The sequence below is a fragment of the Rhincodon typus genome, chromosome 3 (assembly GCF_021869965.1).
Source record: "Rhincodon typus isolate 14 chromosome 3, sRhiTyp1.1, whole genome shotgun sequence".
NCBI classification, from domain to species: domain Eukaryota; kingdom Metazoa; phylum Chordata; class Chondrichthyes; order Orectolobiformes; family Rhincodontidae; genus Rhincodon; species Rhincodon typus.
Window position 1 is genome coordinate 97,524,721 of NC_063334.1, and position 68,324 is coordinate 97,593,044.

At 38.8% G+C, this 68,324-nt stretch overlaps 2 protein-coding genes across 8 annotated transcripts in view; one reads left to right on the forward strand and one right to left on the reverse strand.

Annotated features, from left to right (window-relative positions):
- The window catches only part of cert1 (ceramide transporter 1), a 109,073-nt gene extending 90,290 nt beyond the window's left edge, over window positions 1-18,783 (forward strand). For 4 of the 6 annotated variants that reach the window (XM_048619421.1, XM_048619443.1, XM_020534879.2 and 1 more), the window contains 7 exons: window positions 5,022-5,117; window positions 5,316-5,448; window positions 6,636-6,706; window positions 8,097-8,225; window positions 9,964-10,093; window positions 14,048-14,184; window positions 15,283-18,783. In XM_048619421.1, the coding sequence (XP_048475378.1) occupies window positions 5,022-5,117; window positions 5,316-5,448; window positions 6,636-6,706; window positions 8,097-8,225; window positions 9,964-10,093; window positions 14,048-14,175 (687 nt within the window). In that variant the 3' untranslated portion in view covers window positions 14,176-14,184; window positions 15,283-18,783. The remainder of the gene's footprint in view (window positions 1-5,021; window positions 5,118-5,315; window positions 5,449-6,635; window positions 6,707-8,096; window positions 8,226-9,963; window positions 10,094-14,047; window positions 14,185-15,282) is intronic. The other 2 variants (XM_048619427.1, XM_048619455.1) reach the window with 1 other exon arrangement.
- A 7,860-nt stretch (window positions 18,784-26,643) lies between these two features.
- hmgcra (3-hydroxy-3-methylglutaryl-CoA reductase a) lies at window positions 26,644-59,808 on the reverse strand. 2 transcript variants are annotated; one of them, XM_048619457.1, is made up of 19 exons: window positions 59,634-59,808; window positions 55,098-55,209; window positions 54,896-54,983; window positions 53,930-54,014; window positions 49,300-49,405; window positions 48,863-48,969; window positions 46,910-47,029; window positions 46,464-46,624; window positions 44,091-44,302; window positions 43,476-43,666; window positions 40,656-40,850; window positions 39,464-39,622; window positions 38,943-39,100; window positions 36,817-36,922; window positions 34,610-34,780; window positions 34,313-34,453; window positions 32,480-32,638; window positions 30,242-30,396; window positions 26,644-28,769 (listed from the first exon to the last, which is right to left on the reverse strand). In XM_048619457.1, exons 1-19 carry the CDS (start codon window positions 59,796-59,798, stop codon window positions 28,715-28,717), a joined length of 2,646 nt encoding a protein of 881 aa, XP_048475414.1. In that variant the 5' UTR covers window positions 59,799-59,808; the 3' UTR covers window positions 26,644-28,714. The 2 variants fall into 2 exon arrangements, with proteins under 2 accessions (XP_048475414.1, XP_048475420.1); XM_048619463.1 differs by lacking the exon at window positions 55,098-55,209 and having other exon boundaries at window positions 59,634-59,747.
- Between the last annotated feature and the right edge of the window lie 8,516 nt (window positions 59,809-68,324).

Genomic DNA, 68,324 nt, shown 5'->3' on the forward strand with positions numbered 1-68,324 from the left:
TATTACAAAAATCTGAAATCTGGCTTTCATCTGAGCTACCTCATCAGAGTCTTACTGTTTGTATTCTTGTCTCATCTTACTAAGACTTAGAGGCATTTTGTTGTCTGGCTGTGAAGGCCATGATTTAAGCTATGTGAAATGCTACATCAGCTAAAATTTCCTTAGATTGTCTGTGTCAGTTAAAAAGAGAACCCCCAGTAGCCATCTTGTCATGTTCAGCCATGGGCAACTACAACAGGTATCTCAGGCCTAGTTAACAGGGGCAGAGACTTTAAGACCAGAAAGTTTGTTATATTTGTGTAAACTTGAAAACAAAAAAATTTTGACTTTGTCTCTTTTCAGCAATGTTTAAGATTTAATAGAATTGGCAAAAGATGCAATGGCAACATGAAGCAAAATTTTACATGCAGTAAGAGGTTAGGATTTGAAATGCACTGCCTGAGTGGATTCAATCACATGCAAGAGGAATTGGATTGTTATCAAACAGAAGGTAATGCTGACCTGTGGGGAAAAAGTTGCTGGAGTGGCACTTGGTGAATTACTCCTTCAGAGAGTCAGCACAAACACAACCTACCAAATGGTTTCTTCTGTGCTGTAACCATTCTGCGATGGGGAGAAATGTGTTAATGCTGGAGTGGATATCTCTTGTAAATTTTTGAGTTGTTTGCTGTAATATAGATGTGAAAAGGACAATACATATAGAAAGGGAGCCATTTTACAATCTCTACTAGCAGTGGTGACTGGGCCGTGGGGGTGATTTGGTTACTTGGCTTAATTATGAGATGAGCTCGAGTGAGGGTGTTGAGAGGAGTAAAATTAGAGCTCCTGAACTTCTCTCCACATTTAAACTATTGCAGTGTCTTCAGAGATATTCCATATACTGTAAACGTTTCCATCCATTATACAGTCCCTGTATTTGTAATATATGGATTAATAAGGGGAGATGTGTGGTTAATACTAGATTTACCCAATGCTACCTAGTAAAAGTTATTCATGAGCAAATGCTGTACATTTTGTATGGACCATACTGCAAAATCATCTGGCTAATTCTCTAGATAATTTATAACTCACAAGTACAGAAGCAGATTGTTGGAATAATCAACAGTTGGTGTTTTCTATATAGTTTTGTGTTCTTGTTCCCTTAGACCTAGAAGCAAAATAATCATATCTGCCTTTTAAGGAATTTTTTGAAGAATAATTTGAGTAGGATTTCAGAATTTCAAGTAAAATAATTATAACTTTGGAACAATCTCCATTACGTTTTTTATTCTGCCTGCAAATGGTACTTTAAATCTTTTGTCCTAGAATATGTGAAAAAGCATTTATTGCTTAGAGGTTAATCTGTGGGCCAGACTAAGTACAGGTGCAGATTTTCTTTCCTTAAGGCAGTTAATTGACTTTTTGCAACAAATTGTAATAGTTTTATTATACTTGTCTACAAATTACTAGTTTAGTGAGCTTAGTTTCACACCTTAATATCATTGATTTGAACTCATGCCATTTAATTCCACTGTACACTGAGATTAATAGTTGTATTCAGTAAATGGGTATTTTAGAAATCTTTCGGATCCAGGAAGCCACCTTAAAGTGGACTTCCCAGTCAGACAAATAGCATCTAAAAGTATGCACTTTTACAAGGTGTCAATGTTTGAGGCTTCGCTCTGATTGTGGCAGATCTGACGTCTGATGTTAAATTTGTCCTGTGATCCTGTCAACATTTGCAAAGCAGAATAGGTGGTCAGAGATCCAATTGCAGCAAAAAAATTTATATTTGAATAAATTGTGAAAGAACAATAATTATAAATGTGCCCCAAAGGTGATGAGCACTTTGTCAGTGGCATTTTTGCAGACCAGTGGAACTTATCTGCTGGATTCATCACTTTTGAAGATCATTGTTCACCTACCGTTGGTACTACTGAGTTTCATGGAGCAGATTTTTCCCTGAAGATGGAGTTGTAGAACTGTTCTGAAGTTGCGATTTTCTTGGGTTGCCTACTTTCTGAGCTTACTCCTTGGGCAAAATGATGATTAGTGCCTCTCAGTCATAAGAATGTTGAGCAACTTTATCTTGACCAAATTGTTTAAGGCGACATTACTCATTATTTTTGCCACATGTGCTTGAATACTGATTATGTAACTTGATATTGGGTTTCTGTAATCTCCAAGTAATTGAAGCTTAATCTAATGAGATTATCTCTTTACCATTGAAAGGTTTGTTATGGTTGTACAATGGCCCACTCATCACCCAGAGGATCTCAATGGTTCCTGCAAAGTAGCTACATTTTTCAAAACTATATTGTTACAGTTCTGTCCTTATTTAATAACTGGAATGATGACTGTTTTGACACTGGTGCTCCTTGTTTTATTTTAGTACTGAGTTGCAGAGGTCCCTATACTTTGCTATTATTGAATGTATACAAGTTGATGTCGCCAATGGTTAAGCATGATATTGTATTCATAAGGTATAAGGCAACATAGGCTTTGAAAGTTGTCAGGTGACATGTTTATACATTTCACAACTGTAGAGTTACCGCATCATTCATGTGGGTTATGAACCATGTGGTTATGTTTATTTTCATTTGTTGATTGTAAATATAGAGCCCGCTTCATTTCACCAGAGAGCAGCATAGTGTTTGTTATATTACTATACAGAGTGTTCTTCACATTGAGACATCTTTATCCACTACCTTGCAAAGAAATTAATGAGTGGATACCTGACTGACAGGACAGAAGATAGTAACTGGAGTCACAGTTAAAGAGAATATACTTAAAGCAAGGAGGGTAGTTGAGGATGGTGGAGAAAATTTAAGACGGTGTGTGCAGCAAGTGGCTATATAGTGAAGAGCAGGTTGCAACAAGTAGAAGCTAGAAAAGATCATATGAGGTCAATATGTTTAATCTGGGAGTCCTTTGGAATTTGAAGAGGATAAACTTTGTAGATGTTAGCCTCTGCAGGGATGAAGGTTTGGATGAGATCATTGAGTGACTTATAGATTATGGATGGTGAGCATTTTGAAACCCTAGTTATATAATGATTGCCATCAACACCTTAACATAAACACTAGTGGGACTGGGGTAGGAAAAGATCAAAGAGAAGTCTTTGATTACATTTGGGCAGCAAATGGAGCTTGGATCTTGGAGTGCCATTCACAATTCTGAGCCTCTTAGTTCAGCTGGAGAGACCAGTGAGGCTGGATGTTGAAGTTTTCAAGTTTGTATCAGCTGAAGACTTAGTTTTGATGATATGCTGGAGAAAATTGTGTTTACTGATAAGTTGTTGGAGACATTTACAGTCGAAGGGTCCAGAAATGTGTTGGCACTACTGTGGTGGGTTTTGTTAGCATTCTTGGTTTTTAGATAGCCCTCCAAATGGTAAGATGTAAATGAGAATGAGGATTAAGTATGGAATTTTGGCAGTGATTGCAGGCAGAGGAGGAGGAACTTTGAGATGTATTGGAACAGTGTACTGTAGAGACCCTTGAGTGTGGCAGGGCTGCTGTCGCCATAGAGTTGGAGGTTGAGCAGGCACAACAGGAGTCGAGTAGGAATTGTTTGACCAGCGGTCTGTAAAGGGCAGGACCTAGATTATTGGTTAAAAACAGGAAGGATGTTTATTCTGGAGCCTCAAAAAGAAAAAGAATCTTGAAGGTGAGCTGGTATCTGGTGGCAGGGGGGAAGCACTTTTTTATGTAGGGGAAAAATAAAACCTCAGATTTAAAAAGATATACAAATAGAGCAAGAATAATACTTTAAATGGCATACAAAGCAAATTTAATATAAAGTCATAGACTCATAAAATCATTCGGCACAGAAACAGGCCCAACTTGTCCATGCTGCCAGGTTTCCTAAACTGAACTACTTCCATTTGTTGCTTTTGGCCCAGATCCTTCTAAACCTTTCCTATCCATGTACTTGTCCAAATGTCTTTTAAATGTCGTAATTGAACCCGCCTCTACTACTCCCTCTGGTAGTTCATTCTATATATGCATCACCTCTGAAAAGATTGCCTGTCGGGTCCCGTTTAAGTCTTTCCCCTCAACTTAAACCTGTGCTTTCTAGTATGGATTCCCTTGACTGTTCACCTTAACTATACTCCTTGTGATTTTATAAACTTCTATAAGGTCATCCTCAGGCTCCTAATCTCCAGTGGGGAAAAAAAATCCCAGCCTATCCGCGCCTCCTTCTAACTTAAACCTTCCAGTCTCTATCATCCTTGTTAACCATTTTTGCACCCTTTCCAGTTTAATAACATTAATCCTGTAGCAGGGCAACCAGAATTGTATGCAGTACTCCAAATGAGGTCCTACCAATTTCTTGTATAGCTGTAACAAATTATAGATTATTGATAGTTTATTGCAAGGCAAATTCCCTTCGTGTCAATCAGCCCATTTTGATAACAAACAGATGCTGAGTTGCTTTAGCTGAGATGCAAACCTTATCTAAAGCAACATTTTGTCTTGGTGGCTGCTGTGACTCCATGGAGAATACCGTGCAGTAAAAGTAATGGGGCTAAGGCACAAAGTTATTTCATCGAACAAAGGATTGTTTTTTTTGTTGCAGAGAAGCAGATGTGAAGGTAATCTGATGTTAAACTTAAGGATGAAATTGTTGATCCAAATTATTTTTTTTCAAAGGGTTCAAAAACTAGGATGGAGAAAGAAAGAAATAAATTTGGAATTCGGGCTCATTTATTTTTTCACCTAATGACCAGTACATGTGAATATGTTAGCAGGAAAATCAGCTGAAGCAATTTGATATTCTGCAGCTCGGTAATGTTGAGAGAGGTGAGGAAGTTGGAAGTGATATCCTAAAAAGAGCCAGTCGTCTTGAGCCAAATCACTTGTTCCTTTCTCTGAAATTGTCTGTGGGGAGTAGATACTTTTGAGAAATTCTGATGGAAGTAGTCTGAATTTCCAGCAGTAGCTGATTTCTTGTTGGTTATGCCACAAACAAGATTACAGCCTATATGCATAGTCAGCTACAGTGTAGGTTGTAAAAACAGGTGCTCTTTTTCTTTACAGGTTGAAGAAATGGTGCAAAATCATATGCAATATTCTCTGCAAGATGTAGGTGGTGATGCGAATTGGCAGTTGGTGGTGGAAGAGGGAGAAATGAAGGTGAGGAATATTTGCACTTTTTGAAAGTATTTAAAAGGTCAGTCCAGTTTGCTTTGAAAAGAATAGGTATTTTCATTTACTTGTTTCTTTTCAAGACAAGATTGATCTCAGGAGGTACGAGGTTGAGAGTAATATCAGTTTGTTAACATTTTAAAGTCCAGAGTTACCCAATCACCCTTAGTCCTCCATTTTGTACAGGTCTACAGGAGAGAAGTAGAAGAAAATGGGATTGTCTTAGATCCTCTCAAAGCAACGCATTCTGTCAAAGGAGTTACAGGTCATGAAGTATGCCATTACTTCTGGAATGTCGATGTTCGCAATGACTGGGAAAGTATGAATATTTTAGATTAATTTCAAATTAATAGTTTATTGAAGTTATCTTAAATAATTTTAGAGTTTATTGACAGATAAGTAGCAGTTTGTGGTCTCTGATAGTAAAAGCAAACCTTTCAGATACAACAGCATTACATGGCATGTGGCCCATAAGCTAAATCTGGCCTCTTTCTTTTAATTCCAGTAAATACTTGCAATTTATTGTTAAACGCTCCAAGAAAATGACTTTAGCCTAGCTATGCAAGCACTTCCTGTTTAGATACTGACAATAGTGTTCAAGGTCCAGGTGTGCTTTTACGCTGTTTGGTAGCCTCTTAAGGAGGCAGTGGCATAGTGATAATGTCACTGGACTAGTAAGCCAGAATCCCCAGGCTAACATTTTGGAAACACGGCAGATGGTGAAATTTGAATTCAATAAATATCTGCAATAAAAGCTAGCCTAATGGCATGCGTGTAACAATATTTGATAATTGTGCAAACCCATCTGGTTCACTAATGCCTGGCTTTCATGTGGTTCCAAACCAACAGCATTGTAGTTGACTCTGAACTGCTCTCTAAAATAGACTAAAATAACAGTTAGGATAGGCTAATAACGAATGTTGAATGTTGGCTTAGTCAGCGTGCCCATATCTAACAGATAAATGAAATCTTGGCTAGAGGTGATCTTAATTAAGTGATGATTCGTGGCCATACAACACAGTTGACTAAGGTAAACTGCAATCTAGTCCTTTTTTCTAATGCAGTAGATGGCAATTAATGCTCAAAATAATACTAATACTGATGATGCTCATCTGTCTCTGACATCTTGCTTTTCCCTATGTGTAAGTGATCCCCAATCTTGTACCATTATCAAATTTCAGAAGTAGGTTACTTTTATTTAAGTTTGAACTTTTTGTTCTTACGAGTAACATCTGCATACAATATTGAGGGAGTGCTCACTGCCTGAGATGCTGATTTTGGATGAGATGGTAAAATGGCACAGGCTGTGCTATTTAAGTAATTCAGCTGAGTGTTAAGATCCCATTTTTTCCTTTAAAGGACAGCAGACATACTTTTCAGGATTTCTTTGATCAGAATTCTTCCCTCCACCAAATCAAAGTCGTCAATGACTTATTTCATGTTCTAAGTGCTCATTCATTTGTATGTAGTGATTTGACAAGGAATGTATCCATTTACACTCCACAGCAACCATTGAAAATTTCCATGTACTAGAAATTCTATCGGATAATGCAATCATCATCTACCAGACACACAAGGTATGTCCTTTTTTTGATATTACAATATTATAGATAGTGACTTGGTGTAGTTCTTTTACTGGGGGAGCTGCTAAATAATCTATTTTCTATTTTGTATTTTTAATGGATTTCTTAACTGTTCTTCCCAGTGATGGTCAGTACCAGGAGTTAAGTTTTTTTTTTCCTTTCTACTCCACCTTGTGTTGACATCAGTCATGATCAAATACAAAGTAAATCTTGTTCTACTCCAATGAACCATAATGCCACCAATCTCAAATCTAACCTTCACAACATCAGGCAATTAACCTCTGGAAATAATGCTATTACACAGAGCTGAACGAATTTTACAGTAATGTTCAGGTTTATCTGTGAATTGACGGAAATGATTTGTTTCCTATTTGAATTAGTTTATTTCTTAATAGTATTTGTGACCTCCAATGCACAGGTATTTTAATTAATAATGGGAAAAGTTGTACATTATTTCTGAGAAGGTGAGCATCTTTGGAAAATTGCTCAACTTGTCTTTTCCTTTTCTTATTCTGCCCACATTTTGATCAGAAAAGATGAGCTTAACATTTTGGGGAGTCAACACAGTGTGAGCTGGAGGAACACAGCAGGTCAGGCAGCATTAGAGGAACAGGAAAGTCGATGTTTCAGGCCGGGACCCTTCAGAAGGTTCTGATGACAGGTCCCAACCTGAAACGTCGACTTTCCTGCTCCTCTAATGCTGCCTGACCTGCTATGCTCCTCCAGCTCCACACTGTGTGACTCTGACTCCAACATCTGCAGTTCTCGCTCTCTCTGAGTAGCATTTTGGGGATCTATTAACCTCCTGTTACTGCTGTCTTCTAATTTCAACTTTTGAAGAATAGATTAGTCAGAATTGTCCAAAAGTGAGACTAGGAGAGGTATTGATAGGTTCATATTTCTTCTATGCTTGTGGAGCTAACCATTTTAAGAATTGATTGTTTGGTATGAAGATCACACACAATGCAGTCATTTTTCTGCAAGCAAATCATAGAATTCTTTAAGCAGAGATTGGCAACCAATACTTTTGGTGTTAATGGTGGAGTGTGAGTTTCTGCAGCACTTTTTTTTAAATTTCAGATTGCTAGCATCTGCAATACTTTGCTTTTACTCAAACGCTGAGACGAGGGAATTAGAGTGCAAAGTAGTGCCATTGGCAAAAGTAGCAATCTCCACAAGTTAGATGCGTTAATAATTCTGAAGTTTTCCGTGAGAAAATGACCAAGTTGGCAATTAAATTCATTTTCATTCAAGTGATTTGCAAATGTGTAATTATTTCACAGTATATACCTGCTGCATTGTGTTGAAGACTTGTTGTAATGGAAGGTGTTTTTTGACTTTATTGTTTGCTGCTGCTAAGCTATTTTATCTCCCTTTTTTCTAGAGAGTTTGGCCAGCTTCACAAAGAGATGTTCTTTACCTATCTGCAATTCGAAAAGTTCCAGCTACAAATGAAAATGATCCGGATACGTGGCTTGTCTGCAATTTTTCTGTGGAGCATGATAGTGCACCTGTAAGTGTGTATTTTCACACAGATTTTCATAGGGAACTTTAAGAACATAAGGAACAGGAAGAGGCCAATCTGTTCTTTTGAGCCAGCTCTGGCATTTAATTTAACAGACTGATCAAATACTTCAAAGTCTTTTACACATTATTCCCAGAATGCTTACATCATGGGTAATCAGAAATCTATCGATCTCAACTTTAAATATATTCAAATCCACTTCTTTAGAGAATTCCAAAGATTTACAACCTTCAGAATAAAAGAAGTTCTAAATGCCACCCCCTTATTTTTGAATTATATCTCCTGGATCTAGACTCTCCAACCAGGGGGAACACATTACTAGCCTATCCCTTTAAGCATTTTGAAGATTTTCAAGAGATCACCTGTTATTCTTCGATACCCAAGAGAATCCAGGCCAATTTGCCCAAATTCTCTTCGTAGAACAGTCCTGTCATCCCAGAAACCAGTCAGGTGAATCTTTGTTACATTTCCACTGTGGCAGTAATAGCCTTCCTGAGATGAGAAGACAAAAGCTTAAAAACAATACTCCAGCAGCGCTCTAACCAGGTTTCTATGCAATTAAAGCAAGACTTCACTACCCCTGTAGGCAAATCCTCTTGCAATAAAGAGTAACATTCCATCAATCTTCATATTAACTTGCAGCATCTGCATGTTAGCCTTCAGTGACTTATCAACGAGGGCATCTAGGTCCCTTTGTACATCTATACTTTCCAACATGTATCATTTTTTAAAAAAACTACATACCTGTTCCTCCAACCAAAGTGGATGACCTGACATTTTTTCATGTTATATTCCATCTTCTGTGTTCTTGCCTATTCACTAAGCCTGTCCAAATCCTCCTGAAGCCATTTTGTATCTTCCTCACAATACACATTCCTCTTGGCTTTGAATTATCTGCAAATAATATTACATATGGTCCCCATATCCAATTCTTACGTAGTGAACTGCTGGGCCCGAGTATCCTTGCCATACCCTACTAGAATAGAATAGATTTGCAATTTACTGTCACCCTTATTTACAAAAATACAGTGAGATGTGTATAAGTTGCCACAATTTGGTGCCATTTTAATTACAGAAATTATAAAAGAAATAATTGAGACAATCAATTTTTCCAAATATGTTTTCTTCCTGTTAGCCAATCTTTAATTTATGCCATGTACAGTACCTCCTGTCTCATAAGTCAGGGTTTTTACAGCATGGAAAGAGGCCCTTTGGCCCATGTCCATTGCAATCATCAAACACTATCTGTTCCCATTTTTCAGCACTTGCTCTGTAGCCTTCTGTGCTATGGCATTTCAATTGTTTATCTAAACAGTTCTTAAATATCTTAAGGTCTGCTGCCTTTACTGCTGTTTCAGATGGTGAATTCCAGGTACCCACCATCTTCTCAGGGAAAACATCTTCCTCACATCCCCTCTAAATCTCCTGCTCCTTGCCTTCAATCTGTGCTCCCTGATTATTGACATCCATACTTTCTACTTGCATTCATATTCTATTCTTCCTTTCCTCATCAGTTTCTTCCTTCTATGTTGAATTAGCTGCAGGTTAAAGGGTAACTAAGCATACAGAAGACCTTAAATTAAACTATTTTGTTTTGGTGTTAAAATGGAAAATATTGCAATTCATTCATGCTGACATGTAAAGTTTCTTAAGTAATTGCAGAGAATTCAATCCTGTACGCTGCGCAAGGTCAAAATTATGATGTGTTACTCCACCTATTTCACAGCAGAATAACAGATGTGTGCGGGCCAAAATAAACATTGCCATGATCTGCCAGACACTAGTAAGCCCACCAGAAGGGAACCAGGCAATCAGCAGAGATAACATCCTATGCAAGATCACGTATGTAGCTAATGGTGAGTTTCAGACCTTGTGTTGCTGAGTTCCAATCAAGTGTACAGCTGCAAGGAAGTGCTCCTCCTTCTTCCAGTTTGTGGAGAAGGACTTTGGATGGGAATTTCTAAAAGGACCACTCTTGAATGTCGACTAGCAGGTGGCACCTTCAAGCCTGTGACTACACCCCTAAATCCAGAAGATGTGTGACAGTATTGAAGTGGCATATAAAGTGTGGTTAGCAATTTAGCTCATGAACCTATTCTGCCATTCTGTTCAGTCATGGTTATTCTGTATCTGAGCTTCATTTACCTGACTCGACTCCATGTCACTTAATACCCATGTCCCAACCAAAGTCCTGCAAATTTCCCAGACATTTGAAGAGTACCAGATTTCTATTAAGAACAAAAGAGAAGTATGGCATAGGAGCAGACTTTTCACCCCTCCAACCCTCCAAGCCTGTGTCGATCGTCATGCTCTGACTAAACTAAAAAACAAACCCTCTGCCCTTATTCAGTCCATATCCCTCTCTTCCCTCCCTATTCATGCAACCATCCAGATGCCTCTTAAATGTTACCAATGTGCCTGCTTCCACCACACCCTCTGGCAGTGCATTCCAGGCTCTGCCCACGCTCTGCATGAAAACCTTTCCTCTCACATCTCCCTTAAACTTTTGCCCTCTCACCTTGAACCTGTGCCCTCTTGCAATTGAAACTTCAATCCTGGGAAAAAGCCTCTGACTATCCACCCTATTTATGCCTCTCATAATTTTGTAGACCTCTATCAAGTTTCCTCTTAGCCGCTGTCTTTCCAGTGAAAATAATCCTAGTCTTTTTAACGTTTCCTCATAGCTAATGTCCTTGAGACCGGGCAACATCCTGGTGAACCTTCTCTGAGCTCTCTCGAAAGTTTCCACATCCTTCTGATAGTGTGGTGAGCAAAACTGCACGCAATACTCACAAATGCAGCATAACAAGGGTTTTCTAGCTGCAGCATGGTTTGCCAACTCTTGTACACCATGCCCTGGCCAATGAAGGTGTGCATGCCATATGCCTTCTTAATCACCTTGGTCATCTGTGTTGCCACTTTTATGGAACTGTGGACCTGCACGCCCAGATCCATCTGAATGTTGATGTTCCTAAGGGTTCGTTAACAGAATAATTCACGCTTAAATTTGATCCTCCAAAAATGCATCACCTCATTTATTTCCTGTGTATCAAGTAAATGTTTGCTGATTTGACTCCTAAATAGCTATCTCTCTTTATTTATTTCCCCTTGGTCTGGATTTCTACCGAAGGAAACCGCTCCTCTATGCTACAGCACTGTGGGTTTCCCAACTGCAGTGGCCCAAGAAAACAAATTTTTATCAAGTTCTCCAGGCCAGTTGAGTATGGGTAATGAATGCTGGTATAGCCAATGATGCCCAAATTTCATGAATGAAAAAAATGCAAAGGACTTTGTACTTTGCCTTTATAGAACCCTACCGGAAATAGCCTTCCACTCTCAAAAGCGCTCATTGCTATTTATTTCATACCACTGAGCTAACTTTCTACCCAGTTTGCTACATTCCATTGGATCCCATTAGCTCTTTTAAAAATTAGTCTGCCATGTTAAAGCCTCGTTAAAATCCATGTAGACCACATTAACTGTAATACCCTCACCAATCCTACTTGTCACCATCTCTTAATGTAGTCAAGTTAGTCAGACTAGGTGTTTCCCAAAAAAATCCATACTGACTGTCCTCGATTACTGTGTGCCTAATAGAGTTTATCTTGTGCCCAGAATTGTGTATTATAACTTGCCCAGTACTGAGGCCAGACTAACTGGCCTATACTTATTCAGTCTACCTTTTGATCCATTTTTAAACAAAGTTACAGTGTTAGCAGTGCTCCAGTCCACTGGCGCCAGACCTGTTCCATTTGACAAACTCTGGTTAGAAGAACCCATTCACCAGATCTCTTTACTTAACAAGAAAATAACTTTATTATGAACAAATTGTCTTTATTTGCAGAAAGGAAATATAAATTGCTAACTTAACTCCATTCTTAAACTGTCTCTTAAATTAACCCCCTCACATACAGACACAGAAAAATAGACAAGATATGGCTATTAAGAGTGGAAAAAGAAAATAATAAGGGAAACAGTTCGATAGCATCAGCCTGGACCACAGTATTTCATTAAGTTTTCTTTTGGTTTCTTTCAATTCCTTTGAGCCTTTTTTTAAAACACAAGGTTGTTTGCACACCGATGATCTCATTCGCTGATGATCATTTGTCCTTCGATAACATAGAACATAAGAACCAGGAATAAACGATTCAGCCCCTCACGCCAGCTCTGCCATTTAATGCAATCATGGCTGACCTAATTTTGGCCTCAACTCCACTTTTCTGCTCACTCTGTGACCTGTTACTAATTAAAAATGTGTCTATCTCCTTAAATTTACTGAACGTTCCAGAATCCCCCTTGCTCTGGGAATCTACAGATTCATGACTCTTTGAGAGAAATGATTTCTTCTCATCTGATTTAAATCTGCTACCCCTTATCCTAAAACTATGGCCTCTTGTTCCAGATTGACCCACATGAGAAAACATCATCTCTCTTTTGTAAATCCTTTTTATCATCTATGTACATGATTTAGATCTCTCCACGTTCTTCTAAACTCGCAAATGTAGGCCTAAACTGTCTTCGTAAGACAAACCACTCACCTCTGGAATCAATCTAGTGTATCACCTTTGAACTGCCTTCAATAAAGTACATCTCCTCAAGTAAGGGGACCAAAACCATACATTACACAAAATGTGGTCTCACTAAAACCTTGTACACTTCCCTACTTTTATACTCTATATCTGATAAGCAAATGGTTTTTTTGGCATCTTTTATTATCCTTATCTGTATCTACATATTACTTTTCTGTAATTCATCTCTACACTGAAACACTCTGAAGTTTCTCTCCATTTAGATAACTTCTCTGACCAGAATAGAGAACCTCACATTTATCCATGTTAAACTTCATCACCTAGTCACCTAATCTGTCCATATCCATTTGCAAATCTCTTTTTTCCTTCCAGTTTGCTTTCCCACCTATTTGTGTCATCTGCAAATTTGACTGAAGTATCTTCTATCCTTGCATCCATGTCATTGATGTAGATTGTAAGTTGTTGGAGGCCTGAGGACCAAAACCCTCTAGTTACAACTTGCCAACCAGAATAAGATCCATTTACTTTGACAGTCTTTCTGTTGGTTAGCCTCTGTCCTTTCAATGTCCTTGAAGTCATCTTATTCCTTTTTCAACAAGGGATTTGCAGAGTTAAGTGTGTGGAAGACAGTTGTTACTGGAGACTCTCTGTCCTGTGTGGAGACGAGAGAGGCAGAGAGAGAGAGACAGACAGACAGATAAAGGTTTATTTTTTATGCTTTTTCTTTCCGGGCTGTACGGTTCTCTGCTGCATTAGCCCCACACAAGCTATGGTTGCCTGGTTAGGAACCAATCTAAACATTGTCAAGCAAGCGTCCCTTAGTTCAGAATCAGTCGGCTCTGCTGGCATCTGCTTTTGGTGTCCCTGTTCCAGGGAAAGTGAAGCATTTGTTTATAACTCTCTCAATGTGCTCCAGTAAGTATGATTTTTTTTTTAAACTGCAGTCATTGCTTTGCAGAGTCTCCTTAGTTTAAAGAAGTGTCTTTTTTTTCAGTCCCTATTTTTTTCAGTCCCTAGTCCAAAAATAATTAATTAGAGAGATGTGATCTTTACAATAGCATGTTTTGAAATGTAAGATTTGGCTTGCATTACTGTTTGATATAGCGGAAGCTTATTTATATGTACATTCTGCAAATGTTTTCATCCAGCGACATCTTGAATTTGTCAAATAAATACCTGCCATTGTTTAAAATAGTGGAGGTGAATCATTTTGTTCTTTGTCTTTTTAAACTGTTCAATTTGTCCAATAAGTGGTGGTTAAGTTGTTTCTTTTGTTCTTAGTAAATCCTGGAGGATGGGCACCAGCATCAGTACTTCGAGCAGTTGCAAAACGTGAATATCCCAAATTCCTCAAACGTTTCACGTCCTATGTACAGGAGAAAACTGCAGGCAAAGATATTCTCTTCTAGTATCTAGAGGTATGATGTAACATTAGTTATTTTTGTTGAAGTGCCATTAACATAGGAATGCCAACAATAGGAAGGTGAGAACAAACGACTTAATGTTTTCATAACTGCTGACACTTAATTAAATTTGAAGATTGTAGTTCTGTAGATGTTGGGTTGTTTAGATTATTTGACTCTGAAGATTCTCCATGATTACACAAACTGCCTGATTAGCATTAATCCAGCTTTAAAAGCATGTTCCTTGCTGAATTATAACAGTACTCTACATGGGGGTAGATATTTCCAGGAAGAAGAGCACAGTATAATTTTACTACAAGATCGCTGATATAAATGAACCATTCCATGAATTTGTTTTTAGTGGGATGTGTGGCTGACAAAGTCAGCATTTGTTTCCCATTCCTAATCATTGTTGAACTAAGTAGCTTGTTCGGGTGTTTCAGAGGGCAATTAAAAGTCAAACATTTTGCTGTTAGTCTGGAAGCAGACTAGGTAAATACGGCAATTTTTTTTTAAAAAGTCTTCATGAGATGTGGTTGTCAGTGGCTAGGCCAGCATTATATCTCATACATAATTGCCCAGAAGGCAGTTAAGAGTCAACCACATTGCTATGTGTCTGGCATGACATGTGGGCCAGAGCAGGTATGGATGGCAGTTTTCTTCCCTCAAGGGAACCAGACGAGTTTTTCCCTGGTTTCGTGGTCATCGTCAGATTCTTAATTCCAAACGTTTATTGTTCTCTAATAGACATGAGTGAACCAGACGGATTTTTTTATAACAATGGTTTTGTATTAACTGTTACTGAGACTTGCTTTTGGTTTTTTGAAAGTGAATTGAAAATCCATCATTAGTCCTGTTCTCTGGCTTACTGATCTAGTAGTATCACCACTACTCCACTGTCTGAAATGGTCTATAGTGTTTTCAGATAAATAATCTGAGGAAGATTCTATCATGAAATATTATTTAATGGATTGTAGGAGATTGAGAGTAGAAATACCCTATATTAGTGTTCCATTTTGTCATGAAATTGTTCTGATGTTTAAGGAAGTATACAAATAGCAAGTTCAAACAGTAGTCTTATGAATATTGAAGTAATTCATCTTGTGCCTTTAGTTTTCAGCATGGATTTGCTGCTGTTTCGACCATGCTTTCCCCAGCGATCAACATGCAGACAAAAAGGTGCCCTCCTACGCTTGAGGATCACAGTGACTTCATGCTGGCCCAATGAATTTCCAGCATTCTTTCCCCTTGTAAGCCAGTCGTGGTCCTCAGCCTGCACCTAATTGATGTAGGCTGTCATTTCACATCTGTGGCTGATCTGTTCCATTTTAGTGTGTCTGTGTGTAATTCATCTGTACGTGAAGCTCATCAGCTGTTTACAATTTAACCAAGCCTTTTTTTACAAAAACAATCACATTTTGGATCAAAAACAATAGGTTGAAGGCGTTAATTGTTTTTAAAAAAAAAGCATGTTTGTTGTTGTAGGCCTGCATAATCATGGCCAAAATTTCAACATTTTTGCAACAAACAAAACCAAATTTGTGATGTTAAGTTGCTCAAATGTTAGCCATCTTTGGGGTCTACAGTAAGGTGTAATTTCTTTAAGTCTTACTCAAGTCTTGCTAGTTAGCATTCTATAATCACTGAACTCGTCACATTCTTCTACTGTTCTAAAACCAGTCCTTGCTTCTAACATTGAAACTGATTTCTTATAAAACTAATTCAGGGATGTCTAAGCCCTTTGACCTCTGGCATTTGCCCTTTCTCTTTCTTACGATCTCCCATGAAGAACATCTAGTTCTGATGGAGATTTTGAAAAGCTTTATTTCTGTTTTGTTTACAAACTATATTTCTACTGCATTTTTAGTTTGTATATTTGTTACATATGTATTTTCTGTTGTAATTGAAAGTTCTGAAATCTTTTAAGATGGTGGTATGGGCTGAAAGGAGGATTACTTGAAACATGTCAAATAAGGATTTTTCATGTTGTAATAGATTGGAGTTTTAGTTATGACCAGTGTAGACATTGTTGAAAGATGAATGACTGTGTTTTAAGCAATATTGATAGAGGTGTGCATTATTGTGAATAAGGTACACCAGCTAAGCTTAGGTGAAACCCATTGCATAAATCGTTCGTGCACTACTTTCAAAAGGTGCACAAGTTCTGTTCATTAATGCAATTGTGCAAAATCTGTTCTGAATTAAAATAAGCGTGGTTCCTGATGTTGAATCAGAACTAGCCAGTTGTATTTCAGGAATACATTTATATGCTCTTGATACACTTTGTGGAATGGATGCATCTAGAGAACCTCAATTCCCATGAAATTCTGTGCAGTCAGACCTTTTCTTTCTTCCTGTTGATTTCCATGGAATACTTCATGCTGTGTCTGTTACTGGATGCAGCTAAAATTACACATCTTTTTTAAGACTGCTGGATTCTAGAAATCTTTCACTGTACGTTGTGCACAATGTTCTCCACTCATTTTGCAGCCAAGACTTGATTTTTATTTTAGTGCGTCTAGCATTTAGAGCTGCCATAGAACATTTAATATTTTAATAATTGGTATTACACCTAATATGACATAAGCAAATGCATATCAATGTGACCAGCAGACTTTATTTTTGCAGCACAATATCATCACTAACTATGTTGTGTATGCATAGCAACAGATTCAAATGTGAAAGTGCCTAAATTTGAGGATTGTTTTGCACTCAATAAATTGATTCTTAAGAAAGCTGGTATGTATGAATAACTGTGTGGTGAAGATTGAGGATAACTTCATACTTAGATTATCCTTGAACTTTTAGGCTAGCTAATAAATCCAAATGTTTATAATGAAAATCTTTCTGATCACCTCCATACTTCACCACACACTGTTCATATCTGTATTTAAAATTAATTTGTGATAAGTAATAAATCAACAGGAAGTAAGATTTTTCTAAATTGAATGCAATGGTTTTGCTGTATTCAAATAGAATAACTGGTTATGTGGACCTACTGTACCATTGAAATGCAGAAAACTGGATATTTTGTTTGCTTTGTCATTGAGGAATTGTGGGAGTAGTCAATCCTAGCTGGTTCTTGATGAGGATATAATGAAATTAAGTTCACAGTGCACTCCCTAAAATAGTAGTTACAATTCCTACTATGTGCAGATTTATTTTTAAATAGAGATGCTGCACTAGCCCCTAACCTCAAAACACACCCAAGTGACTAACTGGATCAATTTTTTTCGACTCTGTTCCCTCCTGTTTTAAACTTGTCTTCCAAGTAATTTTTCAAAAGATTATTTCTTGCAAGAATTTCCCTATTCCCTTGATCCATTTTATATAAAATTAACATTTCAGTTGCAAGTATTAAGATAAACATGAAAATCAGAATTAAAACAGTAAATTGGATATTGTGTGGCCTCTTTGTACTTGGATACTGCTAGCATTGAGAAATGGTGGTAACAATGATCCTTATTGTAAAGGAGTAGTGTTGGCTGTGGACTGCAGCAAGTAAGGCCTAACATTGCAGTGATATATTTTGGGAGTTCAAGTCTGAAGCACAGCAGTAATGGCAAATCTAGGAAGTTCACCACCACCACTTGATAATGTCTAGAAGTCATTGCTTCAATGAAAAGGGAATATTTGTGCATTGAGGAATATCCCGCATAACAGCACCTTACTAAAAACATTAGTAAGATGTGTTAGGTAAATTTGTGTCCATGCTAATGGGAGAAATTGAAGTTTTCATCTAACCGGTTTTTGTTTATTCCTTGGGTTAATTTAACATGATGCTTTTTGTGGTGGAAAATTATTTTCATCCGCCCTGTGTAATGCCCTTCAACTGTGCAAGAAGTTACAACTGGCAGTAGAAGTATACAGATTGATGTCATGATTGCATAAATGAGTAATGTACCTGATTCTTAGTTAACATGAGGTTCAGTAGCTTACAGATTCAGGTGGTTTATTATGCTGCTTGCTTTCAGCAACTGTTAATTTCAGGTTGTTTAAAAACCCTTGCATTCATCACTGAGTAACCAACAAAGTGTGTGCATACATTTTATCGGGAACTTGGGGGTGGCATACTATAAAATTTGATTGAATATTCCAAATGAAAAGCCGTTATATACCCGACTAATTTATCAATGGGAACTTTAGCAATGATCCAGGTTAAAAACCTGATAAGCTAAATTAAGCTAACTTTTAATAAATTGGGAAGTTTACGTGTATAGAACTTGATATTGCTAGTCACAATTGCACTAAATGTGATGTAATTTTGAAATTATTCTGGTATAAAGTGATTACACTAAAAGGGGATTGTAAAGTATTGAAACTTTTCTGGAATGTAAAAACACATCATTTACAGGTTAAAATATGGACTTTTATTTCAAAATATGTTGAATGTGTAGAATGTGGTAAGAGATTTGTTTTATGAAAGCTTTATATCCTGATTTAGCTTTGTGTACAGCAAAACACTGGTTAATGTGTCTGTGATGTTGGACTGTAAAACAGTTTTTCCAATCAGCAATGTGCAAAAGATAAGTTTATAAAGTTTAATTCCTCCATATTATCACAAATTAAAATCCAGTATTTAAGAAGTGAAAAGTATTAAAACATTATAGAAGATCTTGGGTATTCTGTCTGTTTTTTTTGAAATGTTAATTACATGTAAATGGTAAAATTCTTGCAATTTCAATACAACTTAAGTGCACTATAGTGATCAGTTTCCACCTCAGTATTCCGTCATGAAGATGAAATGATTCTTAATGGGTTGACACGTAATTGCACCTTTCATGATTTCATTGCATTTTGCTTCTCAGCATGATGTACTTTGAATTGTAATCACTACTGTAGAAAAAAAATTGCATAATGTCCCACCAACAGCAATGAGATAAACGACTAAATTATATTTTAGTGATGTGAGGAGTGAGAACTGGTCAGGGCACCGGGAAGAAGATGCTCGCTGATCTTTAAAGGATGTTCTGTCATATCCAGCCGAGGGGTCAGACAGGGCATGTTTATTTTCATGTCTAACGTCTATTGTAAAGGTGACACCTCTACAGTGCAGAATTCCTCACTGTTGTAGTGAAGTGTCAGCCTAGATTACAACTTCGCATGTTTGGTTTGAGGGTCAAGTCCAAACTTCTGACTTGGCCAAAAGCTAACTGCAGTGTAGTCAGCAGTGTAGTCAGTTTAGTTCTTTTCCTTGCAATTCATAACTGGTTCCAAAAGAGATTCAAATTGGACTTGAAGGATTAACTCTGTTTCTCTCTCCACAGATTCAGTACTTCCAATTTTTATTTTCTCAACTGGATTGGCTTAATTCTGCCCAGGCCAAAAAATTGAACTGTCTTTGTAGCCTGTATGTCACAGTCCCTGTACCAGATGATGCATTTATCCATCATTCACCAGAAATATGCCTCGGATATTTCTTCCATACATTTGTTATACATAGTGTAACAGTAAACATAGCCTGAACTTTGTGGTAATGAGTTTGCAACTGTCAACATTATTACTGCTCAGATGCTGACAGTAACTTCTGAGGTCTGCAATATGCAGATAAATATGAAAATACAGAAATGGCTATTAGTTATTCCCTGCTGCCCATAGGCTCTATCCTTAGGCGCTAAAGAGTCTTTAATCTGCAATCAACTAGAAATTACTTGAACAGACAAGAACTTGACTTTGCTGTTTTTTGTTTGAAAAAGTTCTGCCTTATTCAATGAGATATTAATAGACTTCTAATGTCTTAAATAGGTTCATAATTACTGCTTGAAAAACTGTCTCTGAAAATCTACTTTTATATTTGCAAAATGTTAGATTTCTCAAATATCAAAGTCTAGAATCTTTAACATCTACTTTATTCCAATTTACGTGGACTCAGTTGTTTGTTGCTCGAAAATTTAGAAGTGAAAGTTGATCAGTGCAGTTTTTTTGTGAGCATACTAAAGTGTGATTGGCTTTTTACACTGCTTAATGGACATCTGGCGAATCAGTTTCCCCTAACTTGGTGACGGATTCGAATTGGTGAGGTCCATGCCTCAGTAACCGTGAATGGGGATCCTTCTCTAGGATCAGCAGTAGGCACTGTTACTCTACCATTGATATTAAAATCTCAGTAAATGGAAACACTACAGTGGGAGGCATGATCACATACTAGTAGTAGTCATGTTGCTGATGAGAGCTGCATTTGATTTATTGCTCCCACTCTGATTTGCATTCTATGGATAATTGTGCAGGAAATGCTGTTTGAGGAGTGAGTAGCTCTTTTCAGGGGTGTTTTTACTAAGCAGATTCTGTTTAGTTCTTGACAGTGAGCTGAAAACTGAACCTTCAGGTTGGGTGGAATCTGGAAGAAAATGAGTAAAATGCGCTCAAAATTAATGGTTAAATATGTTAGAACTGCAAGAAATACTTTGTATGTCACAGGTATATAGTACAATTTGTGTCTTTGACTTAAACTTTCTTTACTGAAATGTATAAATTTTATTCATTTGTTGGGATTTTTAATCATCATCTGTTTGGGGTGTCATTATTTTCAGTTAAGATTGTTTGTTTATTGCCGTGAGTTAGAAGTATTTTTAGTTTGCATTCAGTAACATAGGCATTGCAGTCATTTTTGCTGTGGCTTCAGAGGGTTAAACTCTATGTAACTGAAAAGATGGTGAGATGTGATGAAACCTAAGCTGATAGGCTGAAGTATCTCTGCTGATTTACTTCACTAAATAAGTCCATCATAGGTGACATTTTGCCACCCTGAAATATGCACTTTAACTTTTCCATCGATTGTTACTTTTTAAAAATAAACTCTACTTTTAGTAAATGAATGGATAGACACTTTGGGATACCATAGTATGTTAAATTTAGGATAATAGGATTCAGATTTTGGAATTGGTAGTTTCTTGGGTATTTTATCTGTGAACTCTCTCACTTAATTAGAGCCTTTGCTACTTGTGCTCACTGTTTATTAGGAATTGTTTTTTTGTAAAGTTGCTTTTGGAAAATCTGAATTCTTAACAAGGAATTCAGACCCCTGGTCCATCTTTCACCTGCCAAGGCAAGGGCTTCCTGCATCAGCAGTAGTGGATACAAACTAGTTTTGCATCTCTGACATAATTTTAGAATTACACAGCAGAGACCATTTACACTGTGCTGGTGCCAGCACAATAGTTCTATTGAAGTTGATCAAGAAGATAGAGGTGGGAAGCACTCAGCAAGTCTGACGAAAGTGAATGTTTTAATGTTTTATTGTATCAAATCTTAATATGTTGTACAGAGATTTTTAATAAACCAAAGATCTTTTTGTTTAAGTGTGTAATATTTTGAATGAAATTGTGATTAGGCCAGTGCCTTGGGATTTGGTGACTTTGGCCACAATAATTTCTGATGTAAAATCAGCAACGTGCAACATTAACTTTAGTCTTCTCTCCTCAAAAGTACCTTATTTCCTGTGTATTTCCAGCAATTTCTGTTTTTACATTAGCCTAAATAATTTCTGCCTCATTGATCCTTTAAACTCTAACCATGTTTTCTATCCTTGCAGTGATAGATGTGGATTCTTAAAGGAAAATTTTGACACTTGCCCTTAGTTCATCTGTGGGGTGTGGGCGTTAGTTTGGCCAGAATTTAATGGCAATCCTGAATTGCCTTGGTGAAGGTGATGTTGAGCTGCTACCTTGAACCGTTGCAATGTAGGGACTTCCACAGTGCTGTTAGGGAGAGATTTTCAGAATTTTGATAATCTAACAGTGAAGGAATGAAGAAGGATGTGGTGTAGCTTGGAGGGACACTTGCAGGTGGTGATGTTTCCATGAATCTGCACTTGTCCTTCTAAGTGGTCAAGGTTGTGGGTTTGGAAGATGCTGTGGAGGGAGCATTGGTGAGTTACCATCTTAAAGACTACCACACACTCTTCTGAGCATCAATGAGAAGTGGATGGGCACCACTGCAGATTTGTGCTTGCAGATGGTGGGCAGGCCTTAGAAAGTTGATGTTGAATTACTCACTGGAGGATTCATAGCCTCTGACCTGTTCTTGTAGCCACGTGGAACGGCTGGTCCCGTTCCATTTCTGATCAATGATATTAATAGTGGAGATTTAGTAATGCTAATGCTGTTGAACAATGATATGGTGATACTTTTTTTTGTTGGAGATGGTCATTGCTTGAAACTTGAAACACAAATCCAAGCTCAGAATCATGAGTTACTCCCCCTGTTTCATTGGTGTCTTGCTAAGACTGGAAAGTCAATGATCTATCACTTATAAATGAAACAGTTGAACATTGTACATGAGTAGAAAATCAGGTGTGTGAACCAGCTCAGTCAGTGCTATAGATTTAACTTTGAAGAATACTTTTTTATTCTTCACTGGGTGCAAGGACATTAACGGAAAAAAGTTGGACATAAATTTGGACTGTGCCCCCGATCTTTAAACTTCCAGCTTTCTCAAATTAATGGATGCTTTATTTATTTTTCTCAGAATTCATTTGGAATTATTGAAGCGAACTCCAGTTTAAACTGCAGATACTCAAGATCTGAAACACAAAAACACACTGCTGGAGAAACTATCGGGTCTGGCAGCATCTGAGGAGAGAAAGCAGTTAATGTTTTGAATCCATTGCCCCTGGAGTTTCTCCAGCAGTCTCTTTTTAATGTTCAAGTTTACATTATTAGGGTCATTTAAAAATGAGTTAGGTACTGCTGTCTTGTGACTTTATTGTTCAGCTTTGGACTGCAAACCAGGTATTTTGTGGCTAGGATTAAGTTTCTGCTTTTAAGTTCAATTGGCTTATGGTACCCATTTAGAAAGTACTTTTCTCCCCTTCAAGTTTGCACCCAAATTTGCATATTATTGGATATAAAATTTGCCATAACCCAGCAACATGTTATAGAACATCTTTGAAAATATTTCTAAAAATATCCTTTTGATAAATTCGTAATTCATTGTTTTTAAACAAACAATTAGCTAGTTACATTAAAGGGCAGAGACAGTTGTTTAAAATTTAAAGAAAAGTTTTAACAGAATTGACATGTTAAAAGCATCAGCTGAATTTTATGGGTAGTTTTTTTTATAGAACTTTTTCTATGGCCTTCAAATTGCAAGTGGTGGAAACTCCCAAAGGTGATTTATTTTTTACTTTCATGGTATGTGGGCATCCCTGGTAAAGCCAGCATTTGTTTCCTGTCCCTAACTTCCACGAGAAATTGACTGAATTTTACTGCCACCTTTAGTAGGGAATGCAGTGTTACTAAGAGAAAAGGGAAGACCAGAAACAGAGGTGTAAAGATGTATTTTTAAAACAAAACGATTGGAGAAACGCAGCAGGTCTGCTAGCAGAGTTAGTGTTTCAGGTACAGTGACCTTTCAGAATTGGACCCAAAACATTAATTCTGCTTTCTGTCCACAGATGCTGCCAAACCTGCTGTTTCTCCAGCAATTTCTGTTTTTGATTCCAGCATCTGCAGTTTTATTAGTATAAAATGTTAAGTAACTTCGTAGCAAAAAACTTTTCAACAAATTTGTTACTTGGCATGGCACAGATATCGAAGTGCAAAATGGTTTAATATCCTTAACTGCTTTTAGCAAACTTTTTTTTTGGCAGTTCCTTATTGTCAAGGATGACTTGCTTCCACTCTGGCAAAAATTGCTAATTTGATTTGTGTCCCTGACTTGCCATATGGCAAGGACACCTACAGACTCCTGCTAGTTGACTACAGCTGCACCTTCAACACCACTGTCCCCTCCAGACTGATCTCAAAACTGCATGACATTGGTCTCAGCTCTGCCCTCTGCAATTGGATCCTCAGCTTTCTGACCCAGAGCGGGTGGATAGCATCAAGTTCCTCAGAGTTATGATAACCGATGACTTGTCCTGGACTTCCCACGTAAATGCGATAGCCATGAAGGCAGAACAATGGCTCGTCCTCCTCGGGCAGCTTACGAAATTTGGCCTGTCCATAAGGTCACTCACCAACTTCTACAGATGCACCATTGAAAGCATACTGTCCAGGTGCATAACAGCCTGGTATGGCAAATGCTCTGGCCAGGATCATAAGAAACTACAGGTGGTGTGCACAGCCCAGACCATCACAGAAGCCAATCTACCATCCATGGACTCAATTTACATGACTCCCTGCTGCAGAAAAGCGACCAACCTCATCAAAGACCCATCGCACCCTGGTAATGACCTTCATCAGGCAGAAGAGACAGAAGCCTGAACACATGCACAAGCAGGTTCAGGAACAGCAACTTTCTGGCTGTTATCAGACTGTCAAATGGACTGTAGCCTCAAATAATGTAACCTGTATGCTTCCATCTTTTTGATCTGTACATCTTTTGCTTGCTGTGATCTGCCTGTAAACAAAGCTTTTCTCTGATTTTGTCACGTATCAAAATAATCTACTCCAAAAGGTTAGCACTGCGTAATGTTATATTGGCTTAACATTTTTTCATCTCTTGAATTGCAGCTGAAATATGACTAGATCTTGGACAAACAGGCTAACAACAGTGGCTAGGTAAAACATCGAGGTTTTTCCCCTTTGCTAATTACGCATCTTTACAGTAAATGCTAAAGCAAAGTACTCAGTTGTATTTGACATACTTTCATTCTCAATAAGACCAATTTTTAATCAGTGTCTTCTAAGGTTTTGGAGTAGATTTGTAGCTCGGGTTGTGGGTGATGAGGTTGGTTGGCTCGCCGAGCTGGTTTCTTGTATCGCAGACGTTTCGTTACCATGCTGGGTAACATCCTCAGTGCAGCCTCCGATGAAGTGTCGGTGTGTTTTCCCGCCTGGTTTTTAAACTCTGGGGTCCTTTGAGATGGATTGCCTCACTTCCGGTTTTCCTTCGTAGTGGAAAGTATATGGGGTCGAGTTCAATATGTTTGTTAATAGCACGCTTCGTGGAGTGCCAGGCTTCCCGTTTGGTCCATCGGGAAGGAAACTAACAACAAGGGTACACGAACACCAACAGGCTACAAAAAGACACGACCAATACTCACTGATTTCAATCCGCATGGATAAGGAGAACCACCATTTCCACCGGGACAACACCAAAATCCTTGGACAAGCTAGGCAGAGACAGGCACGAGAATTCCTAGAAGCCTGGCACTCCACGAAGCGTGCTATTAACAAACATATTGAACTCGACCCCATATACTTTCCACTATGAAGGAAAACCGGAAGTGAGGCAATCCATCTCAAAGGACCCCAGAGTTTAAAAACCAGGTGGGAAAACACACCGACACTTCATCGGAGGCTGCACTGAGGATGTTACCCAGCATGGTAACGAAACGTCTGCGATACAAGAAACCAGCTCGGCGAGCCAACCATATTCAACAGTGCCCTCTATTATGGGTGTAAAACTATTCACTGTTTGCCTTTATCTGCTACATTAGTAGCAGATTAGTAGTAATACATTAGTATTTCCTCAACTTTTTACTTTGTTTCTCTGTTTGATTTATAATTTTTGATACTGGCCCTTATGTTGTTTTACTTTATCTACTTATTCAAAGGACTCCAGTTTTGTAGCTCCACTATAAGGTTGTATAACAAATGTCCATTTTTGGTCTCTGTAAAATGTTTTCTGTTGACCTTAACCTTTTGCTAATCTACAATGGGTTGTGAGGGAATCAGATGTAGTGAAATATGTTTGAGGTATTTTCAAATGGAATCTTCTACTAAAGCTTCACGTGTGAGGGGCCAGATTTGTATTCAGATGCACATGACTTGGAGCTTTCCCAATTGATGGAGAAAATAAGACAAAAAAGCAACTAATGCCTGTCAATTGTGCAGGTAAACAGCCCTCCTCTGTTACCCACCAACAATACTCTCTTACAATATTATTTTACACCTTATATGGATTTCAGGGCTCATGACTGATCAAATGTTCCTTAATTTTTTTATTCATTCATGGGATGAGGGTGTCACTGGCTAGGCAGCATTTATTGCCCAGAGTCACATGTAGGCCAGACTTGCTAAGGATGGCAATTTCCTTCCCTAAAGAACATTAGTAAACCAGATGGGTTTTTCCTGACAATTGACAATGGATTTGTGGTCATTGTTAGATTCTTAATTACAGACATTTACTGAATTCAAATTCCACCATCTGTTGTGGTGGGATATGAATCTGTGACCCCAGAACATGATCTGGATCTCTGGATTAACAGTCCAGTAATACCACCACTGGGCCATCGCTTACTTGGCGATGTAATAAAATAAATGCAAAGCACTGAGTCTGTTGAAGAAACTCAGCCGGTTGTGTGACATCTGTAGGAAGAGAAACAGACTTAATATATCCATTAACAGTTCCAAGAGGAGTTGTACTGTACAGTTTGTTTTCCTTCCTCCTTAATTGTGATCATCTGGAATTTGGCATTCTTGCATTATCCTGCACTAAGCAGGATGTCTCTCTTCAACAATACATTGAAAACAGTGTAGATTGATTAATGGTAGAGATCAATACTATTATACACAATCAAACATAAAGTTTCATATTGAAAATGTATTTAATGAATTTCTCCCCTTGTAAAAGCATGTGCTAGAATTGTGGTAGACTGGTAGTTGTTTCTATTTCTGCTTTTCATGAGCAAGAACCCTGAACTTTTGCCTCTAAGTACAATACAATCACAGTACAGTTACTGTTTTGATATAGTCAAGTCTAAAAAGTCTTGGGCCTCTGAACAGCCAGTTACATTTGATTAAACCTGTTCAGATGATGTTACACATTTTGCATACAGCATTGCCTGTTAAATCTTGTTTCATTTGAATGACTGATCTATCTTTAAAAGTATTTTTAAAATGTTGGTAAACATTTCTTGGTAAATAGGGTATCAAGCAATTGCATGTCCATGACTTGTTTCAAACACTTTCTTGATTGAAAACTTACTAGGCTTAACAGCATTGGTAGTTATAGTAATGTCAGTTAAACTTTTAGTCTTTGATTTGTAAGATCTTTATTACTAATAGTCTCTTGGACACTACTGCCTTTATGTAACGAATGGAGTACTCTTAAATGATAACATTGCAGAATATCCCCAAAACAGCAGGTGAAGGCTTAGAATAATCAATCTACCTCTTAGCAGTTTCAAACATCTGTAAAGTTGTTGACAGAATTTGTAATAAAAGAATTAAGAGGGTATGTGCCCAACAGATTTTTCTTTAAAAAGGGACAAATCAAGAGCACACAACCAGAAGTATCTTGCTCTACTTCTGGGGTAAATAGGATATTAAATTTCAATTACAACTCTATCACTTGCTTTTTAAAAAAAGGAGAACATGACTGAAAAGCTCTGTAGTGGTGAGAGATGTGCAAAATGTTATGAATGACCCATAATTATTTTTCACAATGTAATTATGTGAAATAGAAAATCATTCTACTTTAGATGAGTGAATTTTTTTTTGAAACAACTGGCCTTGAATCAATTGAAGTACCAGCCTTGGGCACTGTTCTTTTTCTACTGAAATGTATAGGTGAGGGTCATGAAATTCACAACCATAAAAACTTAAATACGAACTTTGTCATCAGAATGATGTATAGTAAAGATATCAAGACACAATGCTAGGTTCTGCTGTAGCTAAACTTCTGGCAAAAATACAGCTTGGTCATAACTGGTCAATTCATATAATTAGAGAACTACTTGGTTTCACTCTGTGCCAAGTTCACCAGAGGATGTGGAGAAACAGCACACATGGTTAAGGAGATGCCAGTGTAAAAGCTAGGTGCAGTTAGTTTTTTTTTTGACCACTTGTGTCAAGCAGTCAGGAAATTCCAGGTCAGTTACTGGCAAACTACACTTCAGGTATTCTCCCCAAAGGCATGGAAAGGATTATATTCTCCAATTCTAGCAGTGAAGTAGAGGTTTAAAAAGTATTTTTGGCAAAAGCTAATTCAGTTGGTATTAAAAAAGGTGTTAAAACTCCGTATAAAGCATTTTGACTTCTCCAACAGTTTGCATGTACTATCATGATATAACTTCCCTACTTTTGAATTTCTCTTGAAGACTGTGCAACACCTATGAATTTGTGCAAAGTGAACAAATTTCAAAAAAATGTAAAAGAAAAAAAAAGTGTCTACGGTAATATTAACCTTACTCAAAACAATTTCCACAGCCAGGGATGTGTTTTTAATCAAGAGTGCAGTAATTGTTTTCAGTAATTTCACTCAAGACACTCATTATTGCAAGCTTTGAAACTAATCCAAAGAAAAACAAATAATAACTTATGACAGAGTTTAAGACACTAGGATTAAGCAGGAATAGCAAACATTCACAAGGTCCTTTACATTTTACAGTTTCTTCTCATTAGTAGGTTCTGCAGGCTACACTCGTACCACTGTATGATTTCTGGGTACACTATTTGATATTGGTATTTTCGCTTTGGGAGTCCCCCTCGTTTGCTTCATTTCAGATATACTGGTCAACAGTATAGACCAGCAATTCTGAAAATCGATCATGAACACACTAAATTGTCCCTTTAATTCAAAACAGAAATCCAAAGCATTTTTCCAGTGTACAAGTGCCAGTCTTTACAGTGAATCCCCTTCACATATTCTATTGCAATCAAGCTGCTTTCTTCGTACTGTTGCTGGGGAGTACCTGGAGATTAACCTTTGACCTGCAGATTTAAGCATAATAACATTAAATAGTGACAAGTGATCTTTACAATAGGTTCAACTAACATGTAGGAGAGGCCGTTTGTATTTACATCTAGTTACTTGAACCAATAAGTAGTCCCTTTTCATCACTTTAATTGCTCAAGAAGCTACTACCAATCAGATTTGTCTTCCTCTGAGTGCACTACACACCCGGTCATAGCACTTCATGTGAACATACAAGACCATTCAGCTTTTCATTGAAAAGCAGCCTTCAAAATTTCTCTTCATCTAACCGAAGACGTGTGATTTTTAAACTATCCTCTAGTCCCTTCCACAAGGGGGAAATAACTTGACAGAATTGATACTGGAAGGTTAGCTAGGGGAATGTGTATTGTAGAAATGCTACTGAACCAGCAATTCAGGGTTCAAGAAATCAAAGTCTGGAACATAAAACAAAAAAAAAAGTCTTGGTAATGGTAATCATGAAACTGCATCTTATAGGGAAAAAAGAAATCTGTCACTCTTGCGCAGAGCAACAGCAACGTGCTTACTTACGTAGCCCTAGAAAACCACTCACTTTAAAGGACATTTGTGGTTAACACTGCTGCCTCACAGCACAAGGGACCCAGGTTCAGTCCCAGCCTTGGGAGACTGTGGGGAGTTTGCACGTTCTGTGTCTGCATGGGTTTCTGCTGGGTGCTCCTGTTTCCTCCCACTGTCCAAAAGATGTGCAGGTTAGGTGGATAGCTGTGCTAAATTTGCCACCTTGGTTCAAGTCAGCAGGGATGACTGATCAACATGGGGCCTTCCTCATTCAACCATTATCTGTATGAAAACAACTGAGCTAGCAGAAGTTAAGGCTGGTATAATAAAAGATTTTCTGAAATTGCAGCAAACTGTCAGAGATGGCTAACTTGGCAAGCAAGCTCCAGGGAGACAACAATACACTGTTCTATCCTAGGAATATGCTGAGTTGACCAATCCAGTCTCACCAGATGATGAAGGCATTGTAAATGGCCTCAACATCCTAATGGAGAATGAGTTAGGGGGAAAAAAGTAAACTGGACATTTTTGGATTCATTCCTGGTTTCAATCCAGTCGCTCTAGCTAGATTGTCTTGGATTACTTGTCCCCGCCGCCCTCAGCTGACACAGCCTAAAATCAAATGTAAAGTACACACTAGACAAGTTGAGACAGCTAGATCCAAAGACATGTAACTGCCTTCTTGGCTACATTGCTGAAACCAGAGCAGGAAGAGAACATTTAAAATCGCTAATATGCAGCTTAAATGTACTGCATTGCTGTAATTCAACACTAATTGTTTTAAAGGTATAAAATGTATAGCAACAAGTTTTGGCAGAACAGACTAGCCGTAAATGGTTGAATGACAAAGTGCTAAGGCATTAATGGCAGTGTTTGAAACGTGTAGATAGTTAGTTTTTAAATTTAATCAAGTACAAGCAGTGAAACATTAAGTGAAAAACTGATTTACCTATTATGGATCATGTGGCTTTTCACCAGATGTCCAGCTGCCAGTGCTGCCATGAGAGACAGTTCACCTGCCATTACTGTACCACAAACTATCTCTGCCAGCTGACGTGCATTTTCACCAGGACATTCCCGACTTGCACCCTGAACACCAAGCATCTAAGAAAACATGTAGAAATATTTTAAGTAACAGCAGATTGTAAGCAGATTTAGTGAGTGTGAGGAGTTTGGTAATAGATGGATAAAAAGGTGCTCCTTTTGTTTATCTTTTGCAGGGACCATTCTTTCTGGGACATGCTTGCCTACTCCACCCCACAGCACCTTCCCATGCAAACCGCAGAAGGCGTAACACCTGCCCATTTACCTCCTCTGCACTATCCAAGGCCCAGACACTTTCCTGAAGCAATATACCTGCACTTCACTCTATCTAATTTACTGCATTCACAACTCTACACTGGGGGAGACGAAACACCACCTGGATGCCTGCTTTATGGAACACCTATGCTCAGACTGTAAAAAAAAAGTGTTTTCAGTTGCCTGCCACTCCAACAGCGTTCCCATGCCAACATTTCTTTCTCAGGCCTGCTATGGGTGCTCCAGCAAGACTCAAGGCAAGCTGGAGAAATAAAACCTCAGGTACTTTACAGCTCTCAGGACACAACATTGAATGTAACAATTTCAGAACTTGAATATCCTCCTCCATCTTCAGTATCCACCCCCATAACCCCAGGTCCTGTTTTGTATGGGTTGCTCCCAGCACAGCTAACCACTTCAAACCACTGACCGTTATCACCACCTCAGTTTAGCAGCAGCAGCCGCCACCTCTTTTTTCTTTCAGGCCTAGTTTCCTCAACATTTCAAAGCAGGAGAGATAATTTCTTACAGGAGGATGTACATGTTTCTCCTGACTGGTGATCAAAAACCACGGGACAAAATCTCAGAAACTTATTAAAAATAAATGTCTTGGAACCCATCAGCAGGGAACTGTCAACAAAGTTTAAGATCTATAAATCACTTTTAACTATCCATTCAGTTACAGCATAGATGGGTAGGCCATTTAAAAAACGGATTGAGAAAGGTGTCACAACGACGCCACCCAGAAACCAGAGAAGCAGCACCTCATATTCTGCCTCGGGAGCCGACAACCCAATGGTCTCAAGGTGGACTTTACCAGTTTCAAAATCTCCCCAACCCCAGCATCATTCCATGACCAACCCTTCCTCTCGTCCCCGCCTCCTTGACCTGTCCGTCTTCTCTTCCACCTTTCTGCTCCTCCCACCTCGCTAACCAATCCTCACCACTGGCTATCTGCACTCACCCCGCTATCAGCATCTCAACTACCTTCCCCAGCCCCAACCCTCCGTCTATTTACTTCAGAGCTCCCTTCTCCCTCCCCCATTTCTGAAGAAGGGTCGTGACCCAAAACGTCAGCTTTCCTGCTCCTTTGATGCTGCCTTCCTCCATCTCCACACTGTTGTCTCTGACTCCAGCATCTACAGTTTTTACTACCTTTGACAAAGGCAGAACTTTTTCACCACAGGTGGTGGTGAACCTTTAGAATTCATTACCCCAGAACACTGTGGAAGCTCAAATCATTGAGCAAATTAAAGACACCAAAGGAATATGGGAGATAACATGGGAAGGTGGCACTAGATCAGATGTAATCTAACAACAGCGATGCACACTTGATGGGATGAATAGTCTACTCTTGTTCCTATGTTTAGTTACTTCTAAAGTAAATCTTCCTTAGCATTCCACACTGAACAACAAATCTTTGAATGGTATCGGTTACTGTTCTAATCTTCAAATAATTTGAAGTTGCTTTTGGTCCAGAATACGCCAGTTGTTCACTTCACTAGGCATAGAAAGACTACATTAGAGATTTGAGTCACCTTAATTTCCGCTGTCTAATAGTGGCATCTTTTATATGAAATGTAAAAAATTAAAGCCCCCACCTGCGCTGACAATTTGAATATTAAAATTTCCATGGTTTTCTTGTTGTTTTAAACACTTCAGGTCACTAATGTTCTGCATCACGCCTCACTGTGAACAACTGGCTGTTGAATTTCCCATAAATGCACCAGTCACTATAATGTAGTCTGCTCTCGGGGTATGAAACAAGCCAAATATTTGGCCAAAACTAATACCTTCTCCATTTACTTTTTCATTAGTTTTCTTCTGGTTTCAATCTACACATCAAGAAATACAACATCAAATATAAATTATTTACATAAATTCTCACCTGCAGGCAAGTTTGCTGCGGTGGCAAGTTGGTTCCTCCCCCAACAGTTCCAACCTCTATGGACGGCATGGTGCAGCTAATATACAAGTCTTCATTACTGGGGCCTGTTGATTCCATTAACGTAATACAATTCGAACTACCAATATTCTGGGCTGGGTCCTAAATTAGAAACATGTAGCATCAACAAAAACAGGGTAAAGAATTAAATGCTTATGGGTTAGAAGAGTTTTGAGGTAAAAAACACCAGCGCCAGGTTGTGTTTATCACCTTAAATATGCACTTTTAGGCAATACTTAAATGGATTGAGCGGAAACTGATAGTGGCAATGTTCTAGTTGGCTGTACAGCCAGCTAAATCATTAAGTTGTTAAGATCCAAGCTGGTGAGTAGTCATTGGTAACACTTCTGAAGCAAATAGGCTACAGGAATGGCTATAGTGGGACATGCCATAGAAGTGAAACAATGAGTGTAATTTTAATAGGATTATTTTAAAATTAGAGCTATGGTTTAGTATATCTTCAGTAGCTGTGGCAGGTATGATTAGCAAATGGCAGGCAGTTCTCAAATGCACCAACAGCAGAATGATTATATGGCCTTGAAAAAAAAATACAAGAAAGGTGGATCTCAATCTCCTGAAGTGCCATGGCTGCCTCACTCATTTCTATTGTTGATGACAGTGGGGTTTCACAGTAAATAAGGGACACCAACAACACATTCTAGTTCATCAGTAAGATCAGACAGTTTTAAAATTACATTGCCACCAAAACTACCCAGGTAGAACAGTCATTAGAAAATTACCGAGTTACAGAATCAAACAGCATCAGAAACAGAACATTCAGGCCACTCATGCACGCCAAATCAGGAATCCCAAACTTAACTAGACCCATTTTCCTGAGCTTGGTCCATATCCCGCTAAAATCTTTCCTATCCATGCATCTGTTGAAATGTCTTCTAAATGTTGTATTGTATCTTCCTCTGGTAACTCATTCCATACATGCACCACCTTCTGTGAAAAAGTTGCCTTTAGATCTCTTTTAAAAACCCTTCCCCTCACACCTTAAACCTATGCTCTCAAGTTTTGGGCTCCACCACCTCCACAAAAAGACCTTAGCTACTCACCTTATCTATTCCCCTCATGATTTTAAAAACCTCTTTAAAAGGGCAACCCTCAGCCTTGATGCTCCAGGGACAAAAGATCCAGCCTCTCCTTATAACTCAAACCCTCCAATCTTGGCAATATCCTTATAAATTTTACTGCTCTTTTTAGTTTAATAACATTCTTCCTGTAGCAGAGGAGTGACCAGAAATGAACACAGTACTCCAAAGTGGCCTCACCAATGTCGTGTACAGCCACATGACGTCCCAACTCCTATACTTATGGATAACATCCAAACAGTTCAAAGGCCAATTAAGTAATTGCAGCTTTGGAAATCATGTGGTTTTACCAATGCTAGCCTAAATTTTTAACCAGAGTCTTAACAATACCATGTTTGAGTTGAGACATCAGTTAAAGGAGGATCTCTCAACTTGTCAGGTCTAGATCCAAACAAAATCCTCTATAAAAACCGAAAGAACCACGGATACTGTAAATCACAAACAAAAACAGAAGTTTTTGGAAAAGCACAGCAGGTCTGCCAGCAACTCTGAATAAAAAAAGTTAACATTTCAGGTCCGGTGACCCTTCCTCAGAACTGACTCCAAATCCTCTGTTGGCTACTTACCTAGTATATTTCCAGTAAGCTCTCACTGAAGGAATGTGGATTTTCATTATTGCAAAAATGTGTACTATTGAGAATGCAGCAAAATAAACATTGAAAAAAATTCTTGCACCTACCTGTCCACAGGCAATATAAATAGCTGTAACGATATTTGCAGCATGTGCGTTGTAACCACCCTGACTTCCAGCCATAGCTGAACCCACTAGGTTTTTGCTGATATTCACTTCTACAAGAGAGTGTGTAGAGGTTTTTAATACCTAAAGAAAACAAAACAAAATGCAAAGAGAATTAAACTAATTACAGACAATTGTTGGAATCAAATGATTTGTAAAAGCCTTTAATATCGATTAGTGCATCTCTTATTGAAGTAGTGTGAACCATGCAAAGTGCAAACACTTGCACACACTATATACCTCATGCACAACTTTGGCTGGAATGACTGCTTCACAAACTATAGACTTCCCCCTTCCCTCAATCCAGTTAATTGCAGCAGGTTTCTTATCTGTGCAGTAGTTGCCACTAACTGCTAGTACACGCAAAGATGGGAACTCTTCCTGCAACCTGGAGAGAGCCTTCTCTGTACCCTATTAAATAAAACAAGGAAAAAAAAAGCACACCAGTCTTAAGACATCAAATTATGAGACACATACAAAAAAGGTCACTTAATCCATTGCACCCACATAGAAAAAGTACTCATACAACTTATACAGCAGTTTGCTGTTCCTACTATGCACAATAATGTTTCCCTATACATGACTTTTGCATCACCACACTTACTTTATCAGACTGAAGCTCACTAACATTTAAACAGCAAAAAGTAATGGAATGCATTAAGGCTGAAATCAAGTAATATTCAGAAACTACAGATTAAAAATGGCAATCTCGAAATTTATAGCTGGTCTCATTTTTCTTTTCACACCCCGCCCCCACCTTTTTATTGGTGCGTTTTGAAACAAGAAAAAAAGGCATGACTTATTTAAAGGAGTAATAAAGGGAAGTTAAGATATCTTAAAAAGCATTTTACAAATGCCGCAGAAGTTACTGCAGCAAGTAAAAGTTCACGATATAGGGTGCAACACATTGAATTGAATTAGCTTTATTGTCACACTTACTCAAATGAGTACAGCGAAAAGTTTGTAAGTTGCCACTTACAAGGCCATCTTGGGTACAAAAGGTACCTACATACAATTCTTAGTTACAGAATAGAGAAACGAAGAAAAAAAGTTACATCACAGTATGGCCATAGGTCAGAAAAAACAAGCAGCAAAGTTAAAAAGACAAAGACCACAGTATCTCTCCAAAGGGTCTCTGCAGCAGACGAACACAGGGGGCCTCCACATGGTCTGACCGCTGGCTGTCGCCATGCTCTCTGCTGGGCCACTATCCCTGCTCCTGCACCAGGCCGCTGGTTGCCGGCATCCCCACTCCAGCTGCTGGCGTCTCTGCCAACACCATGAGGAGTGGGAGGGAGAAAAGATGAAAAAGAACAGGTAGAGCAAAGAGTCCTGGTTGGAGCATCCTCCACTGCCATCTTACATTATCGTGGATAGAAGATTGGCTGCCTGGCAAAAACCCAGTATGCTCGCATTGTTGTTTGATTGGCAGAAATATGAAGAATAGGGAGTCCTACAGGCAACTGTGCTGGGGGCTTAACATTTTACAATTTACACCAATGACCTAGCTGAGGGGACCAAAGGTGTAGCAGCTTAATTTGAAGATGATACCAAGGTAGATAGGAAAGTATAGACATGTCAAGGCACAAAGAATTTGCAGATAAACAGAAGAAGTTGAGGGAGTAGGTAAAAATCTGCCAGATGGAGTATGATGTGGGACTGAAAGCAAAAGGGAACTATGACAAGAAACGTGGTAGAAGTCCAGATGAGCTGCAAAAGATGACCGACTAACCATGACCATTTTCCTAGAGATCAAGTCCTGGTAATGATATACAAGTACAGAAGGTTGTAAAATGCCCAACTGAAAGATCAGGTGCTGCTCCTCAATCTTCACTGCAAGAAATATAGAAGGCCAAGGGTAGACAGGCTGTATCAGGACAGAATTAAACCACCAGCAACCAGAAGATCAGAGCCACAGGTACGTTTAGCATTTAAATTTTTCCATTCTTTTCCCCCCGCAAAAAGAAATGGTGTCACTGGCTCAGCCAGCATTTATTTCCCCAATTACCCATAGGGCAGTTAAGAATCAACCACATTGCTGTGGGTCTGGAGTCACATGTAGGCCAGGCCAGCTAAGAACAATGACAAATGCCTTTCCGAAAGGACACTGTCAATGAACTCCTCTAATTCACCAAATGACAATTGTTTTATGGTCAGATTCTTTAGACACTTTATTCCAGCTTTTTATTGAATTCAAATTGCACTATGTCATGGTGGGATTCAAACCCAGGTGTCTAGATTAAAAGGGTCTGGTGCTAATACCATTACCTCCCATATCATAGACCTGTCCTTTGTTCTTTCGCTATCCCAGTCCCTCATTCTGCCTCTGTCATTATTTCATACTTGTTCCATCTAATATTTTCTTGTTCTGACAGACAATACAGTTTCTTCACATGAATGCTGCATAACCCTGTTGACTATCTCCAGTATCTTGAACTTATACTTGCCTTCGAGATCATGTTCATGCCCATGGCATCTCCAGTCTTTGATTGAAAACGGATATAGAGATCACGTCCAGCAAGCCCAATCTGCAGCCTCTGAAGCCGGGCATATCTGCAGATTTAAAAAATTGTAAGATTCTATGGAAAAAAAACTTGGAGATTTTACGTAAACTACAGTTGATTTGTAGAGGCAAGAAACTGCAGTCAGTCAGTTAAGCCAATCCCTAGCATGTTAGTACTAACTTGTTTCGTATAATTCCAAATGATTCTAGGGCCACATTTCTGGTTGGGGTAGATACAGGACAGGTGACAGAATCTTTCATGTCTCAGCTGAGCTACAGAGAGTTTGTGGGAATTCTGCAAATTAAACCTAACTGACGTATGCTTGCTGAAAGTTGTGGTGGGGAAATAGAAAAGACACAAGGACAGTACTGGGCAAAGAAAACAGATTACCACCACAAAAATGACAATATAATAAAACAGATTAATGCTATTCCTCCAATTCTTCCTGAGCCTCATTTCAACTTTTGAAGCAGGAATACATTGTTCAATTTTCTTCCCAGCTACTAGAGTGAGCATCCTCAGAAACTGAAAGAGGACAATAAAATAGGTGGGAAGTTGCAATGAAGAAAAATGAAATTGGATTAAATGCATGGCCCAAAATTTGGCAGATGGCGTTTAAAAGTAGGTAAGCTCAAGATTATCCATTTTTGGTCAAAAGAATGGAAAAAGGCAACTTACATAAAGACAGTACAACATGCTTTGTGAGGTGGGATTTGGGTGTCCTTGTGTATAAGTCACAGGAAGCTAGTATACAGGCATGCTAGGTAAGAAGGCAGACAAATGTAATTTTGGCATTTATTGAAGGAATGACCCATAAAAACAGGGAAGTGTTGTTGCAATTATACAAGGCATTGGTGACACTGTATCTGGAGAACTACATACAGTTTTCACCCCCTCGAGGAAGGATGCAGTTCAAAGAAGGTTCACGGATGAGAGATTTGAGCAGTTTAGGCCTATATTTGCTAGAATTTAAAAGAATGACAGGAGATCCAATTAAGGTTCAAGATGTGTTAAATGGGATTGACAAAGTAGACAGCAGATGTTTTGCTTCGAAGGGAAATATAGAAAGAAAGACCATTGTTTTAAATCTGTCACCCCTTAGGCTAAAATTGAGAGCAGCAGAAATCACTTCTCTCAAAAGGGGCGTGTATCTATAAAATTCACTTAGCCCAGAATGCAGTGGATACTGGGGCATTGAATTAAATTTTGAGGAGATTACAGATTTTTTTAAAATTCCTAATGGGTTAAAGGATTAGGAAGAGCAGACAGGGAAGTGGAGTTGAGGCAGAGATGACACCAGCCATGATGGTAGTAAATGGTGCAGCAGGCTCGACGAGCAATTTGCCTACACCTGCTTCTAGTTCCTTTGTTTCCACCACTATTGTGGTTTGCTGACAGAGTACTGATGTGCACTTCATAAATTCCAAAGATTTATTGTATAATTCTGAGATTTCTTCACCAAAAGAAATGTACTGATGCTTCCCAAACTTTTAAAATCATTCCCTGTCAGGAGCATAAAATGTCTTCTGGACACTTTTCAAAGCTTCTTGGTGGAAGCAGTTTGTACTAAGTGTCAAATTCAAATAACAGTGGGAAGCTACATTCACTGATATTCTTTCCTTCCAAGGAGTCAGAAGTTGCTTTAAACTGGATTTAGAACTAAGCCAAACTCAAAAGTCTAGCAGTGAAATTAAGTCACTCTGTACCAATGTCACTTGCAATAACTTCCTCCAGCTCATATTAGGACCATGTTCTTAAGTTAAATTCACACTATGTCCAGAACAAATACAAAATCTAACTTTAAGTACAATGCAGCAATATTTTAATTTTTTAAAATTGTCTGTACATTTCTGCATCCATGGAGCTCTACACAAATGTATATTCCACTGGAAGGCTCCAACATCAGTGAAACGAAGACCTTTGGTGCTAACTGCAGGTGAAATTAGGAAAAAATGGTAAAGAAATGGACCCACATTATCACTTCATGGCAGCCGAACAACAATACAGCGCAGAATAATCTGAAATTCAAAGCGTCTCAATCTAATATTGTAGAATACACAAAACCTCACCTACTAGTGCTGTCAAACATCTCCTTCATAATTTGAAAGCCTTCAGGGTTCTCTAGCCAGGTTTTCACTTCTGCTGCCTCACATGCAGTCGGCAGCCTTACAACTGGCCCTCTAGTCATTCCATCTGCCAAAACGCGACTCCGTGCTCCACCACCCAGCTTAAATTGAAAGATCAAAATATTTAGTTTCACCAGCAAGCAAGTTAAAAAAGGTAATGAAATATTTAGTACTCGACTATAAAGCATTTGATTTTACTTATGTGATTTAATGTATTACTGTCATGTGTAGCAAAGTACAGTGAAAAGTATTATCTTGTGCACTTTGCAGGCATATTGTACTACATGAGAGCTTAAAAGTGTAGCACAGAGTGCAGGTTATGACATTTCAGCCACCGTGGGGTGGGAGGATTTGGAGAGAGAGTGCCAGAACGCACAACGTCAACATTAAGAGTCCGATACCAGAGTGGAGGAACCTGTTCTTGAATCTGTTTAATATAACATTGGATGTTTAAGTCTACTTACACATATTGCCCTGCAACCACGGTTAGTGCTTGCCACAAGACAGCCTTCAGTCGTTGCCATAGGCACTTGGAACTCCTTCCCATTCAGGAAAAGTGGTCCAACAACTCCCACAGGGATGGGCATGTAGCCAATGATATTCTCACAGCAAGTGCCCATGACCTAGCAGATCAGGTTAGACAAAATAAATTCACATGTATTGAAAGAAGTAGAATTCAATTTCCAAATCCAAAACTACAAATCCTGGATTTAATTGTCTCCTATCAAAGTTCAGCTGGTTAAAAAGCCAATTCATTCATATCTACTATTCCCAGTTTGATTCAAGTTTGCAGACTCGAGATCAATTGGTGATATAAATGGCCTCACAGCCTTTCGTAAAATTAAACTAACCAATTGGTTCCTACTTCAGGATGCATTTCAATAATATTTGATGACATAGTGTCGATTTGGATGTCAAGTAAAGGCCATGAAGAAACTTGACTCCAGTTTCTTAAAAAGTTGAGTGCCCAGCACTCTAACCTCATGCATGTTGCATGCAAGATTAACTGCAGATACCTGAAATAGGGAAGTCAACTCCATTGGTAGTACAAGATTTAAAAAATTAATATACACATAGGAGGTACAGCTGGAAGGTGCCGGGGTAGCATGATATAAAATTTGATCTCCTAATCCATAAATAAAATCACTGAAGAGGAAAAAAAAAAAGGGGAGCCAATACAGAGATGTAAGGAGTTCCACAGGTGTGCAGAGTCATCATGTTCCTCCTACAATCAGGCCTCTCAGATTCTTGTGGTGCAGTGGTAGTGTCCACACTAGCCAGCAGATGTATAACATCTCTGACCAGAATAATTAGAAAATCTTACATCAGGCCCCTCAGTTACAGGATTGAGTCAATAACGACTGAGAATAAAGTGGAAAATCAATAAATAAGTCAAGTGTAAATCTTCATGAGAATTATTCATTTCACTCAAAACTAAAAAATGTCATCACTAAAACTCGTCAAAGTTTAAAAATACAATTGAAGATGGTTTAAAGTTTGTATTTAGTTTTCCTTTCAAACAGTTTTACCTAATTTGGAGGAAAAGAAACAAATAAGTTTTCCACGTCTCTAACCTTTCACTTCTGAAAGACACCTCCATAGTTCATAGTTCCATCTCACTCTTCCAAATCTCTAGTATTGAGAACTCTGACTTACCAGAGAGTAATCGTAATCCTTGTAGGGAAGCATTTGTAATGCAGTAGTTTTTGGCAGTTTTTCAGCCAGGATCTGTCTACGAATGAACACACCACGTTCTGGAGTTTCCATCATATTCTCCAGTTTGTAAGCTGGAATATGTTTGGCATTCACCAGACGGATTACCTCAGCATCACTAAGGTGTTTTGCTCCTCGCTGGAGATAATAAAAAAACATAAGCTCGAAATTAATTTAAATAAACATTTTAGAAGTATTTCTATGTGTACTGGTGATGCTGATGCAAAGCTATGGGCCAAGTGCTGGTATATGGGATCAGAATAATTAGGGCTTGTTTTTGTCTGGTGCAGACTCAAAACGGGCTGAAGGGCCTTTTTCTGTGCAGTCAAACTCTATGACTGGCTATCTTACCAGAAGTTTAATTCCAAGAACTCTACTTTAACATTCATTCTCTAGCAGATTCTATCAAAATTGAAGCAAATAGAAACCATGAACATAAAGCTACCAGGTTACTATAAGCACCTGGTCCAGGTTTGGTGATAACATTTGAAATTGTTACTCAAAATGGCAAAATAATAGTGCGTCTTAAACAAAAAAAGGATTATTTAATTCAAATTAGAACCCTTTTTAAATTAGTATTAGAAGTCTAAAGTTCCTTATTCAGCCGTTCACATGCATCAGAAATTGGGAAATTAAACATCTAAATTTAACTGAACTCTGCAATTTAGCAGCATTGGCAGATTAAAAAAAACTTAGAAGTCGCTATGTTAAATGCAATAAAACAAGGCATAGTGTGAGAATCAGTGCACATTTCTCAGTATATATTATCTGTTATCTACAATAAGGACAGCTGAATGCTGTGGTGGTCACTAGACTAGTAAATTGAAAAGGGCTTTTTATATTCTGAGGACCTGGCTCAAATACACCACTGGAGGTGGTGGAATTTGAATGCAATTTAAAATCTACAACGAAAAGTCTAAAGATGACCATTAAATAATTGATGTAAAAAAGCCCCTCTGATTCACGAATGTCCTTTTGAGGAGGAAAACTGCCACCCTTACCTGGTTTAGCCCATGTCACTTCAAACCCACAGCAATGGTGGGTGACACTCATGCTCTAATTACAACAAACAGTTTTTTAAAATAAAAAGCTGGATAGACCGGAAACAAACAAGTCAAGCTCATCGACCCTTACTAAGTCCTCCTTACTAAGGCGGAAGGCTATTACAAAATTGCATAATTGACCCAGTCTGATCAAGCAGCAGCCTGACAGTCATAATATCACATCACACATAATGCCCCATATAACACCATCCATAGTGAGGTCCTGTCACACCACCAGGATTGACGCAGAAAAGATGGCAGCTCCCTGGTGTATAATCATAAGAGTTGTTAACACATCCTGCACATTTTGTAAACAAAAAGCAGGACAAATCCAACTTAGCCAATTATTGCCCCAGTCTTTTCTTGATTGGTAAGCAATGGAAAGGGGTAAATCAACAGTATTATCAAGCTGCACTTGCTTACTGAAGCTCAGTTTGAGTTTGGCCAGGGCAACTCAGTCCTATCCGCATTACACAGCTTTACTGCAATGGGGTTATAAAAGCATCTAGAGAATCAATGCTCATTTCATTTTGTTAACTTTATTCTTTAACATGGAAGCTGTATTTGACAGTGTAGCAGAGGAGCATTAAGAAATGCGGAGTCAGTGGAAATCTGCAGAAAACTCTCCACTGCTTGGAGCCATATATGGCATAGAAGGAAGGTAGCTGTGGTTGTTGGAGGCTGCAGGAGTTTGTCATAGGAGAATCCTAGATGCAATCATCGTCAGCTATTTCAGTGATCTTTCTCCAATCATATATGATCAGAAGTGGGGATTTTGCTGATGATTACACTATGTTCGGCATATTTGCCATTCCTCGAGTACGGAAGCAGTCCATGTCCAAATGCAGCCAAGACCTGGACAATGTCCAGGTTTGGTTTGACAAGTGATGCAAGTGCCAGGAAATGACCATTTACAACAAAGAGAATGCAACCATCATGCCTTGACATTTAAAAGGCATTATCACTGAATTCCCCACCTAACATTTGGAAGGTACCATTAACCTGAACTGGACTATCCATGTAAATAGTATGGCTACAAGACCAGATCAGAGGCCAAGAGTCTTGCAGAAAGTAATTCACTTGCTGGCTCCCCAAAGCCTGCCCACGATCTAAGGCACCGGGAGGGTGATAGAATTCTCCCCATGTCTGGCTGAGTGTAGCTCCAACGATACTCAAGAAGCTTGGTACCATTTGGACAAAGTAGCCCAACTGATTGGCACCATATCCATGAATATTTACCCCTCAAACAACTCAAACTCATCAAGACTCACTTGATGGTACCTGCCAAACCTATGATGACTAACAATGTTGAAGGACAATAGCAGATGTGAACACCACCACCTGCAAGTTTCTCTCCAAGCCATTCACCATTCTGACTTGGAAATATACTCCTGTTCCTTCTGTGGCACTGGGTCAAAATACTTGAACTCACTCCCTAATGGCAATGTGCTATAGGTACACGGACAGCAGCAGTTCAAGGAGGCACTCACACCACTTTAAGGGGCAACTTAGCAATGGGAAAAAACATCACACCTCATGATTGAATAAAAATTCACTGAATCCACTGAAATGGAATTCAATACAGGCACAAATAATGTGAGCATTTGACTAAACAGTCATTGAACATGATTCAAATCAGATTAAGAAAACATTCGCATTCCTTCCAAAGACAAATACTAAATAGTTGAAACCGTGGCCAATTAAGTTAGAGATGTTTTACCTCTGGGCTTCGGAGTATGAATAAGCATTCTTCAATTGGTCGTGGTTCTAATGGCAACTCGATATCCAGCTCTTCAGGTGTTCCTGAAGATGAAGAGCTGGGAGGAGTGAAGTCTCCCAACACAAAATTTGCTTTTGATGAATCATTGACCAATTTTGGTATTGTAAATGCAATAGGCTTAATGACTTCATCTGCAGAAAAAGGTACCTGCGATTAGTTTGAAATAGAGCAACCGTAATACAAGTCAATTGTCTCATTCCAAACAAAAATTATAAACTTGTACGGATGAACGCAATATTTGTAATAAGAAGAACTGTATAAACCCAAAGTGAAAATATAAGCCTAGGACAAGCTCAAAAGTATAATCCGTGTACTATCACACAATTTTCAATGGCTAGATTAAGAATCCAAAGAATTTTACTAGTATAAGAATTTGAATTCAGTCAAAAATATGAAAGTACAAAACTGGTTAAGAACTCAACAAATTCATTAATGTATTGTAGGAAAGGAAATCTGCCACCCTTAGACTAGGTTGCTCACATTCCGGTCCCTTAATTATGGTGAATTCCATTTTGGTGCATAGCAACTGTAACAAGCATATTTAAAAATTTATACCTGTATTTTCTTTACTAGTTGGTTCCTCATCTGCTAGACATGATTGGAATCTGGTAGTTCCAGTATTATTCATGCAGCTATCGGTATTCTTTTTCTGTACTACCAATGAGAAAGACGACTGAGTTTCCGCCTTCTCAAAGAAGATGTATTTGATAGCAAGAAAGAGTGCTAGACCAAGAGTAATTACTTGTTCGATATCCATGCTGACCATCCTGTGACAGGTGAAACAAGAAACAGAAAACATGCATTAACCTGTAGGATTGTTTCTTTTGAGTTTTACTGGGCTACAAATTCAAATGTTTGCTTTGTCCAATACAGTTAGAATAGTGCATCCAATCATACAATAACTTTTGGAAAGGAAAAGTACAGTCACCGGGATAATCCCTAGTTTTAAAAAAAGGATCCTAGTTACAGTTATAAAGGAATATTTAGAAAATTCTCCCCCGCTTCTAGCCAGCACCCAGGTGATGTGAACGAAGTCAACAAAACTAAATGGCTTCCTTGAGTTTTACCAAAAGGTTATTTCAACAAGGTATGTTGGGAAAACCTGATAGCTAATGTGTAAAACAAGACACCAAATTTGTCTCCCTGCTGATAGTAAGACCTGGGGAATTCATGTGGCAAGAGTAGACTCTCTGTATGCTTTCAGGAACTAGCATGTTGAACTAGTTCCTGAAGAAGACAACGTCATAGAAAAAGGTTGACAAAATATTACTAATGTATATGCTTGGGTTACTATTTAAGAGATCAGAGGAGTGTCTATGGACATAGACATGCAATCATTGTGCTCCAGTGCACCATTGTGCCACACATGTTTAAACAGACGAAGTTAGCCTTCTTCCTGTCGATTTACAATGATGACAAGTTTGGAGGTTTTATGGCTTCAGAGCAGGATTTTTTTTTTTTTTTTTAATTAAGTAAAATTACTTCTTGCCCCAGCTTCCAGTTTCTCCCTTCAAAATATCCACATACAACCCTGAAAAAAAAACTGAATTTTGAATCACAACAAATCAAACAGAATAAGAATCCCAGAATACTCTGTCGAAAATTTATTGGTGGTTTCTCCCAAATTGGATGGCCAATACATTAACACATGTTATGGAGTCTACATTAACTTTTAGCAAAGCTTTCGATAAAGGTTGTGTCTCAATCTGGTCAAGAAAGTAAGATCACATTGAATCTAACCTGGAAATTTGCCCTGGATCCTGAGTTGGCTGAGAGTTTAGAAGCAGGGAGTTTTGTGAAAGGGATGTGGAAGTGTGACTGGAAATCAGTTCCTACTGGAAGTTCCACAGGGCTGAGCTAAGAGCCTTGCTGCTGGAGGTCTATTTGAATGATTTGGATTTAAATATAGGGTATAAATATAGATTAAGTTCACAGATAATATAAACATTGGCAAAGTTGTAAAGAGGAAGGAGGATAACCGTCAGGTGGGCAGAACAGTAAGCAGTGGAATTCAACCCGAAAAAAAAAACTGAGTTAATATACTTGGTGAGGGCTAACAAGGCAACACTATGAATGGTAGTACCCTGGAAAGTACTGAAGATCATAAAGGCTTTAGCACGTATATCAACAGATCTCAAAAGGTAGCAGCGCAAGTAGATAAAAAAGGTGGTTAAAGAGGTTTCTAGGATACCTGTATTTATGAGCTTTGGCAGAGAATAAAAGGAGCAGGAAGGCTATACTAGAGCTGTATAAAATGTTGGTTAAGCCACAGATAGAGCTCCGCATGCAGCTCTGATCACATTATAAAGAAGGATGTGATTGCATTAGAGAAAGGCTGCAAAGGATGCTAGGATGCTGCCAGAGTTGAAGGGTCTGACATGAGGAACGATTGGATACGCTAGGATCGTTTACCTTGGAGTAAAGGTTTAGAGGGTCCCAAAGGAAGGTTCATTGCATTGAGAGGGTCATAAATAGGGCGAATTGTAGAAAAATATAAATAACCAGAGCTTTGGCTCAGCCCAAGAGGAAGAACACCAAGACAGTTAAGGAAAAAACATTTTTTCTCCAAAAATAATTGTGGGAGTTTGGAACTCATTGCCTGAAAAAGGGCGGTTGAATCAAACTCATTACAACGTTTAAGTAGTACTTAAACTTCACTTGCCTCTCGGGTTATGGGCCAAGAGCTGGAAAACTGAATTAGTGTAGTCACGTATTAGACGACCAATGCGGACATAATGGGCAGAATAGCTTCCTCCTGTACTATAAATGTTTGAGTATTTGAGTGAAATTAAAGTTACCTTAAAATACCAATATTAAAATTACTTTGTGCAAGTAACTTCCACATTTGCATCCATGAATAGCCACTTCAGGCAATGACAGTAAAAGAATATTTTAAAGTGACAATTATTGGCATAAATGTTCAGCTACCTGGAAAGATAGAATTGCCAGAGAGGTACACTGGGATCAATTCTTTTCGGCATACTTCCATCAATGCTTGTGCCAGACTTGGGCATTTCTAAGGTGTTTTCCTGTGAAGATGGTTCTGCTATCCAGCGACTATGAGCATGAACTAGGACTAGTCCTAGAGACTGTGATCCCAAAAAGAAAAATCCATACTTCATTTTTGTTGTTCAAATTACACAGTTCAATAACTTGTCAATTAACAAACTACAAATTCAACAGACCAAATTGACAGTATAACATTTAAACATCCAGAAAACTGGATTGATGGAGTCACTTCCCCACAATATTTTAGAATAATGGTATAATATTTCTAGAAACACATAATTGTTGCAAGACATAAAAATTCAATTGTGCAGTGCTCAAAGTTATTAATTCCACACTTTATACAGCAGACGCATTTCAATACTGACCATGATGACTTTCACTCTCTGTGTCACAGGATTGGGTTTGTTATCTTCTTCTTCCTCCAAGACACGAGCAAAATGACCAAGCTGCCAAATTGGACGACCCTCACGACTTTCTCGGGAAAGCTAAGAAGAAATGTAATGGTTAACGATCTTGAAAAGAAAACATATAGTTTCCTGAAAACTGAACATATTGGATGGTGGGGCAGACTGGAGGCTCCACATTCATACGATCGTGACTGATCCGACTGTAACCTCAAATCCACATTACTGCCTACTCTTACTAAATTTTCATGCCATGTTTAACAAGAATCAACCTAACGCTGCCTTTAAGAAAAAAGGCTCTTTTTTTTTCAGAAAGACAAGCTCTAAAAACATTATGCCTAATCTGTTTTAAAATGGGCAACCGCTAATTTTAAACAATGACCTATAGCTCTACACTCTCTTGGAAGGAAAAAATCATCCTCTCCACATCCATCTTGTGGAGCACCCCAAGGATTTTATTTTTTCAATGAAGATGTCTCTTGCTATTCTAAAATTTAGCAGTTACAAGACTAGTATGTCCAGCCTTCCAATGCGTTTATATCCTTCCTTAAATAAGGTGATCAATACTGTGCACAGTACTCCAGATGTGGAGTCCCCAACACTCTGTATAACTAAAGCATAACCTTCCCACTTTCGTATTCGATTCCCCTTACGATAAATGATAATATTCTATGAGTCTTCCCAATTACTTGTTGTAACCATATACTAACCTTTTGAAATCCATGTACAAGGACATCTAGATATATCTCTCTGCAATCTCCCACCTTTAAGATAAGTTTTTTTATTCCTCCTGTAACAATGCAGCTTCACGTTTTCCCAAATTATATTCCATTTGCCACATCTTTGGCCACTCATTTAACCAATGTCTTTTTAGATTCCGTTATGTCTTCTTCACAATTTACTTTTCTACCTACCTTTGGATTGTCAGCAAATTTGGTAACCAAACTTTTTATCCCTTCCTTCGAGGGATTTATATTATGAATAGTTGCAGCCCCAGTGATACAGCACTCAATACATCTTGCCATACTAAGAAAAACCCATTTAAATCTACTGTATACTACCTGATGGTCATCCAACTAAGATACCTCTTAACTATGAAGATTTATTTTCCACAATAACTTTTGATGTGGCACCTATCAAATACCTCCTGGAAGTCCAAATAACATGTTCCAGGATGTTATCTCCTCAAAAAAACTGAGATTGGTTGAGCACGATTTTGCTTTCACAAATCCATATCAACGCTCCCAAATTATCTTGAACTTATTTAAGTGCCCTGCTTTAACTTTAATAAATCTTAATTACAGTTTAATAATTTCCTGTGACAGATGTTACGCTAACTGCCCTGCAGTTTCCTGTCTCCATCCCCTGTTGAATGGAGGGCAGTAACTCTCACTAGCCACTTCTCCAAGACACTAGGTTGAAATCCATTAGAATGCAGGCAACAGCTCTAACAATTTACCCAGTACCACTTCTCAAGTGAAGATGATTTTCTTAAGTTCTTCCCTCCCTCCCATTTCCTCATCTATCACTGCTACAGAGATGTTACTTGTATTCCTATTAGGAAAGACTGTTGAAAAATACCTGTTCAATTCATCTCTCTCTTACTTTCCATTATTAATCCTCCAGTTTGATTTTCTAGAGGGCCAATGCTCACCAAGTTATTTATTGAAACTTGGTGTTTTTAAAAATATTTCGGGCCAACTTTTTCTCGTACTCCAATTACCCCTTTAACTTTAAGCACAGGTCACATCTCGTTATGGCGTGCTACTTCGTACTTAATTTGTAAGCTAAAAAGGGTTTCCAACTTTTTTTGAAAGAAAAAATCCAACTCTGCAGCCCTCAATAATTACACATTAACAGCCAATAATATCCTGTTAAACGCAGTATTGAAAAGATTTTGAACTTCATGCTTACCTCCAATACAAGGGAGACGCAAGCTGGGAAAAATGTCATAAAGACAAAGTAGTTTGCCAAAACAGACATGCATCCAAAGCAGCACATGATTTCCAATTGTCGCACGCCTAAAATGTTAAAAACAGAAGTTAATGGACCTTTCCTGCTACTGATCAATTTAATATTCTCACCTTCCACATAGCAAAGAGTACACTTTGTGGCTTGGTTTGTTACTTTAGCTGTGAATTCAGCTATAACCACCCAGGTCTTCTGCACCGCCACTAAGACATGCTGAGAGCAGTTACTCACTTGATGGAAGTGCAGTTTCAAATCCTCATTCAGCCACAAAAATGGAACAACTGAACGTCACCGCAAAACCCTTCTTAAACTTTAAATTTCCAACTTCCTGTAAAACTAACAGGTGGTGTGTGCAAGGATGTAGATTTCATGCGACTTACCAGACATAGTACCAACACCTATCACAAGACATTCCACAAGAGCATCAAGAGTGAAAGTGGGACCCAGAATGGCCATTCCACGTGCAATATTTTCCCTTACTTCATCCTGTTAAACAAAGTGCGTACTCGGATCAGCTCACAGGATATTTAAGGATTGCATACCTGTTTGCAAACACTTCTGAACTCAAAGGCAAATAAAGTAAATAGATTCAATGCACATTTTTAAAAGATAACTATGAAGAATTACATTGTGTTAAATGCAGTTGACAAAATAGAGGAACGACAAACCAGCTCAGCGAGCCAACCAACCTCAACATGAGGTGCTATAGTCCTGTAGAGTCATAGGGCATAGAAACAGACCCTTCAGTCCAATTAGTCCCAAACTAAACTAGTCCCATCTGCCTGCTCCTGGGCCATATCCCTCCAAACATTTCTTATTCATCTACTTATTTAAATGTCTTTTATCATTGTAACTGTACTCACATCACCACTTCCCCTGGAAGTTCTTTCCACACATGAACCACTCTGTAAAAAAAGAATTGCCCCTCATGACTTAAAATTTTCTCCTCTCACCTTAAAAATATACCCCTAGTCTTGAAACATGCCCACCCTAGGGAAAGGTCACCTGCCATTCACCTTATCTATACCCCTCATGACCTTATAAACCTCTATAAAGGTCACCCGTTAACCTCCTACTCTCCAGTGAAAAATTTCAGTCTATCCAGCCTCTCCTTATAACTCAAACCCTCCATTCCCTGCAACATCCTGGTAAATCTTTTCTGAACCCTCTCCAGCTTAAGAATATTCTTTCTATGATAGGGAGACCAGAACTGGACACAGTACTCCAGAAGAGACCTCACCCACATCCTGTACAACCTCAGCATAATGTCCCAACTCCTATACTCAAAGGTCTGAGTAATAAATGCCTTCTTAACCACCCTGTCTGTGTGATACAAATTTCAAAAAATTATGTACCTGAACCCCTAGGTCTCTCTGTTCAACAATACTACCCAAGGCCCTGCTTTTAATTTTGTAAGTCGTGTCCTTGTTTGTTTTATGCAATACCTCGCATTTATCCAAATTAAACTCCATCTCGCTGTTCTATAGTTGGGCTCAAATGAAAACTATTTTGACCACTCAGAAGATGCATTGACAAAACCAGAGCATGAAATAGCCTTTTGTTTCCTTGCTGGGGGGTGGCTAAGACAATCAAGGTGTGCCTGTAGTGTCCATCAAGGACAGAGTATTCCATTAGTTAGGAACCTGGTGCACAGTGACAATATACTGTTTGCATAATGCGCTGGGGCAATTCAGCAAGGCCCCTTCAATGCTACCTGCTAAACCTGTATTGTCTTATCACCTTGAAAGACAAGGGCAACAGATCAACAAGAACACCATAGAGTCATAGTCGTTCACAGGATCTTCAGCCCAACTTGTCCATGCTGCCCAGTTTTCACAAGTTTCACCAGTTGCAAGTTCCCCTCTAAGTCTCGCACCTTCCTGATCTTGGAAACAGAGTCATACAGAACGGAAACAGACCCTTTGGTCCAACCAGTCCATGCCAAACATAATCCCAAACTAAACAAATCCTGCCTACCCTCTCCAGGCCCATATCCCTCCAAACCTTTCTTATTCATGTACTTATCCAAATGTCTTTTAAGCTTTGCAATTGTACCCATATCCACCATTTTCTCAGGAAGTTCATTCCACATGCAAACCACACTCACTGTAAAACAAAAAAAAATTATCCCCTCATGTCTTTTTTAAATCTCTCTCCTCTCACTGTAAAAATGTGTCCCCTAGTCTTGAAATCCCCCATCCTAGGGAAAAGGCACCAACCTTTAACCCCATCTATACCCCTCATGATTTTATAAACCTGAATAAAGTCACATCTTGACCTCTTGCGCTCCACTGAAAGAAAGTCCCAGCCTTTCTTAATAACTCAAACCTTCCATACCTAGCAATATCCTAGTAAATCTCTTCTGAACCCTGTTCAATTTAATAATATCCTTCTTATAAGAGGGAGACCAGGACTGGACACAGAAGAAAAAAAAGGAAAAAAAAAAAAGGCTTCATCGGAGGCTGCACTGATGATGTTACCCAGCATTGTAACGAAACGTCTGCGGAACAACAAACCAGCTCGGCGAGCCAACCAACCTCAACACCCACAATCCATGCTACAAATCTACTCCAAGACTTCAGAAAATAAAGAGCTATAATGTCAACAATTAGTTCTCCTACCCATTGGTGCAATCATCATACGTTTCTCAAAAACAATGAAAAACATTTACTTTGAAATCAAATTTAGCTCAAGGGATGATTTAAGAATACGAGAACAAAACAGGAGTGTCGACCAACATAGCCTGTCAAATGTGCACCACCATTCAATAGGATCTTTGGCCTCAACTCCACTTTCCCACTTGCTCCTCATTTCCCTTGATTCCCTGTTCAAAGCACCAAAATCCTGTCTCAGCCTCAAATAGATTGCAAGATGAAGCATCCACACTACGCTAAAGACTTATAATTCTTTAAGTGTACTATTTTCTCCTCATCTCGATCCTAAATGATTAGCCCCTTATCCTGACAAAGTCCCAATTCTAAATTCCCCAGACCAAGAGAAACATCCATACCGTATTTATTCTGTTAAACCTCAATCTATGTTTCAATTAAATAACGGGAGGTTCCACTACTGATCATTGAGACACTCCATTATTCACAGCCTGTCAATTTGAAAATGACCTATTTATGTCAACTCTTTGCTTCTCGTCCATTAACAAATCCTTTAACCATGCAAATATTAAATTAACTCCATAAACCCGCAACTTGTACATCAGCCTTTGGTGTGGCACCTACTGAATGTCTTTTGAAAATCCAAATACAGTAAGAGTGAAGATGACAAATGGTACACAAATGTAAAAAATAGGAACAGGAGAGGGCCATTCAATATTATCATACTACCAAAATGTCAGCCTTCATGGGATATCTGTCTTCACGTAGGTAAGACTCAAGTACAGGAGCAAGGATACCTTGTTGTGATTAGAACAGGGCCTTACTATCCACACCTGGGAGTACTGTGCATTTTGGTCACCCTATTGGAGGATGAATGTTCTGACTATGGAGGAAGTGCAACACACGTTTGCCAGACTGATTCCTGAGCTAGCAGGACTGAGGTATGAAGATAAACCAGACCAGTTAGGACTGCATTCACTGAAATTTAGAAGGTGAGGAGGGTGTGAGCGTGCCAAGGGGAATCTTAGATCTAAGAAATTTGAATAGGACTAGAGAGATTAAATGCAAAAGGATGTTTCTTACAGACTAAGGTAGGCCACTTACAACTGACAGAAATTTCTTCACTGACACTGGCATGCTGATGTCGATCACAGTACATCAGAAGGGCTGTGTGCACAGCTTAAAAGGGAACATTGCCCAGACAGTGGTCAGCCTGCGGAATGCTTTGCCACTGAAGCAGTTGAGGCCAAAATGCTGAATGTTTTAAAGGGGCCAGATATAGGTCTTGTGGGGAGGAAGTGGGAACAGGCTGTAACAGACTCTTTGGTCCAATGGAGTGGGATGATCAGTGGTGATTGTCGTGATTGACGGAACAGGCTCGAAAATTTCTGGTCCTATTTTCCATGCTTTGAGTCATTTACTCTATTATTGCAGTGTCAGAAAACTGGTAAGTTTATCAAACAAGATATCCCATTTGTAAAACCATGCTAACTTTGATCGTTATTAATTGCTCCGTAATCCACTATCTTGATTATACTTCAGAAAAAAAACATTTCAAGTCTACACATATTGCCTGAGTGGCTTGGAATCAAATACCAAATGCATGTTGGGAGACACTGGAAGTGAAATTCAACAAATAGTAACAACGTAAACTACCTACAAGATACACTGCAGCAACCACCCAAGCTTCTCACAAACCTGGGCCCTCCACCACCTGAACGACAAGGGTTGATGCAGCTAAACATAGCCACCTGCAGTTGACCTCCAAGTTACACACTGCATGTCTTAGAACTTCACTGATCATTCTTTCAGTCTTTCCATTCAAAAACCTGCAACTCCCTCCTAACACTGGGTGCACCTACATCCCAAGTACAGCAGCAGTTAAGGTGACACTTCGACACCACTTTTAATGGCAATCAATTTGGAGAAACAGCACATAAGGCTACAGTGAAAAGGCAGAAGGATGGCATCAGGTTTAAGAACTTAGAGCCCATGCAGACTCAATGGGTCAAACGGCCTCCTTCTGCACTACAACAATTCTGTGGTCAAGGATGGGTAGTAAACACTGGCCCAGCCAGTGATGCATATATCCCATGAACAAGTAATTTAAAAAAAACCCACATAGCATGCTATACAGTGTACCAGTCATTAAAGTGAATGAAAAGTGCCACAGGAACATAGAGTCTGCCACATAAGCAGCATCCCATAGTGCTGCTCATCTCCAGAGAAATGGTGCAAGTCCCACTGTGCCCACTAGAAGCTATGCTACGCAAATTAGTTTTTCCTCAATTATATTTCTTTGTAATGAGGCCCCAACCTGGATTTAAAAACACTGCCTGAATCCAGTTTTTATTCAATATCACTTAAAAAGATTCTCAGTCAGACAATTGCAACACAGTACCTGGCAGTTGGAGCTCAGTGCAAATTTGGCCAGGGCACTGGCTTTGGATAGATCAATTAGCAGCAAGAAGAAAGGCAAGGCTTCACTGTGAAGAAATATTAATTTAGAGTTACTCTTGGTATAAATATTCCTGTGAAACCCATTAAAAAAAACTTAGCCATTTTGAATCCTTCAGTTAGAGGACAGAATGTCACCAGTGGGCAAAATGTGTATTCCACAAATGGCAATGGCTGCATGATCAGTTGTTAATTCTAAATGTCAGTTTGATTTTTTTTTTTAAAAACAGCAAATAAAGATATTCAGCAATAGAGGCTAAAGTATATGGAGTTAGACCACAGATCAGCCAAAATCTCATTAAATGGCAGAACAGACTTGAGGGACTAAATAGCCTACTCTTGCTCTTATTTTTGCTCATGGAATTCGGCATACGTCAGCCAGCCATTGAGGGTATGTTGCATTTGAAATGCCATTGTTTGGACAAGGTGTTAAAATGAAGGCGTGTTTGCCTTCTTTCATTATTCCAACATCCAGGCAATTCTCCTGGTGTACAGGACACCAGTAATCTCTGAATCAACATGTGAATGAATAAAACTGGTTATTTACTACTTCATTGCCTTTGAAGACCTTAAATTTTCACAAGTTGACTGTCACATTTTCTACACAACTCTCAATAAGCTATGAAACACTTTAGAACTTACAAAAGTCGTGAATGACAGTAAATAAGTGTCAATTCATTTCATATTGTCTACTTACTTGCAAGTGTAGCTATTGGTCACTTAAGAGGTCAAAAGGTTGGACATTCTATTCACTATTGAACACAATCTGGTCTTTTGCTAAATGTAATTTTATTATACGAGTGCAAATGGTAGCCCTAAAAAGGTACAGCTACACAATCATGACATGAATGTATTAGCATATCCAAACATACCCCATGCAAAGTGTTGAACTGTGGATCATCATACTCACTTGAGGCCAGTTAGTTCTTTATCCAGAAAATGAATTACAACAGTGCTAAAAACAAAGCTGGAGAAAATGGTGAAGAGACCAGCAATCCCTAAAAGAATAAATTTAAGCCAACATTAAATTGCATAATTACACCATATAAACAGGCATATATAAACAAATGCAAGTGTCAGCTGCATTCAAGGACATGCACTCAGTCACTGACCTAGCATATACTTGGAACCAAGTTGTCGGAGGTTCTGGAATTGGAAGTATATGTACAAGATTGCTAAGCAGCGCGTGATGGTCAGTATTATGATATCACTACTTAATATCTCCTATGAAAACAAAAATCACAAGAGTGAAATTTGGTCAACACAAACAATTAATAGTCAGTTAAAGGACAAGATATGCTAATGAGCTCTTTATCGTAAGGCATTGAAAGCTAGCATACAATTTAGCAAAGAAATTCAGGAATCAGACTGTTAGCTGTTACTGAAAGGGGATTGGAGTACATGAGTAAAGAAATCGTTCTTCACTTGTACAGTAGCTGGAATTTTGTGCACAGACTCGTTCCCATGCCCAAGGAAGGACATACTTGCCAAAGAGGAGGTTTTCTTTTACATATAGTCAGTCATGGGATGGGAATGTTACTGACAGACCAGCATTTAATGCCCACCCCTAATTACCCCAAGAAGGTGGCAGTAATTTATGTAGTGTAGGTATACCCATATCATTGTTAAGGAGGGAGTTCCAGGATTTCAACCCAGAAATACTGAAGAAACAGAGATGCATATTTCCAAGTCAGTAAGGTGAGTGCATTGGAGATGGTGTTCCCATATAGCTGCTACCCTGGTCCTTCAAGGTGGAAAATCATGTGTTCAACACTATTGCATTGACAAGTATTTAGCATGATGATCATGGCATTGATTTCTGATTCCCAAAGTTGGTGCTGTGCACCAGACTTGAAGGTCCACACAGCTGCTAAGAAAATTAGAGGGAAAGCTGCTGACAATTCTCCAGGAACCCTTATATTCCGGGGATGTGCCAGAGGATCGGAAAACTGCCCATGTAACATCTTTATTTAAACAGGATAGTTGACAAAAAATTTGGGTAACTATAAGCCAGCTAGGTTAACATCGGTTATTGCAAAAATATTTGTGTATTAGCTGAGCATTTAGAAATACATAATATAATCAAGCAGAGTCAGCATGGCTTCAAGAAGGAAGATGCCTGAAAAATATTTTAAGTAGGATAGATAAAGGGGAAGCAGCGGGTGCAATATATTTGGATTTTGAAAAGACATTTGATGAGGTACCACATTAGCTTGTTTGAAATAAGAGCCCATTGTACTGGAGTCATATTGGCATGAAGAGACGATTAGCTAACTGATAGAAGAGAGAGTTAGGATAATATTGCCATCTTAAAAATGGCCCCAGAGTGCCTAGGGATCAGTTCTGGAGCCAGAATTATTTACAACATACACTCATTATCATTGAAGTCATGAATACAAGAATAGCCAAGTTTGTGGTAGGCAAGGCAGCAAATAGTGAGAATCAGAGTCTGTAGAGGGATGTAGACATGTTAAACAAGTGGGCAAAAACGTGGCAGATGGAATATAATGTGGGGAAACGTGAGGCTGTGCATTTGGCAGGAGGAATAAAGGAGCTGAATATTATTTAAGTGGAGAAAGACTGCAGAAAGCTACAGAGGGATTTGGTAAAAGTATTTGTCCATGAATGACCAAAAGTTAACAATGTTCATCAGGTAACAGGGAATGCAAATAGAATGTTGGCTTTTATTTCAAAAGGGAATACAGTTGAAAAGTAGGAGGTTTTGCTAGAAACCACACAGGGCACTAGTCAGGCCACAGCTGGAATACAGTGAAAGCTCTGCGCCCCTTATGTGAGGAAAAATATGCTGTATTGGAGATAGCCCAGAGAGGGTTCACTAGACTGATATTAGGTATGGAGCAACTGTCTTATGAAGAGATATTTGGTAGATTGGGCATGTATACATTGTAACATGGAAGAATGAGAGGTGGCCTTGTTGAAACATACAAAATTCTTACAGGACTTGACAGGGTAGATGTAGAAACGCAGTTTCCCTCTGTAGGAGAGGATCTAGGACCAGAGGGTACGATCTCAGAATAAGGGGTTGCACATTTAACACAGGAGGAATTTCTTCTGAGGGTTAAGCATCTGTGGAATTATTTACCACAGAGAGCGTCAAGGCTCGTACATTAAGAATAATTAAGGCTGAGATAGGCAGATTTTTAATCATTAAGAGTTACGGGGGGGGGGGGTGGTGGCGGCGGTAGGAAAGTGGAGTTGGAGTTGATGATTATCAATTCAGCAAAATCTCATTGGAAACAGAGATCTTGCTCTACCATTCAAATTTCAACCCTTCTCACATTAAACTGATCTATCTCTGATTCTTTACATCCGTTTATCGATTTCACAGTTTCCATTTGAGGACAGGCTGTCCACCAATATCCGTTATAAACCCACTGACTCAGTTACTTTGATTACACCGCTTCACACCTTGCTTCCTGCAAGGATGCCAGTCTCAGTCTCATCTATGCTCATAATGAGGCCTTCTACCAGAATGCTTCTGAAATGATCTTTTTCCATAACACAGGATCCTCAACCCAACTGTGGTTATCAGGTTGGACTCAGCTGAAGACTATCTCTGCACTTTTGCCCTCACCTCTTTCCAGAACAATGTGGGGGTCCCTTTGTCCTTAAAATTTCCATCCCACGAGTCTCCACATTCAAAAAAAGAATCATCCTCTGTCAATTCCACCACCTACAGCACAAGTTGCCAAACAACTTCTCCTCCCTTCAACCATCAGCATTCCACAGGCACCATTCCCTCTATGACACCCTGGTCCACCCCTCTATCATTCTTAACACTTCCTCACTCACCCACCCATGATATCATCCCACGTAATTGCAGATGTCACACTTGCCCACCCACCTCCTCACTGCTCAAGGCTTCAAACACCTTCCAAGTGAAGCAACGTTTTACTATTTTCCCCCAAACCTAGTCTACTGCATTCGCTGCTCACAGTGCAGACTCCTTTACATTGGCAAGCAAACACAGCCTTGGTGACCATTTTGTGGATCACTTCCACTCTGTTGGCAGGAATGATTCTAACTTTCAGTTGATTGCCAATTCAATAAAACCCTTGTTCTAATGCCAATATTTTTATCCTGGCCTTGTCACAATGTTCCAACAGGCATAACGCAAGCGCAAGGAACACCACTGCAGTTTATGCTTAGCCACTTTACAGATGAGATCTAAACACTGAATTCCATAACTTCAGAAAGTGACCACATATTGTTTGGTCTCCACCTCTTATTCTGTCCTGCATCCTACAGCCTTGTCTTACTTGTGTCTTTAAAAAAAAAAGACAAGGAGGATTATTCCAATGTTGAACAACTGTTTAATTCCAGAAGATACCAAGGGAGCTATGTTCCAATGCAAGAGTCACAACAGGTTGGCGCCCACGTACAGCAAGTAGTGAATGTGAATGTGAATGTGAATGGAATGCTTTCCCTTGAGGGGAACTGAAAATTGAAGGAAATTATGCCTTTGTTGTACAGAGCATTAGTATTCAAGATACAGTCTCACCTTGTGCCATTTTAGTCTTCTTACCTAAGAACAGATGTAAACATATTACAGGCACAGGTCAAAGGAGCTTTATTAGATTGATACCTGGAATGTTCAAGTGGTCTTGAACAAATAAGCAGCTGTAATTGTTTTCACTAGCATTTAAAGGAACGAGCGGTGATTTGATTGAATTTTATAAAATCCTGAAATGGTCGTGACAAGGTGAATGTAGAAAGGATGTTTGGAGTAGTCCAGAACTAGGAATCACCGTAGTTTTTAGTAATTAGGTGTCACCTACCTAGGAGAGAGGGGACGGGAATTATTTTGACGGTTGTGTGACTTCAGAACTCTAAGATAGCGGAGGCAGGGCCATTGAAAATTTTTAGGGCAGAGATAGATAGGTTGGCAAGGGAATCAAGGTTATCAGGGAAAGATGAGACCATGGAATTCAGAACGAACAGACCACCCATGACCTTACTGAATGGCAAGGCAGATGTGAAGGGCTGAATAGCCTACTTCTGCTTCTAATTCTTTTCTTTGTATCTACATTTAGATGGATGCTTTGATTTCCACAAAGGAAGGGATGGATACGCACAAGTATCAAGTCTCACTCAACTTAGGAGTGAGGAAGGAATAAAATCTCGGTAAGGAAAAGATACTTATACTTGATCAGTATGTTATCTGTAATCTGTCACAGACAAAAAACATTTTACAAGGAATAACTAAAAGGCTTCTCTAACATAGAAATACAAAAAAAATGTAGACCATACAGAATGCAAAGGATTTTATGGGAACAACAAAAGCATTTGAAATTATTTACATTCACACCTTTCCAGAGTACGGTTAGTTTAGAAAGCAGCAACACCAAGTATTTTACTTAAAGTTTCACAGTAATTTAAATATATAGCTTTAAAACTACAGGGTTTAAATATTAAAGTGTAAATAACTCCTTTTACATAATCTTGAAAGAAGCTTCTTTAAATTGTGTTCAAAGCTTTTTGCACAACTCTACTGGTTTTCAATTATATTAGCAGATGTCCCTTGTGAAACCAGAATATAAAAACTGCTAAAGTCAGTCTAGCTTTAAAATGCTAACTAGATTATAAGGAGCCCAGGAGAGGGTAAATAGTTGTGGTAGAGTTCTTACCTCCTCAATCTTTGGACATTCAAAATTCCATCCACAAATCTGATTATTGCCAGTAAACATATTCATGGACATCATGCAAATAGTAATTGTGACTGTTCCGACAATCACCTCCCAAGGGTGGGAGGCAACAAAAAGCCCATGCATGCGGAACAGCCTGGACAGCATTTTTAATTTTACCTGTTTGGGAAGATAGAAAATTAGTAAAACATAACATTTTTAAAAAAAAAAAAATCATATTTATTGGCATCAATGATATTTGGAAGGAACCAGAAAGGAATTAAAAAGAAACCCCAAACAGAAACAGGCCATTCAGCCTGATTCCACTCAATAGGATCAGCCATGATTATATCTCAATGTTATATTCTCACTTTCTCTCCATATCCCTTGAGGCCTTAATATCTACAAATTTGTCAATTTTTTTTCTTGAACATACTCTTATGGTCCAGCCTGCAGCACACCCTGTGGCAGTGAAGAAATCTTCTTATCTCATTCTCAAGTGGCCTACCCTTTATTCTTAGGCTGTGACGCCAGGTCTGGATTCCCTAACCAGGTAAAGCCTCCTTCCTGCATCTAGTCTGTCTGAAATGTTTAAAATATTAAAAAGGGCAATCAGATCCCCTCTCATTCTTCTGAGCAGTACTTCAAATGAGCCTGTATTCACAAGTCTCTCTTCCTGCAACTGCCATTCCCAGTATCAGCCTCATTAACCAAGGCTGCCCTTCCTCCATAGGAGAAGCATGCCATTTTATTAGCCCCAAGCCCACGTGCTTTACTTCTGCCTACCAACCTCCTATGTGGGACCATACCAAAAGCCTTTTTGAAATCCAGATAAACCACATCACCTGGTTCGCTTTTATCTTTTCTACTAGCTACATCCTCAAAAAAAATTCCAGTGGATTAATTTTGCTTGCTTTCTCTTTCATAAACTTGTGGATACACTTTGTCAAATGCTTTTCAAAGTGTTCTCTTATCCCATCTTTTATAATAGACTAAATGTATTCCAGTTTGCTCAACTCTATTGATATTCTATAGTTCATAAGACAGAAATAGGCCAGCGTCTCAGCGAGATCATAGCTGATCAGGTAATTTTCAACACCACTTTCCTGCCTTTATCCCATGGCTTTAGATTACCTTGATGGATTGAAAAATCTGTATTTCTCAAACTTGTATATACTTAACAACCCAGCCTCATGGCCCTCTGCGATAAAGAATTCCATAGATTCATGACACTAAGAAGAAATCCCCCCTCATCTCCATCTCAACTTCTTCTTAGAGTGTTCTATCATTTAGAAAAAACATGGAATTCTTATTTTCTCCACAAGTTCCCAATTGATCAAGTGTATCCTAAGACATTGTGGGAAACTAGGGAAGAAATTGCAGGACTCCGAGCAGTGATATTTGTACCATCTATAGCCATGGGTGCGGTACCGGAAGACTGGAGGGTGGCTAATGTTGCACCCTTAAGAAAGGCTGCAAAGAGGTGCCTGGAAACTTAGATCAGCGAGTCTGACGTCAGTGGTGTGTAAATTGTTGGCGGGAATTCGGAGGAACAGGATTTACATGCATTTGGAGAGGCAAGGACTGATTAAGGATAGTCAGCATGGTTCTGTGCGTAGAAAATCATATCTCACAAACTTGAATGCGTTTTTAAGGATCTGACCAATAAAATAGATGAGGGCTGAGCGGTAGACATTGTCTACGTGGACTTTAAGGCCTTTGACAAGGTTCCGCATGATAGACTGGTTAGTAAAGTTGTATCACATGGGATTCAGGAACAGTTTGCCAATTGGATACAAAATTGGCTTAATAGTGGAGATAGAGGGTGGGGTGGACGATTGTATTTCAGACAGTTGTCGTGATGCAAAGATAACAATCTGTCTCTCAATATCAGCAAAAATAAAAACTAAAAAGTGCTGATCTTCGACTTCAGGAAGAAAAGGAGGTGGTCACATGCATCAATGGAACGGAGATGAACAGGTTCAACTACTTCAAGTTCCTGGGAGTGACAATAACCAACAATCAGTCCTGGACTACCCACGTAGATACAACAGTCAAGAAGGAACAACAATACCTCTTCATCCCCAGAAGATAGAAATTCAGCATGTCCATAAGAACCCTCACCAACTTTTACACATGCACCATATAAAGCATTCTATCTGCATGCATCACAGCTTGTTACAGCAACTGCTCTGCCCAGGACCATAAGAAACTACAGAAAGTTGAGATCACAGCCCAGACAATCACACAAGCCAACTGCCATCTATTTATTAAATCAAACTTCTCGCCACCGTGGAAAAGCAGCCAAAGACCTGTCCCACCCTGGTTATAATCTCTTCCGATCTCCCCTGTCAGGCAGAAGATACAAAAGCTTAAACACACATACCAACAGGTTCAAGAACAGCTTCTTCCCCACTGTTATTAGACTGCTTAATGACCTCTCAAATTTCAAATCTAATATGCTGATCTCACTTTTGTACACCTTCTGTGCAATCATAGCTTTGTACGCCTCACCCTGTGGTCTGTATGTCCTTGCATAATATGATCTGCCTGTACTGCATGCAAAAACAAAAAACTTTTCACTGTACTCAGGTACATGTGACTAAAATCGAATCAAGGATTGGAGGCTTGTGACCAGCGGTGTTACACAGAGATCAGCATCGGGTTCACTGTTGTTTGTCATTTATTTAATGATTTGAATGAGAATATGGGAACCATCGTTAGTAAGTTTGCAGATGACACCAAAGTTGGTGGTATAGTCAGCAGTAAAGAAGGTTATCTAAGATTACAAAGGAGTGGAGATAGTTTAATTTAAATTAAACGTGAGGTGTTGTATTTTGGTAATATGAACAAGGACAGGACTTACACAGTTAACGATAGGGCTCTGGGGAGCACTGTAGAATAGACAGACTTGGGAGTTCAGGTACATAGTTCATTAAAAGTTGCACCACAGGTAGAGACGGTGGTTAAGGTGGTGTTTGGCAGACTTGCCTTCATTGGTCAGACCGCTGATCTTAGGAGTTGAGACATCATCTGTGTGCAGGACGTTGGTGAGGCCACTTTTGGATTACTGCATATAGTTCTGGTCACCCCACCATAGGAAGTGTACTATTAAATAGGACAGGGTGCACAGAAGATTTCCAAGGATGTTACTGGGACTGAGGGTTTGAGTCATAAAGAGACAGAATAAGATGGGATGTTTTTCACTGGAGCATCGAGGGCTGACCTTATAGACGTTGAAAGGTGAATAGTAAAGATCTTTTCCCTAGGGTTGGAGATTTCTAAACTAGAGGTCATAATTTTAGGGTGAGAGGAGAAAGATTTAAAAAGGGGCCTGAGGGGCAATGTTTTTCTACGCAGCACGTGGTCTGCATGTGGAATGAGCTGCCAGAGGAAGTGGTAAATGCAGGTACAGTTACAACATTTAAAAGTCATTTGGACAGGTACATGAATAGGAAGGGTTTCAAATGCAGGCAAATGGAACAAGTGTCGTTTGGGAAACTTGGTTGGACCAAAGGGTCTGTTTCCATGCTGTAAGATTATTATGTACTTCCCATGCTGCAGCCTCTAATCTTGCTCTGAAATGATCAGCAAGAAACATGCAAGTTTGGCTTACCTGCCATCATAAGACCTTAAAGATAATGCAATATAAAATTTTCCTGCACCACCAAGTCTCTAACTTGCACAAAACAAGAGCTTTCTGGGACAGATAATTCCAAAGGGTTACCCATTAGAGTGAAAAAAAATTCATTCTCAACTCATCTTAATTAGCTCGCCCTTACTTTGCTTTCCTGGATCTAGGCTCTCCAACCAGGAGAGAATATCCCATTTTAATCTATCTTGTGGAGCCCTTGAAGATTTTTTTAAAAAATTCACTCGTGGGACGTGGGGGTCACTGGCTGGGCCAGCATTTCCTGTCCATCCTTAGTTACCCTTGAGAAGATGATGATAGAGTCTTCTTGAACCGCTGTAGGTAGACCCATAATGCTATTAGGGAGTGAATTCCAGGTTTTTCTAAAGTTCCAGTAAGATCACCTCCTTTTATTTTAAACTCTAGAGAAAACTGGCCAAGTCTTTTAATCTTTCCTCATAGGAAGTAGTTTGGTGAACTTTCAATGCATTCCCTCCATGGCAAGTGAATCTTTCTGGCACTTACCAGGATGAGTGCAGCACCAACGATATTCAAGGCGCTTCACACTATCCAGTATAAAGCAGCCCACTTGATTGGCATCACATCCAGAAGCATCCACTCCCAATGCTCAGTAGCAGCAGTGTGTACTATCCACAAAATGCACTTTTCAAGCTAATGAACCTTCCATTTAGAAGGGCAAGGGCAGCACATAGATGGTTCACTCCCACCTGAAAGTTCCTCTCCAAACTGCTCACTATCCTGACGAAGATATATCACCATGCCCTCACAGTCACTAAGTCTAAATCCTAGCATTCCATTCTCTACAGACACTGTGGGTCTACCTACACCATGTGGAATGCAGCAGTTCAAGAAGGTAACTCACTACCACCATCTCAAGAGCAACTGAGGGCAGGTGATAAATGCAGGCCAGCAGCAATGCCCACACCCTGACTGAATGTAAAAAAATGAAAAGATCTTGAAAATAATCTGCATAATTGCAGCAAGACATCTTTTCTCTTATACTCAAATCCTCTTGTAATAAAACGGTCAAATAATTTGCCTTGTTTGTTGGATCTGCACATCAACTTTCAGTGATTCCTGAACAAGGCACCCAAGTTCCTCTGAAGTCCAATGCTTCCCAAACTCAACAAATGAGAAGCAAGTTGAATTTGTTTTTCCTACCAAAACAGTTAAACTCCCTTCATCTGCAAATTTGAAAAAATTACGGTTAAGCATCTCCACAAACTAAGTAAAGAAAATCCAAACAAATCATGCTTTAAATGATCACTGCACTGACTAGCAGCATGTACTTTAGTAATTACTGTATGTTGCATCATCTAAGAAAGGAAAGACACACAACTTAAGGAGTTTAAGATTAACTAAAGGTCACTGAAGTTATTCCACTGGTGAAGGAGACTTTACAAATTTAAAAAAAAAATTGATACGGTAGGAGACCATTCAGCCCAATGTCTATGCTGACTCTGCACAATAGCTTGTCGCACTCCCTTGTCTCTGCAAATTTATTCAGATAATCATACAAATCAGATTTGAAAGCCACAAATCAACTTATTGTCTAGCTGTGTGCAATTTTTTTTTCAGATTACACATCTTTCTTTCAGGACACTTAAAAGGATTTCAAAAGAAAAAGGCTGCTGTGGTTTTGCTTGAGCAATGAATAAATTGAATTTGTTCATAGATGACATCACTGACGAAGCCACCATTAAATACTGATCCTAAATTCAAAACTGAGTACTTAAAACGTCGTTCAGCAGTTCCTATGTCTGACTTCAAGCTGTCACTTTTAAATTGAATGTCATTTACCCATACAAATCATATGCATACTTCAATCCATTAACTGATCAAATCAATTATCCAACACGATGTAAACACAGTTCACTGTTTCATGTAGGAAAAGTCTCTAATGAAAGCAAGACTAATGGGAAAGACCGAGAACACGTGTATTCTCCCATGTACTTTGTGGTTTTGAAACAAACCCAACATACAGATGCTAAAAGAATCAAATTAGGAGCCTTAAATGCAAGGTAGCCACTAACAAAGAATTCAGGAGAAATCCCTTAACTCAATTATCAGAAGGTTCCACCTATTACAGGACTTCTCAAACTGGAAATCATAAGACATGAAAACACTCCAAGTGTTAGCTCAGAGGGCCAATTTGAGACACTCAAATCCTATTCCAGAAAGGCCATGTTTATTGAGAATACTACCAGGCACAGAAGTAATGGAAAGAAATGGTGCTGATAAAAGTAAGACTAAACCACTTTAAAATAATGCATGGTTGGGGTCAGTAGCCCAGACTTTGTCCTACTTCAGCTGGAGCCCAGCCTGACACCTTATTGACCCATCAATACTACAAGTGCTCGTGACCTAATATAGCCACTATGACATGACTTCTCACTGTCAGCTGGTATCCCTGGCTGCACATATGCAGCAGCTATATTGCTACACATATAATCACTCCACTCTAAAAAAAAATGGAGTGGACAAGGTAATTTCTTAAAAAAAGTCTTCACGATTAACAGAGTTTGCTGCCACCGTAACTGCCCCCACCAACTAGGCAGTCTCATTGTCTGCAACACTATTAGAGATGATTCTAATTTGAGAGGATCAGGATCTGCAAGTCAACAATTCAAGCCTTTTTAACAATTGCACAAAATGATAAAGCGTGTTCTACTCAGCCTGCTTCTATACTTTTTAATGGAGTGAAGCAGAGCAATATGTTAAGCATTGGAGCTGGGTAGCAAACCAAGCTCCCAAAAAGGGCAATCTAGTGAGTAAAATGTCAGATCAACATGGCGAACCAAGCTCACCGTGGGGTAGCAGTGAGCTCTGCACCACAACAATGATGTCAGCTGCAGCACATATGCGCCCATCAATGGAGCGGGTGACTTCTTGTTCCAGGTGCATATTAATAATATCATTTTCATCAACTTCCTGTGGCAGGAGACGCTTCTGAAAATAAATGCTTTGCCTCCCACTCCCTTACCCCCGGTTGGTCCTACAGTCCTTGATTGGGTCACAGTAAAAAAAAAACTGGGAAGAATTGTTCTATTAGTATTTAACAGGAGGTTTTCTATAAGCGCATGAAGGAGAATGGAATCAAAAGAATATAGAGATTTAACTAGAAGTAGTAATGTGGGAGAAGGCCTGTGTGGAGCATAAACTGGGATGGTTTAATTGAGATGAATGGTCTGCTTCTCTCAAACAAAAGTTTGAAATTTGTTGAACTACTGAATAGCAAAATTTGGATACAGATGTATTCACAGAATCTTAGAAGTTTACTTCTTTTCATTAACAATGTGTTAGGCAATTTTTCAGCTGGCATTAAAAACAACTTGTACAATGAAAGCCTTAGCATGCAGAGCATAGAGAGGAGATCAAACAAAAACCAGATGATATTCAATAATCCATTCTGTTAGATAGGATTTAAAAACAAAATTAGATGTGCAGATAGTTGAAGACAACCTGTATAAACACAGGCTCACAAAATAATGGAATGTGTATATTAAAGCTGTGACTCGTGCCAAAATAAAAAGGAAAACATTTAGTTCTGAACTAGATATTTCATGTTCTGAAAGCAATGAATTCAGAACAAGCCCTAGCCTGGCAAAGCAGATCATAGTGACAACACAAGATTCACCACACCATATGTTATTTTTTCAAGTAATGAGTGTATAAAACCCTTGGGCATTAGCTACTTCCAAGAACCATCAGCACAACCAAAGTTCAGGACTTCTGTTCATGTTCAAATACAAGGCAGTGTTCATTAAAAACATCACACTAGGCTTGGCCTTTAGTTCCAGGAAATATGCTCTAAATTAATGGTTGAATATCAAACCAACTCAAAAACCCTGCAAGTTGTACAAAACTAAATTTACAATAGCATACGCTGACGTAGGTAGCAAATGTGATCTGTTATGCAGTTTGGACACCTCCAATGAAAATTTGTCACGTTGCTACAAACAGACTCAAATTAAGAACATTTCTTCCTTGTAGAAGTTTTCCTGGCACATTTCAGCTCCAGAAACAGAGGTCTACCCCTTGCAGTTGTTTACACAATAATATATATAAAAATTTAAGAGATCAATCAGCCCTAGTGGAAACAGCTCATATACATTGTTTGCAGAGAATATTAAAAGCTGAAATACTGGCCACCAATGTTTGACTATTCACCATTAAACAACTGTATAATACCAAGTTTATTTTACAAACCAATTGTTTTGAAATCTGGATACGAACTAAAGTAAGCTGTGACTATTCTCCGTGGCCCTGCCATTCAATGAGGCAAAAATGTGTAATAAACTATAATGTGAAAATTATACTCATTAGCATTAATTTGCATTTAGCTGGTGCCTGTTCATTTTGATTTCCACACAAATTATCTTTTGCAAATCAGTTGTGTGTTGATGTTGAGAAATGGAATATCAAAATTGATAAGTACAAGTTGGCTGTGCAAGTTAAGAAATTAAGCCAGTAATACACTCAATGTGCTTTATACAAGTTTCACTTGGCAAAATAGTGTCGACTCTTTATCATGAGGAAGATTACATCTGCATTTGCAGGGTGAGAAATCATACTAATACATATGACAACCGACCACTCCGCAACATCTCAATGATATGGCACAGATGTAAGTGCATCTTCCAACAATCTTGGGTAAATGTCAATCACAACCAGAGTCTTAAAGGGGTGATTAAAATATGAAGATAAATTTTTAAAATGTTTAGGCAAGTTCAATCAAGATTTTAACAATCACAAACTCAATGTTGAACATGAAGAGAAAATGCTATTCTTTTGTTGTTAAGCAATCTTACTGTTGAACAACATAAACAAAGCTCAGGATTTGGAGTAGATTTGTAGCTCGGGTTGTGGGTGTTGAGGTTGGTTGGCTCGCCGAGCTGGTTTGTTGTTCTGCAGACGTGTCGTTACTGTGCTTGGTAATATCCTCAGTGCAGCCTCTGATGAAGCGTCGGGTGTTTTCTCCTGCCTGGGTTTTTAAACTCTGAGGTCTGTTGCAATGGATTGCCTCGCTTCCGGGTTTCCTC

Bases quoted from the DNA above. Each gene is read 5' to 3' on its own strand.
- hmgcra (XM_048619457.1), bottom strand. From the start codon at position 59,798: ATGCTGTCCAGGCTGTTCCGCATGCATGGGCTTTTTGTTGCCTCCCAC. The intron at 39,101-39,463 runs GTAAGTAGACTT...TTTCAATTTAAG, and splicing joins GTGGTTGCAGGGCAATATGT to CTGGGTGGTGGAGCACGGAG. The intron at 36,923-38,942 runs GTGAGGTTTTGT...TTAAATCTGCAG, and splicing joins ATGTTTGACAGCACTAGTAG to ATATGCCCGGCTTCAGAGGC.